This window comes from Amblyraja radiata, chromosome 27, assembly GCF_010909765.2.
Source record: "Amblyraja radiata isolate CabotCenter1 chromosome 27, sAmbRad1.1.pri, whole genome shotgun sequence".
Classification (NCBI taxonomy): domain Eukaryota; kingdom Metazoa; phylum Chordata; class Chondrichthyes; order Rajiformes; family Rajidae; genus Amblyraja; species Amblyraja radiata.
Genome location: NC_045982.1, coordinates 9,817,574 through 9,889,662, shown reverse-complemented (window position 1 = coordinate 9,889,662; position 72,089 = coordinate 9,817,574). Strand labels below are relative to the sequence as shown.

Here is a 72,089-nt window from a genome sequence, read left to right as displayed (position 1 = left end):
CATCCCCTACTCCCAATTCCTCCGCCTACGCCGCATCTGCTCCCAGGATGAGACATTTCATACCAGGGCATCGGAAATGTCCTCGTTCTTCAGGGAACGGGGATTCCCCTCCGCCACCATAGATGAGGCTCACACCAGGGTCTCATCCATACCCCGTAACACTGCTCTCTCTCCCCATCCCCGCACACGCAACAAGGGCAGAGTCCCTCTGGTCCTCACCTTTCACCCCACCAGCCGGCAAATACAACACATAATCCTCCGCCATTTCCGCCACCTCCAACGTGACCCCACCACTCGCCACATCTTCCCATCTCCCCCCATGTCTGCCTTCCGCAAAGACCGCTCCCTCCGCAACTCCCTCGTCAATTCTTCCCTTCCCTCCTGCACCACCCCCTCCCCGGGCACTTTCCGTTGCAACCGCAAGAAATGCAACACCTGTCCCTTCACCTCCCCCCTCGACTCCATTCAAGGTCCCAAGCAGTCGTTCCAGGTGCGACAAAGGTTCACCTGTATCTCCTCCAACCTCATCTACTGCATCCGCTGCTCTAGATGTCAGCTGATTTACATCGGTGAGACCAAGCGTAGGTTGGGCGATCGTTTCGCCGAACACCTCCGCTCAGACCGCAATAACCTACCTGACCTCCCGGTGGCTCAGCACTTCAACTCCCCCTCCCATTCCCAATCCGACCTCTCTGTCCTGGGTCTCCTCCATTGCCAGAGTGAGCAACAGCGGAAATTGGAGGAACAGCACCTCATATTCCGTCTGGGGTCCTTGCGTCCTTATGGCATTAACATTGAATTCTCCCAATTTGGCTAGCCCATGCTGTCTCCTCCCCTTCCTTAACCCTCTAGCTGTCTCCTCCCACCCTCCCATCCGCCCGCCCTCGGGCTCCTCCTCCTCCTCCCTTTTTCCTTCTTTCTTTCCCCACCCCCCATCAGTCTGAAGAAGGGTTTCGGCCCGAAACGTCGCCTATTTCCTTCGCTCCATAGATGCTGCTGCACCCGCTGAGTTTCCCCAGCAATTTTGTGTACCTGCTGAATATAACAGTTACTTTTATAGGTCATTTTGTCAATATCTTGCCAGCATCAAAACATGGTGCACAAGAACCTCCAAGATTCGTTAACCTCCTTTGAAATTACGCTATTTTGCTTATTTTAGATGACTCACCTCATTCTTCCCACTAATTAGTACCCATGGGGTACTGATTGGGGATAATCAGCCATGATCACATTGAAGGGCGGTGCTGGCTCAAAGGGCCAAATGTCCTACTCTTGCACCTATTGTCTATTGTCTAATATGCAACACTTGGCTAGAACATTGAATAGCATTGCACAGGATTAGGCCTTTCAGCCCACATAGTCTGTATTGCCCCGGATGCCTATTTCAAGTCAAGTCAAGTTTATTCGTCACATACACATACGAGATGTGCAGTGAAATGAAAAGTGGCAATGCTCGCGGACTTTGTGCAAAAAGACAAACAAACAAACAACCAAACAAACTCCAAACAGCAAACAACCTAATCAACTAACCTCATCCTTCCATTCACTGCATGTTCCTGTCCCTGTCCAATGCCTCTCTGACGTTTTGGGCCGAAACCTTTCTATCCCTGTGATTGTCCTATTTTAATAAACATCACAGACATTGTTAAATGCTTCATCTGAAGGAGAATGATAACTGATATTGCCTTACCATTGAGTTAGCACCACTTCCCCTGTTCAACCTAGATGATATATTCCAGTTCTGGTTTGGTTTAGTTTAGAGATACAACTCGGAAACAGCCCTTCAGCCCGCCGAGTCTACGAGGTCCCCGCACACCAACGCTATCTTACACACACTAGAGACAAGTTACATTTTCACCAAACCACATTATCCTACAAACCTGTACATCTTTGGAGTGTGAGTGGAAACCGGAGCTCCCAGAGAAAACCCATGCGGTCATGGAGAGAACGTACAAATTCGGTACAGATAGCAGCCATAGTCAGGATTGAACCTGGGTCCCTGGTGCTGTAAGGCAACAACACTACCGTTATGCCATTGTGTCACAGACTGGACCTTGAATTCCTGCTACTGAAAGTACAAACAACTAGACCAAGATGACATTGCAATAAATGTTGATAAAAGCATATGGAATTGATGTAAATTCTTTTCACCTTGGATCATTATCCAAATCAGCTTCATGTCCTGGTGAGTAATCCCCAGCAACACCAACTAAGAATGACTTGCTTGTATTCCAGCTGAACTTCAGAATCTATAAAATATTAAAACTCTTGCACCACATTCATTTCCTTTTAACTTTAACCATCTAATTTCCTGCTCCGATAGTTATAATAAAAGAATGGGCGTGTGAATGTGTTGCATTGTAATTATATTATTAAATTTACAAAGTGTCAGTGTATTTTGCAATTCCCTGGGTCACTTTTCCACATCCGCCAACCACCCATTTCTTATGACATTTCCCCATGCTACCGTAGAAGATGCAGCACCTGACCATTCACCTCATCCCCTACTCACCATCCAGGAACTCCAGCAGTCCTTTCAAGGAGCAGATGATTTAGCTCCAATATCTGAAATATGCACCGATGTAAGTCAGAACATATGCATGTTCGATTTTGAAGCTTGGAGTTGTTTTTAGACCTATTAAAACCACAGGGCCGGAGTAACTCTACATACCATATTGACATCGATCAGCAGAGGTCACTCAATAATACAAAGCAGAGGTGACAACCCTATTGGTGGCACAGTGGTGCAATTGGTAGAGCTGGTGCCTCATTGTGCCAGAGACCCGGGTTTGATCCTAATCTCGGATGCTCTCTACGTGGAGTTTGCACATTCTTCATGTCGCCACATTGATTCCTCACATGTCCTAAAGACGTGCAGGTTTGTTGGTTAACTGGCCTGTGTAAATTGTCCCTAATTTGTGGGGAGTGGATGCGAAACTGGGATAACATTGAATAGTGTGAATGGGTGATCAATGGTCAGCATGGACTTGGTGGACAGAATGGTCAGTTTCCATGTTGTATCCCCAAATGAAACTGAACACATCTAACAGATTATTTTGGTTGATTTATTTTCAGTGGTTAACCTCAACATATTTTAGTATCTTTTCCTTTCTATGGATATTAATCAGAATTTACTGAATATTATTGAATATTAAGTTAGTTTTTACTGTGAATAGATCAAGGTAGCTGAGGAATTGAAGCAACTGAGTTGCAATGTCCTGAACAATATATGAGCTGCCAGGTGGATGAATTGGGAGACTTGGGTGTCCGGCATGGACACCGTACAGTTTACCCAACAAAGCCAACTGAGTCTTTTTAAGGCCTCAAAGCCAGGAATATTTTCTTGGAGAGGACACAATGACATTGGTTTATTTATCCTTCCAGTGGAGTTAGAGGGTTTTGTAGACATATTTGGCTACCTGCATAAACAAGGACAAGTCTCAACCTGGTCACTCCCTCTTCTCCCCTCTCCCATCAAACACATACTTCCAGATTCAGGGACAGTTTCTTTCCAGCTGTGATCGGGCAACTGAACCATCCTATCAACAACTAGAGTGTGATTCTCAGCAACTATCTACCTTATTGGAGACCATCAGATTATCTTTAATTGGACTTTATCTTGCACGAAACATCATTTCCTTTATCATGTAACTTCTTCTTCTTCTTTCGTGTGGCGTGCACAGCCTAAAGTTGTTGGACAACTTGTTCTATTTGATCTTCCGTTTGTGCACGTTGAGTTGATTGCATTAGCCGAAGCAGGGCGGACCACGTGAAGGTTGCAATCTTCCACCCCATCATGTAACTGTGCACTGTGGACTACTGGATTGTAATAATGTATAGTCTTTCAGCTGACTGGTTAGCATGTGACAAAAAGATTTTCACTGCACCTACACGTGACAATGGACTAAACTAAAGTATCTCTCCAGTGTCTAAAGGACCAAGTCTCAAAAGCATTCAGGATGGCTAAATGCTGTTGCCTGATAGATCTGGACTTTGAGGTCTTGATCTTCATACAACATATTCCTCAGTTATCATAAGGACAGAATGGCACGTTTAAGAAATTCTATCATGGATATTTGCCTTCGTTGAGAGTTGGTTCCCGAGATATGAAAGCAATAGAAATCCATTACGTTTGCTTTGAACCTATGCCAGGTAATCCATTGCGCTGTCAGAGATAATTATATCAGGCAAGTATACCTTGCAGGGATCTGTAACACAACACCAAACAGGTAACAGTCAGAGCGTAAGCAGCTCTTGGCCTGTTGTATGTGGTTATTATCCACCAGATGCTCTCAAGGCTTCCAGAGCCCAGCTCAGTGTTGTGATGTGGTATTTGGTGTTAGTCTGAGTTAATGACTCAGGGCTGAGTCAGTGGATGAGTTGACTAGACATAGGATCTGTTTTCCTTGATCAACAGGTGAGTCTGTTAACCACACATTTCGCTAAAAGCCTCTTGGAAACACAACCCCAGTCTCTCCCCCGTCCCATACCCGAACAGATGCCGCCAGAATATCATTGAATATCACGAGAATGTGTAGAACCCGTTATTAAATATGGGCAGACACCTGTTTTTTCAGCGTCCTCTTGACCCCGTTACTCCAAATGATTGATACAAAGAATGAAAGGGATCTCTAGTTACAATTATTTAATTAAACTTTTATACTGTCCCTATGAGAAGGCCGGTTTATGTCTTTAGTTGTCATCTATAAATAGGATTTCGTTCCCAAAACGCGCCGGACATTGCAGAGCTGTGGCAAGCAGCGTCTCCCGTGGACTCGGTTAGACATCACCACCACCACCAGAGACCGTTTCGATACATTCTGCAACCCGAGAGCTGGATCTCAATCATTCCGAAAGGTGAGTGTTGTTCCAACCCAGAACCTGTTTAAAATTAAAGAATAGTAGAAATAAGGAACTGCAGATGCTGGTTTACAACAACAAAAAAGACACAAAGTGCTGGAGTAATTCAGGCAGCATCTCTGGGGAACATGGACAGGTGACGTTTCGCGTCGGGACCCTTCTTCACGTTTAATTAAAGGACCAGTGTCCAGACACTCGTCCTGTAAAATCCTTAAAGACAATATTCACCAGGGACTGGATCTACACTTCCTTGTAAGTTTATATTCAGCTTGATTGGAGTTGCGCATAGTTTTACTTTGAAAGTGTTATTGTTTCAGGCATCGTTTTTATAAGTAACCACAGAAGTTAACAGGCCAGGTGCTGGGAATTGTGGAGCCACACACGGTGAGGAGAGCTGGCGTGTCAATGCTGGATAATTATCTGCTTGTTATTATGCTGGCGCAGAAACAGAGGTCGCTCCGTCTGGGTTAAACGGAAAGTATCCAGAGTTCTTTCGGGGATTTCTGTGATACTTTTGGTCCTAGTTCCGACCAGGCCCAGTGAGTGGAGTTGGTCTGTGGTGGTTTAGTCCAGCAACATACAGCCGGCCACATGGTCCAGGTGAACCCCATGGGCGGTGCAGCGGTTCCATCTCTCTCTGTTAACCCATTGTCAGGATTATTTCTACTCCAGTCTCACTCGATATTTCCTTTGTTCTATCCATCTCCCCCCCCCCCCCCCCCCAACAACTTAAAACTAACGTGTTTCTTCTCTTTCCCAGTTCTGATAGCCAATCTTGGACAAGACTTTGCCTTCCAAGTGAGGAGGAGATTCACTGTGATGGATGTTTGTGTAAATTGTGTTGGTTGTGTGTCTTGGTTCTTTTCTTGTTGTATGACTGCAGAAACCAAATTTCGTTTGAACTTCATTTGAGGTTCAAATGACAATAAATGATATTGTATTGTATCTGAAACATCACATCTACTATTCTTTTCCAGCATTGCTACCTGATCTGTTGAGTGTTTACTATTTTTTTCTATTTTATGTTCAGATTTCCAGTAGCTTTCGATTTTTCATTTACAATTTAATGCAGTTTTCCAATGTCTCATGCGTTTGTCAGTTTGCAACAAAAATATCTGACACACAGAGCAATATGTGTGTGTGTATATATAAACATTCTTCCATGTTTGTTGTGTTCCCCTGTTATATGCACCTCTATTTATCTAACTTGTACGATAGCAAGCATTACCACTGCTCTTGGGGGGGTCAATAGAAAACTCCGACCAATTTTTTCTGCCCGTTGTTGTTTCTTGGCTTTACCCAAATTGATTGTGTGTCTTTGATCTAAGGAGTTGAGAATCATCTTCTGTGTAATGTTTACCCCTTCTTCAATATCAGGGATAACTTGCCTCTAGCTTTGCAGTCCAGATAAAGGGGCCCAACACAAAATGTCCACTGTTTATTTTCCTCCACCGATGCTGCTCAACCTGTTGAGTTCCACCAGCAGATTGTTTGTTGCACCACTATTGCCTGTCTCTTTTATGTATCAAACACATGGTCAGGGACACTATGGTTAGGATGCCTGATGAGGCTGGTAGGACTGAGAGACATTGAGGATGAGATGTCTGATCATATAATCATTCTGAAGAAGGGTCCCAAGCTTGAAACATCACCCATCCATGTTCTCCAGAGATGCTGCCTGACCCACTGGGTTACGCCAGCATTTTGTGTCTCTTTCTGTAAACTAACACCCGCAGTTCCTTGTTTTTTCTCAGCTGATGCGGTGACCTAGTTCTATGTTGCAACTTTAATGTAAGCAATGGGAAATTCTGCCCCATGTCAAGGGAGGCCAAGTCAATGGATATTGTGTATGGAGGAGATTGACAGATTCTTGATTAGCAAGGGTGTCGGGGGTTATGGGGAGAAGGCAGGAGAATGGGGTTGAGAGGGAAAGATAGATCTGCCTTGATTGAATGGCAGAGTAGACTTGATGGGCTGAAAGACCTAATTCTGCTCCTTGAACTTATGAATCATAGGACCACCAATAATTCTCATAAGCCTGCTTCCATCCACTGAATGAACCATGCTCCGTTTAGTAGATGGTGGGTCATTTAGTGAACTCGGAAGTATGTAGTAAAGATTAAAGAAATAATTTGTATGGTACATTTCACAACTTCAGGATATCCTAATGAGTACAGTCATAGATATTATGAAGGAAATGTAGACCATGAATCTTCGACATCCATTCATGAAAGCATTGGTTTATGGTCCATTTAGAAGGACAGCATGATTGATAATGGAGCATTGAAAGTGCCACTGATATTGCTTTAGTAACAGACATCAGCCAAAAGCCTACAAACTTCTGAATCATTATTATTCACAATGCTATTGGTGACTTTGGCTAGAAGTCATTGAACTGTGCACATCTGCACAGATGTGAGATGAGAGTACCAGTGTTCTGGAAAGGGAAGAAGCAATACCTGGAGAAACACTGAAATCAAAAGCATGACCTAAAGCCATTTGTTAACCATCGGATAATATTGTGTGTCTGTCAATATTGTGTGTCATATCAAATGAATTTGGTACAGATCCTACTGATATGCACCTGATATTGTAATCAGCAAGGCTCTCGCACCAGGTTTTAGAACGAATAAATACAATTATCAATCTGGCTTGTTTATGTGAGTATACGTCCTTCCTTCGCAAAAACAAGGTAACTCGATCAGGTATGATTTTGTAATGAACTGGCCTAAAACTTAAAATAGCTGTTGCCTTGCTGTTAGAACAGAGTAGGTGGGTACAGTGTTGTGAACTACAGAACCCGACTACTCTTTCAAAGAACCAGCACGAGGTTGTAAGATTCTATTGTTCTTGTTTTAAATTTGCAAAAGAGACAATGATTCGATGATAGTTTATTGTCACATGTACCTAGCTAGGTGCAGTGAAGTGCTTTGTTTTGCATGCAACCTGGTAAAATCATACAGCAGACCTTACCTAGGCAACGCACAAGTGTTGCCATGTTTCTGGCACCGACAAAGTAACAAAATTTCTCCAAATAGTCCTATCGTCTGCCTGGCGCAGTATGTGGCAGCGCCCCCCCCCCCCCTGGATCTCCTTTTGTTCTCGCCCCCCCCCCCCTCCTGCCGGGTCACCCCTTCAGTCTGAGTCATGGAGCAAGCAGTTTAGAGATGAAAAACGAGAAAGAGGAGTTAATGCTTTAAAGTACACATTAAATGGAGCAACTTAAGAGCCAGGCAGCCTCTCTGAATAGGTAATCTTTCCCCATCCTTAGACTTGGGGTCTGAAGAAGATTCCTGACCCATGTCCTCCAGAGATGCTGCCTGACTCGCTGAGTTACTCCAGCATTTTGTGTTCTACACTGTCATTGCAGAGACTGGAAGGTAAGAGATTGACCACATGTATTTCACTTGACCATTGCCTGTTCCACTGCAATGGACACAACTGTGGCCTCCAACTTGTTTTGTTCAGGCTTGGCTTGCCTCATAATTAAAAGGCTGTGTACCCTTCAGGCACTGCATATGTCCATCATTTCTTGGTTCTTTTATTTCTAATCTTGTTCTGCATTTAACTAGGTTGTCCTGGACACCTCCTCAATCACCTGTCACAACAACTTTGAATTATTCCAGACACAGAAACGGCCAAGGTGAGGAGACGATGAGCAGGCTGCAAAGAAGGGCAGACCATAGGCTTGGCCGAAGAGGTGAGTTTCAAGGCGGACTTCGCTAAGGATGATTGAATGGGTGGACATAGCATAAATATTCCAGGGTTTCGGGAGGAAAAATTCAGAGCTTGAGACTGGGGCAGCCGTACACAAGGCTGCTAATAATGGAGAGAGAAGGGGTGAGGAATGCAGAAGAGCCCAAAATATGTGGATTGGAAAGTGCGGTTCTGGAACTGGAGGTAGCAAGGAAATGAGAAAGTAAACCAAGGAAATATTTAAACATGTGGACATAGTAGAGATGACTGACCATAATGGGCGAGCTCATGACAGAACTGTAACAATAATGCCTTGTCTTTAACACTGTAGATAGTCCCAAGGTGTTTCTTAGGAGGATTGAGCCTCATGAAGAAAGTTTACTATGGGTGTCCAAAATTTTGGTCAAGGGAGAGGCTCATCGTGGAAGCTATATTATGGAAGAGAGAGGTGAAATGTCAGTGATGTTTAAGAATTTCAGAGCATTGGCTCTCGGCAACTGAAGATGCCATGGCAATATAGGCAGGATGGAAATTGGTGATTTGCTGGAAGGTAACACTGGCGGAGAATCAAGATTTCCCAAGCTTCTAAAACTGACAAAGAGCTCCATGATGGGGATGGGAAAATTGAACATTTGTGAAATAGCAGCGTTATTGGTTCAGGAACTAAGGGAGGTGAGCAGATGTTGGGTGGGTGATAGGAGCATGTGACAATGTGAGCCAGCATTCAGGTAACAAGGTAGATTGTTCTACGTTGAGGAGTTTGATGTTGCTATGCAATACTGTGCAGCGATTGCGTTTCATGAGTTCATTGTGACCTGTTTCCTGTGCGGATAGAATTGCTCAGGAGTTGCCCTTTGGCGTTTCATTCAGAATTTGTGTTCTCTAGATATAAGTGAGGATCACCATAATGCTACACCTGAGCCACTTCAGAGGCTCAGTCCTGGAAACGATGCTGCAGGGTGGAGAGTCATTGATGTTAAATAATTCTAGAGCTCTCTGTTAGACAAAGATGCATCATTGGTTTCTGACTGTCGCATTCGTTCATTTTTTTCCCCTCACCTACGAGTTCTACTTCTGTTTTAGTGTAAGTTTCAGAGATACAACATGGAAACTGGTTTTCGGCCCACCGAGGCCATGCTAACCATTGATCACCCATTCACACTAGTTCTATGTTATCCCACTTTCTCATCCACTCCTTGCCTCTTGCAGGCAACTTGTTTTAAGAGGCCAATTAACCGACAATCCCAAAAGGACACAAAGTGCTGGAGTAACTCAGCAGGTCAGGCAACACCTCTGGAGAACATGTATAGGTGACATTGTAGGTATAGACACTTCCTCAGTCTGAAGAAGGGCGTTGACCCAAAATGGCACCTGTCCAGTCTGAAGAAGAGTCTCAACCTAACAAGTCATCTTTCCATGCTCTTCAGAGATGCAGCCTGACCTGCTGACATGCTCCAGTACTTTGTGCCCTTTTGTGTATCAACCAGCAACTGCAGTTCTTTGTTTCTACAAACTACGAACTCGCACTTCTTTGGGATGTGGGAGGAAACCAGAGCACCAGGAGTAAAATCCATGTGGTCACGGGAGAACGTGCAAACTCCACACAAACAGCACCCAAGATCGGGTGAGCAGCAGGTCTACCAGCTGCGCCACAGGGCTGTCCGTTTGTTCTACCCATCACGCCACTCCTCAACAGGCTACTGAAGACCAAATTGTTTTCCCTCTTTCCCAGTTAACATTCTCTCAATTTTCTAAAGATGCTTCCAGACCTATGCTAGGAGGCGCTCAAGGTGCTCCCCACACTCCGGCCATTCAGATCTGCAGTTTACATTTTGGTTACATTAGCTGACCAACCTTGCTCACAAATAACATCCACCCCCCCTCCATAAATAAATGTTAATCAACTAATGAAAAAAAAAATGTTTAGAAACATTCAATTCTTTCTCATTTATATAATCTGGCTGTTTGTCTACATATTAACATCACTTTCTGCTTGCATTGCTTCAGACATTGTCAGTGTTACTTTGCTACCATTCCAGAACCACTGACTAGTCCACCCCCACCCTGTTCCCAGGCCTGCAACTGGGAAGAAATAGGTAGTTTTGGATTGAAGATATAGAGGGATTTCCCTAGAGAGGTTTAGTTTATTATTGTCACATGCTGCAAGGTACAGTGAAAAGCTTTGTTTTGCATGCTATTTGAACAGATCAGATATACCATGCATAGATACAATTGTTTCAATCTCTGGTACAAGGGATAAAACAAAGGGGAAGATACAGAGTGCACAGTTTTGTTCTCAGCTTTGTAGCGCATCAGTTCCGTAGACAAAGTCCAATGTCCCCAATGAGGTAGAGGTGAATAGAATGGTATCCTACCATCTGTTCATAAGCCTGATCACAAAGGGGATAAAGCCGTTCTTATGTCTACTGTTGTATGTATTCAAATGTCTGTATCTCTACCCAAACGAGCAGGGAGAAGGAACTATGAATGGAGTAGGACATATCTTTGATTATGTTGATTGCTTTTCTGAGGCAATGGGAGGTATAGAATGAGTCAATAATTACATTGTGTAGGAAGGAGCTGCAGATGCTGGTTTATACCGAAGATAGACACAAAATGCTAAAATGACTCAGCTGGTCAGGCATCGTCTCTGGAGAAAGAGAATAGGTGATGTTTCAGCTCAGAACCCTTCTTCAGAATGTTTACATTCTAGGGAGATAGTTCTGACTTCACTTTCCCAGAGTAAGTTCAGTTTTTTCAAGAAGATGTCATGTTTTTATGGTGGGGACTGTGGTCAATTTCCTGGGGAGGGGCTTATGTGTTTATCATCAGTAATTTTTTTTTAATGCTGGCAAACAGAAATAAAATTGAATATGCTGGAAATGTTCAGCAGGTCAAGCAGCATCTGTGGAGAGAGAAACGGTTAATGTTTCTGTTTCAAGGTCCTTTGTCAGAACTCTGAAGGAAAAAAAGTTAATTGTAAGGTGGGGGATTGGTAGGAAAAATAAGAATATTTGTGAGAAGGTGAGGATGAGGTGGGCCAGTTAGAGGGTGAATGGAAGGGCACAGACACAAAATGCTGGAGTAACTCAGAGGGTCAGGCGGCATCTTTGGAGAAAAGGAAGGGTTTTGTGAAGTTTTATGTGGTATTATTGTCAATACTCCTTGATGTGTGGCAATGAATAGTGTTTCTGAGGGGTTTGTGGTCATTGTTGTCACTGGAATTTGGAGTGTGGTTTTCAGTAAATGTTGCTGATGGCCAGTGTTTCACTATGTTTTTTTTCTGGCTGATGTTTTTAGGAGGGACATTTATGGTCTTTGTCACCACCGGGCTTGTGTTTACAATCTGTATTTCTATGTGGGGATTACAACGAATGATTTTTGGGTGGGATTTGTATTGATTTTTTTTCCTTGTGGGGAAAGTTGTGATTATGGGGTTTTTTTTGTGGCAAGATTTTGTGGTCAGTGTCTCTGGTCGGTATTGCTCGGATGGGGATTTGTTGCCCAGTATTACCGGGTGCAGGCATAATGTGCAGGAAGGAACTGCAGATGTTGGTTTACACCAAAGATAGACACAAAATGTTGGACTAACTCAGTGGTTCAGGCAGCATCTCTGGAGAAAAGGATCAGGTGACGCATTGAGTCGAGAGAAGCGAATCGACCGGAAACTGCACCTCTTCCTTTTCTACAGAGATGCTGCCTGATCTGCTGAGTTACTCCAGCATTTTGCGTCTATTACTGGTTGCAGGTTTGTGGTCTGTGTTCAGGGTAGGGAGTCACAGTCCTTGGTTTTGCTAGAAGGTTTGTGAATTCTGTGTCCAAAGAGTGGATTTGTGGTCAGTATTTCTGGAGTGAGTGGTCGTTATGGGTCAATGTTTCTGATGGGTAGTTAGTGGTATATGGTACTGGTTGCAGTCAATGGGTCTTGTTGAAACATATAAGATTGTTAAGGGCTTGGACACACTAGAGGCAGGAAACATGTTCCCGATGTTGGGGAGTCCAGAACCAGGGGCCACAGTTTAAGAATAAGGAGTAAACCATTTAGAACGGAGACGAGGAAACACTTTTTCTCGCAGAGAGTGGTGAGTCTGTGGAATTCTCTGCCTCAGAGGGCAGTGGAGGCAGGTTCTCTGGATGCTTTCTGGAGCTAGATAGGGCTCTTAAAAATAGCGGAGTCAGGGGATATGGGGAGAAGGCAGGAATGGGGTACTGATTGGGGATGATCAGCCATGATCACATTGAATGGCGGTGCTGGCTCGAAGGGCCGAATGGCCGACTCCTGCACCTATTGTCTATTGTCTATTGTGTGGGGTTGATTAGCAGGTATTTCTGACACGGGAGTTTGATCTGTATTTAAGACGGGGGTTGTGGTTAGTGCTTCATGTTGAGCTGCAGTGGTCTTTGGAATGGGAATTTATCGTCACTAGATGGTTGTGCTTGGTATTACTGGTGGGCAGACTGTAATCAAGGGTTCTGGAGACAGGTCTGTTGGTGGTATAGGTGGGGGCTGTTGGCGGTATAGGTGGGGGCGCAGAGTTGTTTCCTGGTCATTATTTGTCATGGGGTTTGTAGTCCATGACTCCAGTGAGGGTGAGGGGTTTCTGATAATGTCCTTGAGGCTGTGAATTGTGGTTAAGGCCCTGTCCCACGATGCGAGTTTACCCAAGAGCTCTCCCGAGTTTAAAATAAAATCAAACTCGTCACAAGTACGTACCATGTACGTAGCCGGTACGTCGGAGCTCGTGGATGTCCCGTAGCGGCTCGTAATGCTAACGGCAGGTACTCGGGGAAACTCGGAAACACGTGAAGTTTTTTCAACAGTGTGAAAAATTTCCAAGAGTAAAAAAATACTCGTGATGAAGTACCACGAGTTTGATTATTTTTTTTTTAACTAGGGAGAGCTCTTGGGTGAACTCGCATTGTGGGACAGGGGCTGTAGTGTTTCTGTTTCGTTATGTGTGCAGTATTTCTTGCATGGGATTGGAGTGGATGACTCCTGCGGAGAAACTTTGGCCTGTGTTTCTGCAGGGAATTGTATAGTTGTACCTCTTCCAACCTGTTGTGCTGCATTAAGGAGTCAAGAGAGTTTCATTGTCATATGTATGGATGTGAACTGGAACAATGAAATTCGAACTTGCTACAAAATCTACGGACACATTGGAAGCAAACAACACTAAGTATTACAGTCAATTATCTGCTGCTATTCTAGGTAAACTAGATCATGAAAGAGCAAAGTCCATAGTTGTTCAGTAGGATTGAGGCATTGAGGTGGAATTATGATTAGGGTTGCGCAGAATGGTTCAAAAATCTTATGATTGATGGGAAGAAGCTGTTCGTGAAGTTTGAGGTAACGGTTCTCAAGCCTTCTTCCTGATGGTAGTAGTGAGCCTCGCCAATGAGGTGGGGGACTTTGATATTATCTCTCTTCTTGAGGCAGTGCTTCCTGTAGATCCCTATAGTTTCCTGTAGAGAGTGGACAAGTCAATAATGTGATCGACCAGGCAACCCCCTCCACTTTCTGCAGCCTTCGTCATTCTTGAACATTCAAATATAAACCAGGCCACAATGCAACTGGTCACTATGCTCTCTACTGTGCACTTGCGGAGGTATTGGGTCATAACCCGTCAGCTTAAACCTCTGAGGAAGTAGAGGCATTGGAGAACTTTACTTGTGATTGTATCAACGTGCTGGGCCCAGGTCAGACGATCAGATTGGCGTATATCTATCAACCTCACTGTTGACTCTTTCCATTACTGTCTTGCCAATGAAGGCAGGTGCATGGTCCCTCTGCTTCCCTGACTGAAGTCAATCATCAGTGTATTAATCAGCTTCTGCAGCTCTTGTTTCTACATCAGCTCCTTGGTATTCTTAACATTGAGAGCATGTCGTGTCGCGGGGTTGGAACGACCCGGAGCTGGGCCGTACATCGCCCGGCACGGCTTTAATGGCCGCGGGACATTCGAACGCCTGCCATGGGCTCCAACTTTGTGACTTTTGGGCCTGGAGCGGGGCCGTACATCGCCCGGCGCAGCCTAAAATGGCCGAGGGACTTACCATCGCCCGCCTGGGGCTTCAACATCGGGCTTCAACATCGGGAGAAAAATGGAGAGCAGGGGAGAGAAAAGACTTTGCCTTCCATCACAGTGAGGAGGAGGTTCACTGTGATGGATGTTTGTGTGAACTAAATTGGGTGTGTGTCTAGTAGGAATCATTTTTTTGTTTGTATGGCTGTAGAAACAGTTTTGTTTGAGCCTCACTGAGGTTCAAATGACAATAAATATTGTATTATTATTATGATTGTTTTTTTGCCACCACTCAATCAGATTGTAGCCTCGTCTACACTCATGAAATCAAATATAGACTTGGCGATAGATTTGCAGAATACCTGCGCTCTGGTCACAATGGGCATCTTGAGCTTTTGGTTGCATGTCATTTGAACTCTCTTGCCCACTTCCCACTGATCTGTCTGTCCATCCCCTTCTCTGTTGCTACTGAGAGGCTGAACACAAATTCGAAGAAGAACTGCTTGTATTCTACTTGGATAGCCTTCAACTCGTATTGAAGAAAGACACAAAAAACTGGAGCAAAAAACTCAGCGGGTCAGGCAGCATCCCTGGAGAAAAGGAATAGGTGTTGTTTCAGGTCGAGACTTGAACTGTGTTGAATTTTACAATTTCAAGTCACCCACACTTCCCATGCTCTTCTCCCACACACATTCACCCTTCCCTTGGTTCATCCCTCCCATTCCTCCTCTCCATTAAGTTCCATTTGCCCAACTTCTTTTCTCCATCCGTTTCCACTGATCAACTACCAGCCTGGGGTCAAGGAAAGAGCGTTCACATCGCGGCCTTGTTTCCACCAATCTTTCCACCACCACGCACAAGAAGCACAAGACAGACACCATTGTGCAGATGTCGAGTCTAGCTGAACAACTTCTAATCTTGTGTGGACTCGACAAGAACACTACCAGCCTCAATTGCCCCCCTCTACATACTGCTATAGCCTGGCAATCTTTCCCATTCACTCTCAGTCCTGATGCAGGTCTCCATGTCGACTTGTAATGTCGACGTACCTTTTGCCTCTGTGAATGCTGATTGACGATCAGAGTTTTTCCAATGTTCTACTTTTGTGTTATAGGAGGGGGGTAGGGATAGAGGGGGGGGGGGGGTGATCCCAGGGATGTCTGGCAGAGTTTATGTTCAGTGTTTTTGATGGTTTGTCGTGGTCTTCGATGGGGATTGCAGTGCAGTGCTTCTGGTGGGAGTTGTCATGAATGATATTAGCAAGGATCTTTTTAGCCAGGGGTTTCCAATCTTTTTTAAGGGCCTTTCTTTGTGTTCTTGGTCTTTGATTGTTTTTGCAGCTATGGGTTAAAATTCCTGCCGGGGTTTGTAGTCGATGATTTTTGTGGTATTTTGGTTGCTCTCTCTCGCTGACAGGATTATGGTCATTTTCTTACGGCCACGGTTTGCGAATGGCTGGTTTGTTGTCTACATTTCTGGCAGGAATTGTGTGTCAATGGTTCTGGGGGTTGTGGTGTTCAAGGCTTGTTAATCGAATGCAGGCGTTACTTCAGACTTCCAACCCAAAAAGTCCCTTTCATGGATGGTGCCTGGCCTCCTGAGTTCCTCCATTACTTTTCATTTTGCTGGAGCTCAGGTTTTCTGGTAAGTTGATGTGAGAACGGAGGTTTCTAGTCTGTGTCAGGATCAGCATTTGTTTGTGTCACAGTGTGTCTGGTGGGCATGCAGTGGTCAGTGTGTGTGTGTGTGTGTGTGTGCGTGTGCGCAGTGTGTTGATCTGTGTTTCTATGGTTGTGGGATGCTGTGTCTGTGTACTGTTGTGTGTGTTCCTAGGGATAGGTTTCTGGACAGTTTAGCCTGGGGATTATTAGCATATTCCACTTGGGGATTTTGGTCAGTGTTGCCGGTGTAGGTTTGAAGTCTTTGTCTCTGCTGGGGCTGTTTTCACTCTCTCTCTCTCTCTCTCTCTCTGGGTTGGTGGGTAATGTTAACATTTGGTGAGGAGGGAGTGTTGTAATCAGTGTGTGTTTTCAAGAACTTGTCGTCATTGCTTCTGTTGGATGTAGAAATGAATAACTGCATATGTTGGTTTTCAGAAAAGGACACAAAGTGCTGGAGTAACTCAACAGGTCACTCAACATTTTGGGTCGAAACGTCACCAATCCATGTTCTCCAGAGGTGCTGCCTGACCCGCTGAATTATCTCAGTAATTTGTGACTGCTTCTGTTCGAGTTTTGTGGTCAGTCAACATTCCTGAGTGGTGTGGAGGAAGAAACTAGATGCAGGTTTAAACTGAAGATGATGTTTTGATCAATATTGCTGGCAAGGAACTGTGGCCAATATTTTGATTGGGGCTATTGCACAGAATAACATTCAGTTATTTCATTATTGTACTTTAGTTTTTGCATTACTTTGCATTGCACTGCAGCCTTGCACCATTCTGCTATTTTGCACGTGTATTTATTATTTATTATTGACTGTATGTATATTATTTACGCTGTAAAATTCACGCGAACAAGGAATTGGATTGCACACTGGTGTGTATATAACCATAAACTAGTCTGAATGTGGGTAGTGGCCATTGTGTGTGTGACCACATTTGTAGACCTAATTTAGACCTGGGGAAGTAGTCATTGTTTGAAGGGGTGTGGTGGTCATTGTGAATGACCAGTCTTGTGGTCATTGTTCAGGCCAATGGTAGTTTGTCAAAGTGTCTGAAAGGGAGTTGTGGTCTGTGTTTTTGAAGAGGAGGTGGCAGTCAGTGTTTCTAAGGGTGATGGGGCTGCAGTCGGTGGTCTTGGTGGGGGGTGTGGGGGGGGGGGGAGAATCAGGTTCCTGGCATGGAGTGGTGGACATTGTCTGTCTGCATTTGTGAACGTTGCTCAGGCAGGGGCTAGCGGTCAGCATTTTGGGTGGTGTGGCTAACGGTCTGCCTATATGACTGGGTCCATGCTGGCTATAGTTGGCTATGTGTCTGAAAGGGACTGGCGGTCAGTGATCTGGAGGCGGGAGTTGTGACCAGTGTTTGGGATGTGGAGCATTGTGTTCAGTGTGTCGGGGAGGGGACTGTGGTCACTGTGTTGGGAGGGGGCGTGCAGTCAGTATTTTGGTCGGGGGGGGGAGAAGTAGTGGTCAGTTTTTGTTGGGTGGGGGGGGCTGTTATGGGCAGTGATGTCGTAGGGGAGAGGATAGTTGTCAGTTTTCAGGAAGTAAGGTACTGTTGTGGTCAGTGGGGTGGGCTGTTATGGTCAGAGTTTATCAGGGAGGGGGGCTGTTATGGTCAGGGTTTATCAGAGGGAGGGGGACTGCTGTGGTCAGTTTTTCTCGAGGGAGGGAGACTGTTATGGACAGTGATACTGGAGTGAAGGGGACCGTTATTTGTTTTTTCTGTGGAGGGGGGGGGGGGAAGCTATGTCAGGTTTTTCTGAGGGAGGGGACGGTTGTCTGTCAGTCTTTTCCAAGGGAGGGGCCTGTTGTGGTCAGTTTTTCCCAGGGAGGGGGGATTTTGTGGTCAGCATTTTTTGGACAGGAGAGGGGGTGTTGTGGACAGTGACGTCGGAGGGAGGGGGACAGTTATTAGTTTTTTCTAAGGAAGGGGCACAGTTGTGGTCAGTTTTTTTTGAGGGGGGGCTGTTGTATTTTTTTCTGTGAGAGTGGGGCTGCTGTCAGCTTTTTTCTGGGGGGGGGGCGTTGTGGTCCGTGTTTTTGAGGGGGGGCTGTTGTCAGACTATTAGAGGAGGGGGGCTGTTGTGGTCATTTTTTTTCCGAGAGAGGGGTTGGGTGTTATGGTCAGTTTTTTCGAGCGGGAGGGGGGGGGTGGCTGTTGTGGTCAATTTTATCTGAGGGAGGGGGAAGGTTGCGGTCAGTGTTTCCCCGAGGGAGGGGGCTGTTGTGGTCAGTGTTTCCTGATGGAGGGGGCTGTTGTGGTCAGTGTTTCCTGATGGAGGGGGCTGTTGTGGTCAGTGTTTCCCGAGGGAGGGGGCTGTTGTGGTCAGTGTTTCCCGAGGGAGGGGGCTGTTGTGGTCAGTGTTTCCCGAGGGAGGGGGCTGTTGTGGTCAGTGTTTCCCGAGGGAGGGGGCTGTTGTCATTTTTACCCGAGGGAGGGGGCTGTTGTCATTTTTACCTGAGGGAGGGGGCTGTTGTGGTCAGTGTTTCCCGAGGGAGGGGGGTCTGTTGTGGTCAGTGTTTGCCTTTGCCTTTCCCGAGGGAGGGGGCTGTTGTGGTCATTTTTTCCCGAGGGAGGGGGCTGTTGTGGTCATTTTTACCCGAGGGAGGGGGCTGTTGTGGTCATTTTTACCCGAGGGAGGGGGCTGTTGTGGTCAGCTGCCTTCTGGCTACCAAGGGTCTGTTTGTTATTAAGAACGTGGTGAATACACAGCTTGTTTCTCTGCAGTCCCGCGGCCTGTATACAGTGGGTCTCAGTGTCCGCCCCCTGGCCGCACAATCCGAATTCCTGCCATTGTCCAGCCCTGGGACCCACAGGAAATGAACGAGCCGATAAGATTTGACCTGCAGAGATTGGTCTTTGGTCGGAACCTTTAAATATCCCGCAGCCCTCGGGGTGGTGGAGATGGGGCAACGTGAAAAATCGATGTGGAGGAAAGGACTCGGATCGATTAGGATCGTTGATTTCGATCGCTTTGTGTGTCGATTTGAAAACAAATCAATCTTTATAATGATAGATATTAAATCCCGTTTGCACCGCGTCCGGCTCCCCAGATAGCAGCGGGACCCTGTGATAATCCGACAACACTCTTAGTTTGACCGACCCCGGTCCTTCACGGATCAATGCCCAGTAGGAATTTTACAAGATATTTTTCTTGATTCCGTTTAAAAAAAAAATACATTAACAAATATGTTACTTTATTCGGCGTGTGAAAATCGATGGTAAAATATCTGGGCGCCAATGGACCTGTTTAACTTGTAATTTTAAACTCGCTTAACCTGCTTTGACTCCCGCCTTCTCAGTGACATTAACATTACAATATCCCTTAAGTCACGAGAGGTCAGGACACAATCTGTGGATATTTAAATCAACTTCGTTATTTAAAACGTGTTTTTTTTCTCTCCTAATTTTGGAAAAAGTTTCCTTAAACGATTTGTTATGAAATATATATATTTAAAATAAATAATTCGCATACATGAGACATGAATTTATTTTGTACGTCCAAATGACCCTGAGTGAATGAGGAGAGGGCGGGGTGGGGGGGACTTCTGTGATGGTTTAAGGCCGCGGGTCCACAGGCCGAAGCTGGACTGAGAGCTCAAATAAACCCCACTCTCCCTGAAACACCGTCCGCTTGCCTTCTCCCCGTATCCCGCCTTCTCCAATATCAACACTTCCCAGTTTAGAAATCGAATGATAAGCAATCTGAAGCATGAAACTATAACTAAATCCACCAATACTCCGCACCCTCAAACCTTTAAACATATTGATAATCCAGAAGGTTGTTTTTCGGTGGAAACATTTTAGATCGTTTGTTTAAAAAAAAACAAAAAAAACATCCCTCCCTATAACATTTGTTGATCCGTGAATGCATCTTTAAATAATGAAATAATTGTCGACCTGAAGTTTGATTTTTTTTTTTCCTTTTAAAAAAAAATTCCTGTCCCATTGTTAAATTGGATACACTGTTGCACACCCTCCGTCGCTCCATCATTCACACACACACTTTGCACCAAAGTGCGCACACTTCCCACACACATTCTCGAGCGAAAAGTGTCTCCCTCACACACGCACTCGGCTACACGTGCTCTAACACACCCGCTCTCTCTCACGCACTTTGTTACACAAACCCTCTCGTGTACATTCATGTACGCTCGTATGCATTCAATCACACATACTCACGTGTACATCTGCACGCACACTCGCATGCAGCCTCCTATAAAGACTCATGACTCCGTGAATTTCTCTCTCACACACACACCACACACACACACACACACACACACACACACACACACACACACACACACACACACACGATAGGTTTATTGTTGGGTTCCCCTTTTCTTTGCGGATTTTAATATTGAACAAGATTGAGGTAGATCAAAGTTTGTCGAGATGTTAGTTCGACGCTTGGGAGGTCCTGAAATATAAAAGGAATGTGCCGTGAAGGGGCTACAATTGCGAATGACCTAGGCCTGAGCGGACTGACCAATTGACCACCTTGCAGCCAACGAAACTGGAGAGAAAATTCTTCCTGGACTACCCCCCCCCTCCCCTCCCCTCCCCCCGACAGGCTGTTACTGTCTAACGCTAGATTCGGTTGGGGTTGGTATGTGGACTATCGGGGAAAATCTAGTAACAAGGCATTGTCAATAGCAGCTACACAGAGTCCTTCTTTACCACCCCACCCCCCCATCCATTCAAAGTTAGTTCAAGATCTTAATGTCATCAAAGCTCCGAGTTAACGCAGGGAAGGAGAGAATGATCAATGGGATGAGACACGGTACAGCCGCGATTCAGATATCGGTGAAAAGTTCCAGCCCACCTCGTGTGTTCGGGATGTGTGGTTTGGAAGAGTGTGTGCACGTTTGAGATTTTGAATGAACGTGTTTTATTTTAAATGTACGATTGGGAAACCAATGTGCAACTGCGTGGCTTTGTTTTGTGCCCGTTTAAGAATGCGATTGTCTTTGATCCTAGCTCTTTGGGTGACTTGTGTTCCAGAGTATGAGTGTGAGAGTTTGTTTTTACGGGAGCATTTTTGTGAGTGTGTGCATGAGTGTGAGAGTGAGTGTTTGAGTACAAGTGTATATGGGGTGTTATTGTGTGTGTGTGCGTGTCTGTAAGAGAGAGAGGCAATGTGTAACTGTGGGAGTGCATGTGATAGAATACGTGCGTGCCTGTAACTCGAGACACGCGAGTTAATTTTCCTTGAATGTTGTATCTAACCTGTGAGCTGGATGTGATGTAAAACAGTGCAAGTTTCGATTAAAGTTTCGATTAATAAATGCTCCGCAAATTTTCCGGTTGCCCTATTCTCCTTTTGGTAGTTTATATATTTAAAAAAAAAGTTGCGGATGACCTCTGCAGTAACCCAAGAAGTCGAGTCCAAACGAGTTACATTGTAACCTCCTTGAATCTCGGTAAACACTACGGGATGGGAGATTCTAATGTATCAATGATACATTTTATACATTCTGTTTGGGATGATGGATGGATTCAAGTGGGTGGTTTGTGATGGTTATCGATCCCGGGGAAGGTTTCAATTTGGAATCATGTGCAGATGGAAAGGGGCCAAAAAGACACAAGGTGGGCTGAGGGGGGAAGACTCGTTACCTGCAACTGACAGACTCCCCTGCGAAACTTTGCCAAAAGCGGGGGGTCGTCAGCAAATTGCCCATCTCTCAAAGCTAGACATCTTGCAACCCCTTTTCTAAAGGAACACACCGGAGTTGCCCCAGGATTAACACCGCTTGCCAAAATGGCCGAAGGTTTAATTTAGTGGGAATAGGAGAGGGGTGGTCATTGTATCGCCCCCTCCCCTCTGTTCCTTTGAATTGTTGCTTTTATGGTGTGTGTGTGTGAGTGCGTGCATGTGTGTGGTGTGTATATGTGGGGAGGGAGGGAGGGAGTTGGGAGCTGCCCATTGTTTATACGCCTCTATTCTTCAGATCCACGTTACCGCCCACCTTCATTCAAAGGGGGAACATGTTTTGTATTGCTCCCATCCCGCTCATCCTCTCTCCGTTCGCTTTAAGCAGCTCCCGGGAAGTTTCACGTTTTGTCTTTCTGAGGATTTACCACTGAAGACGGGAGATCTGTGCGAGAGGGAGGGAGGGAGGGAGCGGGTGGGGGGGTGGGGGGAAGAGCGAGGGAAAAGAGAGGATTAAGAAATCAGTCCAGTTGGAAGAAGCGGAGGTGGTGGCATCGAGACCGGAATGGGATCCGTTTCTAACCAGCAATTTGGAGGTTCTGTATCGATGATCAAAAGTCCTTTACAATTTCTTCAGTTTCACGGATGCTGATGGAGTGTGTGTAATTGCACGTGTGTGTGTGTGTGTTCCCGTGTGTGTGTGTGTTGCCGTGTGTGTGTGTGTGTGTGTGTGTGTGTTGCCGTGTGTGTGTGTGTGTGTGTGTTGTCGTGTGTGTGTATTGCCGTGTGTGTGTGTGTTGCCGTGTGTGTGTGTGTGTTGCCGTGTGTTAAGGTGTTCGAACGCTTCACGCGGTTTGTGGCTAGGGAAGGTTTTTTTTTTTTAAACCTAAAACACTGGGTTTTCATTCCCTCTCTGGCGTCTCTCCCCTTCTCCGCAGGAACCGGGAGAAGCTCTGACCAGGATCTCGGGGACTCCCCTAAGGCTGCCGTCTCGTTCGGGACCGGTCAATGCAAATGGTTCAACGTCCGGATGGGATTCGGTTTTCTCTCCATGACCGGCCGGGACGGAACACCGCTGGACTCTCCCATCGATGTCTTTGTCCACCAGGTAATCCAATAGCAGATCTGTGCATTAGCGCGTTGTGTCCATTGTGGTTCATGAACTCTCCGAGCTTTGCTCGTCCTCCCCTCACCCCCGGCCTGCACAGACTCTGTTTTACCCTACCTGACCTGACCCCACCACCTCCGCTCACCCCTGATATATATTGTTTGAAATCCTATACCTGTTCTCAGTGTACCTGTGTTTTCTGTATTTGATCTATTAACTACCTGGTCTCACTGGAACTGGTATATTTGCACTTGTATCTATGTTTGTGATGTCGGGAGATCCCAGCAACACAACCGTGCTAGTTTTAATTAAACAAAAAGTCGGAATGAGCGAGGGTTGTGCAATTGGGGAATGGCGTGGGCTTGCGGCAGGCTGGGGGTGTCGGGGCAACAGAGGAACCAACTATTGGAAATATACGGAGTTGGATTTTTGACTGAGTTATCTCGGCCCACGTTGGTGTATTGGGAAGATTGCAACTCTACCTAGAATCGAACGTTTGCGAGTGGGAATAATTCTGGGGTTCGCTTTAGGTCGATGTTTTTTGTGTGATGAGATTAGTTGATAGTTGCAGGCTGTGATAGCCTCCATTATTGATGTTCTTTTGTGCAAGTTTAGACCGTCGCTTGCTACGGAGGTTGCACTGTAAGCTCCAGTTTATTCTGCATGCTCTCTTGCCATCCTCTCTCTCTCTCTCTCTCTCTCTCTCGTTGCCCGGAGCCTGTTTCCCAGCTGTTTGACCCTTGTTCCGCTGGAAGTTCAGGAGGAGAGGCAAGGATGCTCGCTCCTTGTGGCATTTTTCCCGGGCACGGATCCAGTGGGAATTCTTCCCCGATACTTGGCTTCGCTTCTCCCCATTGAGTTAATAAAACTCGCCCAGTGACGTCACTCGACTTTATTTCATTCACAAAAAAAAAAAACTTCGTGCTGCTTTAAGTGAGATTCCAGAATCGACTAGAAACTAAAGCGAGCGATACTTGTTAAAGACTTTCACAGATTGCCGCCGTTAACATTGGGTTTAGAATGGGATTGAAAACGTGCTGGAAACGGTCTCCTTTTCATGTGCTAATGCAGTCGTGAATGTTTCATTGACACGGTCCCGGGCTAGTTCCTGCCAGCGGAGACAATACATTTGTAATTCGATCGATATCTAAAGACCCAGCTTCAGTAATATTTTAAAGTTTTGCTTTAGCTTATTGTCACGAGTCTTGGAATATGCTAATACCATTTTGATAGAATTGCAACTTTTGATCTAGTTGGATTTTGATAGCAACCATTGAATTCGGCGACCTTTTTGTTATGCGATATCGATGCGCGCACCCCCCCCCCCCCCCATTGGTTTCGGCTGGGGCTTTAAACGGAGATGTGCCGTTCAAGGGTTGAGCGATCATGACTCAAGTCACTGCAAGGTTTGTTGGTCGGCGATGCCAGGAAGCATATCCTCAGACAAAGGATCATGGACGTTTCAAACGCGCTACCAAGTAATTGCTGAGCCCAATAAACAGCTGCAGCTTTCCAAACTGAAGACTGATGGTCCTCGGAGATCTGAGCTTAATATGGCAAACCAATTGTGGCATTTAAGAGACTTTATTTAGGCACAAGGATATGGGTTATGGATTGGAGGGATATGGGTTATGTGCAGGTAGATAAGAGATGGTCTTGGCATCATGTTGGGCACAGACATTGTGGGCTGAAGGGCCTGTTCTTGTGCTGTGCTGTTCTATGGTCTAATATTCTGAGGAGGGATGAACAGCATTGAAGGTAATACAATAGAGATGTGTCACAACTGTGTCACCAGAATGGAGGTTGCACAGTTATTGGGAAGGCACAACAGGTGCCTTTTCTCCAGATGAGGGCGAGTTAAGCGATGAAGGAGTTGATGGAGAACTTTATGTTGGAGATTGGAACTAGATGCGATGAGATTTTCATGGAAGCAGTAATGTTTAAAATACTTAGTTTTAGTTGTGAAGGGAGAAACATAGAAAATAGGTTTACGAGTAGGCCATTCGGCTCTTCGAGCCAGCGCCGCCATTCAATATGATCATGGCTGATCATCCAAAATCAGTACCCTGTTCCTGCTTTCATCCAATATCCCTTGATTCTGTTAGCTCTAAGAGCTATATCTAACTATCTTTGAAACAAAGCATGTCGTGGTTTGGGAAGTCTTTTTAACATGGCCTTCATGACTTCAGTAGCCCCTAAAACATTGCATTGGCCACCACACTAGGGAGAAGTAGTCAGATCTGATAAATAATGCTCTGAGATCTTTAGTAACCAACCCAAGAGGGCTAATGGAAATAAAGTTAATTCAGTGTTTCATCCAAATGACGGCATCAAAATTCAAGTCTTGCAGTGTTGGTGATACGCACAAAATGCTGGAGTAACTCGGCGGGTCAGGCAGCATCTCTGGAGAAAAAAGGATGGGTGACATTGTGGGCCGGGTCTTGGTGATGCTAGGTTTAGATTTAGTTTTATTATTGTTATGTGTACTAAGGCACAGTGGATACAAAGCCTTTCATCATATCTCAGTACATGTGAAAATAACAAACCTGGCATCACCAACACTGAAAAATCTGCATTTCTAGGGCAAACTTAAGATATGCCAAAACACAACTAACATTTTTAGGTTTAGGTTTATTGTCATGTATGTTGAGGTACCGTGATTTTTTTTGGCTTGCTTATCCATTCAAATCTGATAATACTCTACATAAATGCAACACAAGACAAACTCAAGTACAAGTACAATCGGTGGGTCAGGCAGCATATCTGGAGAAAAGGAATGGGTGGTGTTTCGAGTCCGATCCCTTCTTCAGACAAGTACAATAGGTAGAGCAAAGGGGGAGGTGCAGGAGCTATATTGAGTTGAATTTTGCTTCTAATCTGTGTCAGTGCTGTTCCAGCTACGTAGATTTGTTCACATTTCAGAAGTGTGAATTGGCATTTTTCGAACTCAAAGATGAGGCTGCTATTAATTGTGTTATGGCCGAAATCTTGGAGGCAATGGGCACTATTCAATGTTGCTGAATTTGGATGGATTATCTTTGGTTTCCAACAAAGGACTACTCCAGGGATGACTATTGTAAAGATTCTCCTCGCTGCTTTGCTGAAGAGCCTGCCCTGTTTTTGTACAATCAGCTGCTGGCTGCGAATGCTGCATGTGCAACCTGAATTTAATCTGAATCCATAATTGTCCTTGAGAAGGTGATGATAATCCTTGGAGTAATGCTGTTGCAGTTGCTGTGGTGTTTCCTTAATACTGTAGGGTCGAAACCCAGGCATTAGCTCCAGCAAAGATGAAGGAATTGTGTTATGTCCAAGTGAGAACTTGCAGATGAGAACTTACGAGTACGTCTTAGATACATAGAAACATAGAAATTAGGTGCAGGAGTAGGCCATTCGGCCCTTCGAGCCTGCACCGCCATTCAATATGATCATGGCTGATCATCCAACTCAGTATCCCGTACCTGCCTTCTCTCCATACCCTCTGATCCCCTCAGCCACAAGGGCCAGATCTAACTCCCTCTTAAATATAGCCAATGAACTGGCCTCGACTACCCTCTGTGGCAGAGAGTTCCAGAGATTCACCACTCTCTGTGTGAAAAAAGTTTTTCTCATCTCGGTTTTAAAGGATTTCCCCCTTATCCTTAAGCTGTGACCCCTTGTCCTGGACTTCCCCAATATCAGGAACAATCTTCCTGCATATAGCCTGTCCAACCCCTTAAGAATTTTGTAAGTTTCTATAAGATCCCCTCTCAATCTCCTAAATTCTAGAGAGTATAAACCAAGTCTATCCAGTCTTTCTTCATAAGACAGTCCTGACATCCCAGGAATCAGTCTTGGAAGAGATCTTGCAGATGATGGAGCTTTCACGTGGTAACGCCCATGCCCTTCAACATGGTGGCTACATCTCTGGAGAGAAGGAATGGGTGATGTTTGGGTCGAGATCCTTTGGCTGAAAAAGGGTCTCGAACCGAAACGTCACCCATTCCTTCTCTCCAGAGATGCTGCCTGTCCCGCTGAGTCACTCCAGCTTTCTGTGTCAATCTTCGGTTTAAACCAACGACCGCAGTTCCTTCCTACACATCATGGTGGCTACGTTGGGTTGGGTAGTGAAACGGGTGACTTACCTTGAAACCGCAGATCTAGAGTCTGTTGGCATGTTCTCCATTTAAATGAATGGAACCTGGAATCATGACTCCATTTTGTAACAATGACAGTATTCAGGATAGAGCAGTCTCTCTAATCTGTACCTCGCCCACCAGTTTAAAATTCACTCCCTCCTTCGGTAGCACACAGTGGTTGCAGGGTATACTCTTTGGAGGACGTGCTGGCTTACGATACGATACGATAGAACTTTATTTATCCCAGGAGGGAAATTGGTTTGCCAACAGTCATCAAAAGACACCATGAAACATGAAATCAATGAAAACAGTTCTACATTGTAAATGGGTGCACTGGGGTTCGAACTGACTGTCTCCCAGTCTGAACCAGGACCACAGTGCACCCATTTTCAGTCCTGAACTGTTTTCTCAGGGGTGTATTGTCACTCTGACAGAGTTGCTAACCTATAGGTCCCCACCGTTACCCAAGAATGTCTATAACAGTTTTGTCAGGTGAAAAATCACAGGACGTGTTTTCATCATTTTTTGTGAATGCCTTTTATCCTTAATTCTAAGAACATTTGTGTTCTATTGGTGTGTGAATGGTGGGGTTGTGTGTTGATGTGGGATGGCAGAGAAAGGGTGGGTGATGTGAAAGCAGTGAAATCTGTTTTTAAGTGCGGGAGCTGGGAATTCATGCTACGAAATCTTCAGGAATATGTTAGGTTAGTTTAGTTAATTGTCACATGTACCGAGGTACAGTGAAAAGCTTTTGTTGCGTGCTGATCAACTGCCTATCTTGAGTTGGCAATTCTATGCACTAGGAAACAAAGGTATTACATTTGAGATCAGGGAAATATAGGTAATTGCAAACAGCTTTTGTACAAAAGTCATCTTGTTAACATCATGGTCTTGTTCACTGTTAAGCACACCATTTGGTGTCAGTTTCATTGCAATTGTTTCTCCCAGGAAGGCCCCAAATGGTTTATTTATTGCTCCAAATGCTCTGGCCTGTAACATCAAACAGCAACACTAACATGCCAGCTCCTATTTGTTTACCTTTGAAGATGTTTGCTGAAGTTGGATCCGCTCTGAGTGTTTTCTCTTGTCAATCTTCTCCTGCTGCGCTTGCCTCTCTCCTGAAGAAGTGCAGATTCTTGTGGCGCTATGTCTTAAGAATCAAAACCCTGTATTTATGTAGCGCCTTTCATGGCTTCAGGGTGTTCCAAAACAACTGTGCACTTTAGAATGCTACTTAAAGATGATCTCTGCTTGAGATGCAACATGGCAGTCAATTGCAGCACAGTAGGCCCCAGGTGAATATGTGCAGGTTATTTATTTAATGTTGTTTTGAAAAATAATAATCAAGGTTATGGGGGGAAAATGCTTTGCTCTTACTCAAATGCAAGCCACTGCATCTTGCACAAGTGGCTTTCAGAGCAAGTGGAGCTTCTATTTCACATCACACCCATGTGACAGTACCTCTGGCCTTGCAGTTCTTCTTATTTCAGCATTGACCGTCGAACATTGCAGCGTTGCATCAGAAATTACTCTTCCGCCGAGCAGTACTCCCTCAGTAGTTGTCCTTTAGTGCAGAAAGCACAGCAGCCATCCCTTATTATTATCAGAATGTTAGGCAGGTTTTTACCAGACGGGGGGAAAGTTGCTACTGAGCAATGTGAGTGGTTGTATATCTTAGTTCATGCATATCGAGAAGTAGCTTTACTAAATTTAATTTAAGGTTTGGAAATTAAGGAACCTTGATTACAAACATTAAAACAAATTCTGGAAATGCTCTACAGGTCAGGGTGGCACGTGTGGATGGACAAAGGACTAATGTTTTGGATCAAAGACTTTTCAAATGAATTTGCTTTTGCTGAGCATCATCAACAGATTAAGATGTCCAAAGAACATTATGTACGTTAGGAGCCGAGGTGGGCTGTGTGGTTTGAGCCTTGCTCTGCCGTTGAATAAATTCAAGGATGATCTGATTGCAACCAACGATGTATGTTCGTGCAAATCCCTGTGTATTAATTTAATGAAGGGTTATATGAAGTGATACCTGGACAGGTGGCCAAAAGCTTTATCAAACAGATAAATATGTTTTGAGGAACGAGGAGTGTGCTGTGGAGATTTAGTGAGAATATTGGTGTGATAGCCATGGCTTTAGAGAACAGATGTGGAGGATGATGTAGACTTCCTGGATCTCGGAGCATTGTTCCACTGGAGGAGATTCCAGCCGCTGGCACAGATGAGCCATGAAGGGATTTAAAACACGGCTGCAAATTAAAAAATGGAAGCCACATCAGACTGCTGGATATTGTACGGACATGTGTCCTTGCAGGCTGGGGTAAAGGTGGATTTGATGAAAATTGTGAAGGAGGAATAATCAAATTTAATGGGAGCAAGGGTGAAGGTTTATGCAGCTGGTCTAAGGCAGAGAAAAGATGTGTGATCTTGCGTGGGTGAAAGTATCGATGCTGGATGGAATATGGGATCTTTGTACATAGAGGGAGGTCTGGGATTTCAGAGACACAAACTACTTGGTCTACTCAGCCTTTTAGTGCCGAATGTGATAAAGTGAAATGCACCAGTTTCCTTATGCAGATGTACAGGCAAAGGTATGTGAACCAGGGGCAGGCAAATGGGACGAGCTTGGTTAGGCAATTTGGTTGGCATGGATAAGTTGGGCTGAAGGGCCTGTTTCCATGCAGTATGGAGCTATGACTGTATCTCCAGAGCAAAGCCCAAAGCAGCTTGGGTATAACATCAAAACGTTGGTTGAGGTTGAATACATTAAAAAATAAAATTAAAAAATAGCAAGGTGTGACTGAAGCAAAGAGATCTGATGGGCAGGGAGCGGCAAAAGGCCAAGTAGCTTCCTGCTGTAACTTTAGCTCAGGTTGTGGATATAACAGGAAATGAGCTAACAATTAGAAGCGGATTGGGAAGGAAGAATGAAAAAAAGATAACCGCAAGGAAGGCAAAAATATGAGAAAAGGAGAAAGAATAACAGGAGAGAAAGGAGGCTTAGAAACAAAAGCATGTGACACGGAATGTGGACAAAAGGAGGGGAGGATGGGGTCACGTTGCAGGGAGATAAGGAAAGGAAAGGATTGCAAATTCAGTTTGACGTTTAATTCCCCTCCCCCAATTCCTGCTCGGTTTGCACTGGGGGAGGGGCACTAATAGAGACCCTGGAGAAGGGATTTGTTATCAGTGAGGTCTCTGGAACTGAACTCTCCAAATGATCCTCAAAGCACGTTTCACCTGGGGTGTACTCTGCACTGTAAAGAGGAATAAGAAATGTGGATTTTAAAAATTAAAGGGGGATTCTTGCAGGCACACGCAGCTCCCTCACCGACCGACCTGCCAGGTTGCTATTGCTTTCATATCTTTGCCTCCTCCCTTTGGAGTATGGTGCGAGGTGTTGAAAGGATTCACAGGCTGATTAATAGCCTGACATGATACTGTGAACATGGCTGTAACTGGCTTTCTCCCAGCCGATGGTGGTGGAGGTTGATCTATAGGGCTGGAGGGGTTTGATGGCTTCCTTCAATCCAAAGCATAGTGTTCATTTGGTTTCAGACTAGAACTCTGAGCAGGGTTCCTTGGAGTAGGGTACTCCAATACGCTTTCAATATTGTGCTGACAGTCGCTCTAATGATCGGTGCTCCACACACGACCTCTCCATCTAACTTTATGAACCTGTCGTGCTGTTCGTTTCCCATCATCGTGGAACTGCGGCTCAGCGGTAGAGTTGCTGCCTTACAGTGCCAGAGACCCGAGTTCGATCCTGACTACGGTTGCAGGCTGTACGGGGTTTGTACGTTCTCCCCATGACCGCATAGGTTTTCTCCGGGTACTCCGGTTTCCTTCTGCGCTCTAAAGACGTGCAGGAATGTAGGTTAATTCGCTTCAGTAAAAAGTGTGAATTGTTTCTAGTGTGTCGTAAAGTGCTATTGTACGGGGTGATCGCTGGTCGGTGCGGACTCAGTAGGTCGGTAGGCCTGTTTCCGCGTTGTATCTCTAAAGTCTAAAGTAAAGTCCATTCCTATCAGTACACTTGCTAAAGCAGCGCGGCTACGATTCTAACTATTTTGGTGGATCTAGTGATCCAAATAGTCAGACGAAATAAGAAAGCAGGATCCCTTCCCTGAAAATCAGCTCTTGAGATGAGTGTTAATATTGTCACATGTACCCAGGTACAGTGAAAATCTTTGTTTGTGCACTATCCACGCAGATCAGATGTACCATACATAAATACAATCAAATCAAACACAAGTACAATAGATGGAGCAAACATTGAAACAAGTGGGGTTTTGACCAGCTTATAATTTCCTGGTTATGAATACTGGTATCTGGGGGTGGAATTGACAAAGATTTAGCAGGTATAGTTTTAATGCGTGAGAGGAAATGTTTAAAGGGGATGTGTCGGGCAAGATTTTATTTCACAAAGAGTGGCGGATGCCTGGAACATGCTGCCAGAGGTAGCAGTGGCTTTTAGATAGGTGCGAGGATGTACTGGGAATGGAGTTATATGGATCCTCTACAGGCAGAGGAGATTAGTGTAACAAGGCATCATGTTTGGCACAGGTATTATGGGCCAAAGGGCCTGTTCCAGTGTTATACTGTTCAATGCAGTCATTTAATGTTAATTTCAATTTGCTCATCTGCTGAAGTAATGAACTTGTGAGACTGGACTAATAGAACTGTGTCCTGGGTGGTAGTTCAGTTAACTAGCCATTCATTCCATTGAACCCCTTTCTGCCTGAAGGAGTTTGTTCTGAATTCTCCACTGGATTTATAAGAAACGAGTTGCTCCCTCAGTGACTACTTCAACTGCAATTAATGATTATAAAGTGGTGGCCGAAGGAACTCAACAGGTCAGGCAGCATCAGTGGAAGGAATAGACAATGTTTCGGGTCAGGACTCTTCTTCAGACTGAAGAAAGGTTCTGACTCAAAATGTCGGCAGTCTATTCCATTCACAGATGCTGCTAGAACCACTGAATTCTTCCACCACTCCATTTTTTTGCTCAAGATTTCAATCTCTCTACTCTCTGCGATTCCATGAATTTTCCAAACTCGGGTTCTGATAAGCCTTTCCCATGAATTTCTGCTCAAAACTAATTCCACACAACAAAATGCTGCACAGTGGCGCAGCGGTAGAGTTGCTGACCTACAGCGCCCGAGACCTGGGTTTGAACCCGACTGCGGACGCTGTCTGCCCAGAGTTTGTAGGTTCTCCCTGTGACCTCGTGGGCTTTCTCCAGGTGCTCCAGTTTCCTCCCACACTGCAAAGATGTCCAGGTTTGTCGGTTAATTGGCTTTGTTAAAAAATTGTAAATTGTCCCTAGTGTACAGGATGGTGTTGGTATACAAGATCGCTGGTCAGTGCGGACTTGATGGGCTGAAGGGCCTGTTTCCGTCCTCTATCTCTAGAAGTTTAGATAAGCCTATCTCTAAGTAAATGCAAAATCTGTAGTGATCCAGTTCTTTAAGGCATTAGTTTCCTTCGAATATACTTCAAAATGATAGTTTGGGTGAAGATTTGAAAATAATGTAACCTTTTTTAAAATATAATTACCCATTTTAAATTGTAAAATAAGTTCCAACTGCTGAAGTGCATTCCTTTATTTTAAAACATCTCTAATGGATTCATATCTCTGCACTTTTTGCCGGAAAAGGTGCAGAGAATATTTAGGAGGATATTGCCAGGTCTGAGGTTGAGCTGCAGGGAGAGTTTGGGCAGGTTAGGACTTTATTCCTAAGAAGGCAGGAGGTGCGATCTTACACAGGTGTACGAAATCATGAGGGGAATAGAAAAGGCGAATGGGCAGTGGCCCTATCCCAGGGTGGGGGAAATGAAGAACTGGAGGGCATAAGTTTAAGAAGAGAGGGGAAAGATTTAATGGGAATCTGAGGAACAACTTTTTCGCATGGAGAGTGGTGGGCATATGGAATGAGCTGCCAGAGGAAGTAATTGAGGCAAAAGTGCTGGAGTAACTCAGCAGGTCAGGCAGTATCACTGGAGAACATTGATTGGTGATGTGTTGGGTCGGGATATATGATCCGAAACGCCAAGCTCATGACACAAGTAAAATAACATTTAAAGGACAGGTAGATGGATAGGAAATGTTTCGAGGGATGTGAGCCTAAACCACGCAAATGGGACTGGTTTAAATGGGGCATCTTGGTCAGCATGGCGGAGTTGGGTTGAAGGGCCTGTTTCTGTGCTGTATGAGTCTATAAAATATGTAAATCTACGTTATATTGGGATAAATTAAAACAAAAATCACATTGAACGCTTTTACACTTCAACGTTAACGCCTAATGTTAACATTAAATGCTAACATTTAACCCTTAAACGTTATTCATGTTATTCCCTTTATCATGTATCTGTACAATGTGGATGTCTCGATTGTAATCCTGTATTGTCTTTCTGCTGACTGGTTAGCACGCAACAACAGCTTTTCACTGCACCTCGGTACACTTGACACTAAACTCAAACCCAACTCAATTCAAACTCAACTCAACTCTAACAAGCAGTTTTATTTGCTTTTCTGTGGAAGCTTCTGTTGAACTTTTGAATGGATTTAGTGGAACCTGGAGATGGTTAATTTATCCTGAGGGGTCTTGAACAAATTTTTTTTTGGTGGCATCGACATTCGGTGCGACCTTGCTTCTTTAATTATTGCCGTCAGAATTGGGCCCTTCACCGACGAACACTAACTAGCCTGTTTTTTAAAGAGCCGTCGGTCGGTATGGTTGCTACAGGAATGCATGCAGTGTCTGTTCCGAAACAGCACATGGTCGCACAATGTTACCTTGAGGCAGTGCTAATTTATTGTTATAAATGTAATTCCTCTGTGTGAAGCGGGGGTCAGGCTTCACAGTTCATGTCACGAGCAGTTGGAAACGGCGAAGCCTGCAGCTCAATAAAATTATTTCAGATTCGTAAGTATTTTGGAGCGAGAACTTCCAGGGTTGGTAACCAGAGGACACAGATTTGGATAATTGATGAGAAAGTCTTGGCTGGGGGAGGGGTGGAGAATGAGGGTTTAAAAAAAAACGCTATGAATTGTTGTGATATCAGTATTGCAATGTGGGAGAGATTGGTGAAAGCAGATTCAATAGTGCATTTCAAAAGGGAATTGAATATACACTTAAAAGGCTTAAATTTTTTTTTTTTTTAACAGGGCAATGGGGAAAAGGGCAAGCTCCCTCCCTAAACATCTATGTTGCCCTCCCTCTCCACACTTGCCCCCTCTCCTTACAACCTCTGCCTTCAAGGCCACAACTACTCAAAATCTTTTGAGTTTTATTGTCAAACTCAGTATGGTAACTTTACTATGAAATGCTTGCGTATGTTTGGTGGCTGTAAGTTGCTGTATTTTTCCGAACAGCATTTGTCCAGAGTGGTTGAACTCTGCAAATGCAACGTCTACATTTTGAGAATCTGCTGAGAATCGTATACAGCTCTGAACTGAGCACGGAACGAATAAAATAAAATAATCTTCCACTTCCCCTGCTTGCAGCCCGTTTTAGAACTGTTCCTGTTGTAAACTCATCCAGATACTTCCCTCTGTGATGCAATTAGTATCTGCAAATGCTTAAAGTGATAGCAGTCATCCTGCAGAAGAGGCCTTTTTTATTGCCCCACCCCCACTCTCCCCCTGTCAGCTCATGGCTCGCTTGTATCCCACAATTTCTCCGGATCTACCAAGTAATTAGGGGGCTAAAAGTTGGGAAGGGTGGAGGTGTTGGGGGTTGGGGTGGTGGTGTAGTGTAACGGCTGTGTTAAGGAGTTCTGTGGCATAGTGTACAGGAAGGCACCCTGAGCTGATCCATGTGGCAACGGACATGTGAATACGGAGGAGTAGTGTAGGATTGTGTGAGTGTGCAGGGATCACTGGTTGGTGTGGGCTCGGTAGGCCAAAGGGCCTGTGTCCACGCTGGATCTCATAACCAAATTAAACCAAACTTGCACTAAATCCCACCACAACCGTAAGATGTAACAGCACTTTCCAGCTGTAAGAAATGCTTTTGAATGGTTTTTGCTGCAATAGGGCTGTGGTCATTTTTCTGTTGTTGAGCACATCAAGGTTCTGCAAATAGCAACGTGATAATGATCAGATCATCCTTAAGTGATGTTGGTTTAAGGGATAAATATTAAGAGAACATTCCTGCTGTTCTTCCACATAGCGTCACCGATTATTTTATATTAAGTGGAGAAGGCAGATAGTGCCTTGATTTAATGTCCCAGCTGAAAGACGGGAGTCCCACCAATGGACTATGCCCTCATTTGCTGCGCAGTGAGTATATATTTAGGTTATGGGACTCTATTCTAGAGAGAGAGAGAGAGAGAGAGTCCTTTTGGTTGGGATATATTTTTTAAATGTGCTGGTTCATCACACTCTCAGTGAGTGCGGTGTCACTTTAAGAGAAGATTAAAGTAAATAACCAGAATAGCAAATTCACTGGCATCAATGCTGCCCCAAAGCAGCTCACAATAGCCTGAAGCTGAGTTGTAGCGTGAGGAGGAACAGGAGCGGAAAACTTCCTCAGTGATTTCTGCGACCTTTCCTTTGAAAGAATGTCGCGCAGCCCCACATCAAATTCCCGTCTTTAGCCTCTGACCCTGCTATACTGCAGGAAAGAGCTGTATCTTTGTGTATTCTTGGAAGAGTTCCTGTGTACGTGAGCGAGTGTGAATGTGTATATCAGTGTGAGTGCTTATCGGAGTGAATGTATATCAGATTCTGTTGTACGGCCACGCAAGTGTGAGTTAGTGCAAACCTGTGTGTGTTACTCTCTTGAATAGGCTTTGTGTGTGTGTTGGTATGAAAGTAAATATGATTTTGTGTGTGTTAATATAAAAGTATATTTGATTTTGTGTGAGAAAGAACTGCAGATGCTGGTTTGAAACCGAAGATAGACACGAAGCTGGAGTAACTCAGGGGGACAGGCAGCATCTCTGGAGAGAAGGAATGGGTGACGTTTCAGATCGAGACCCTTCAGACTGGTTAGGGATAAGGGAAACGAGAGATGGTGATGTGGAGAGATAGAGAACAATGAATGAAAGAGATGCAAAGAAGCTGATAAAAGAAACAGACCATTGTTAGCTGTTTGTAGGGTGAAAATAAGAAGCTGGTGCGATTTGGGTGGGGGAGGGATATAGAGAGGGGGAGTCCCGGAGCTACCTGAAGTGAGAGAAATCAATATATACCACATAATAAACATATACATAAGCTGCCCAAGCGAAATATGAGATGCTGTTCCTCCAATTTGCATTTAGCCTTACTCTGACAATGGAGGAGACAGAGGACAGAAAGGTCTGTGTAGGAATGGGAAGGAGAATGAAAGTGTCCAGCAACAGGAGATCAGGTTGGTTCAGGCGGGCTGAGCGAAGGTGTTCTGTGAAACGATCGCCCAGTCTGCGTTTGGTCTTGCCGATGTATGGGAGTTCACATCTTGAACAACGGATACAGTAGATGAGGTTGGAGGAGGTGCAGGTGAACCTCTGCCTAACCTGAAAGGACTGTCAGGGTCCATGGACAGAGTCGAGGGAGGAGGTTTCGGGACAGGTGCTGCATCTTCTGCGGTTGCAGGGGAAGGTACCTGGGGAGGGGGTGGGAAGGGGTGGAGATGAGAAAATGTGGCTAGTGGTGGGATCCTGTTGGAGGTTGTGGAAAGTGTTGACCTGAAAGCACATATGATTTTGTGTATGTTAGTATGAAAGTTAATGTGATTTTGTGTGTGTTGGTATATAAGTTATTATGTACGTGTTAATATAAAAGTATATTTGATTTTGTGTGCATTTGTATTTTCGTGTGTGTATACATGTACTAAATCTGTGGGTAGTTTTAGTAAATTTATTTCCGTGTTTATCAATGTGCAGATCAGTGATCAAATGTGTTAATGTGTGTATGTTAGTTTCTGTTTGAGCAAAGTAATTTTATTTCAAATTATTCCAATAAATTACAAATTTCGTACAACTTTAATATGCATGGGCAGAAGCCTCTTCCTGTCCTGAAACTCCATTACATTTTCTACCAGCTGGGTCCTCTAATTGGCACCTTGTGTAAGAAGCAGCATATGTAAGAGTAGATGAATTAAAAAAAAAAAAAAAAAAGGAATGTGTTCTATAATACTATGTTGTAAATGGAGTGGATTTTCGATGTTTATAAGAAGTGGGCATGGTGTGGAGTTATTTTTATAACAAATTCTACAGGAGGCAGGATTAGGGGTTACAGTTCTAATATTTTGTGAGGGTTTATCATGGTTGTCTGACACAACACATGTGATGAAACTGCATTAAAATGTACCTTCAAGCAGGCCGGGTAGGGCCAGAGTGGGTCTTGACCTGGTGTTCAATTTAAACCTGGTTCACCTAGGAACTTGCATTACAACATTCCACGTCCCGCCTCTCCCACTTCCTCAACACCACTTTATGCACTCATTTTGGGGAAGGCAAGACAAGACTATATGGATGGAACCGTACCATTGCAGCAATGCATGCATGAAGACCCTCTCTCCCAACAACCTTCCCCAACCCCTTGAATTTGTTCATTTGGCTGGTTCATATACCCCCAGCATTTGTCCCCCGGTTGGTGTTAAACTCTGGCTTGCGCTCCTATGTTAAGGCAGACGTATCTCCTTGGTTAGACACAAAAAGCTGGAGTAACTCAGTGGGACAGGCAGCATCTCTGGAGAAAAGGAATGGGTGCCATTTCAGGAAGAGACCCTTCTTCAGTCTCGACTCGAAACGTCACCCATTCCTTCGCCAGAGATGCTGTCGGTTCCGCTGAGTTACTCCAGCTTTTTGTGTTGATCTTTGGTTTAAACAAGCATCTGCGATTCCTTCCTAAAAGTATCTCCTTGGTTGCTCTTCAGTCTAGGAAAGATATTAATTTATTTTTAAGAGGGGTTGGGATATGTACACAGGTTTTATATCGAATGGTGTTACATGCGGAATGGATTTGGTGTTAAACTAATGTTGTAACAGAAGCTATAAAATAATGGATTTTAAAACTGGAGGATCCTTCAAAGAATGCATTCATGGCGGTGCATCTTGTAGAGCTGCTACCTTGAAGCCCCAGAGACATATTTGATCCTCGGGTGCTGTCTGTGTGGAGTTTGCACATTCTCCTTGTGACCACGTGGGTTTCCTCTGGTTACTCCGGTTTTCTCCCACATCACAAAGATGTGCAGGTCTGCAGGTTATTTAGCTTCTGGAAACTACTACCCCTGTTGTGTAAGGAGTGGATAAGAAAGTGCGATAGACACAAAAAGCTGGAGTAACTCAGTGGGACAGGCAGCATCTCTGGAGAGAAGGAATGGGTGACCCAGAAGGGTCTTGACCCGAAACGTCACCCATTCCTACTCTCCAGAGATACTGCTCGTCCCGCTGAGTTTAGTTTAGTTTAGAGATACAGAGCGGAAATGGCCCTTCGGCCCACCGAATCCATGCCGACCAGCGATCCCCGCTCATTAACGCTACCCTACACACGTTAGGGACTATATTTACACTTGTAACAAGCCAATTAACCTACAAACCTGTCTGTATGTCTTTGGAGTGTGGGAGGAAACCAAAGATCTTGGAGAAAACCCAGGCGGTCATGGGGAGAAGGTACAAACTCTGTACAGACAGCACCTGTAGTCAGGATCGAACCCGGGTCTCCAGCGCTGCAAGTGCTGTAAGGTAGCAACTCTACAGCTGCGCCACCGGGCCACGTTTTACTACAGCTTTTGTTTCTATCTTCAGTTTAAACCAGCATCTTCGGTTCCTTCTTACACAAGGAAGTGGGATAACATGGAACCAGTGTGAAATGATGATGATTGGTGGTTGGCGTGAACTCGATGGTTGTAAGGGTCTTTTGCATGCTGCATCTCTAAACTATTAGAAGCATAGCCTTTAACGGTTATATTCTGGGGTGTCGATCAGTTATATGAGCAGAATTAGGCCATTCAGCCCATCAAGTCTACCCTGCCATTCAATCGTGGCTGATCTATCCTTTCCACTCAACCCCATTCTCCTGCCTTAACCCTTTACCAATACAAATGAATCCCTGGGTTACAAATTATGAGCATGAAAGCACCTTGTTTCAGGCCCCTAGTCTTAATTGGCTATGACTGCAAACCTTAATCCACTGGTTAATATTGTTGATATACAGTTTCACAGCTCTGTGTAGTTAGGAGTGCAGCTGAGGGAATCGGAATCATAAATCTGCAAATGTGATTCATGGCCGTGTCAGATAAGAACCGCTGCACTGAGAATGACATGGGCTGCCTGCGATGAAGGTTTCTTCAGAGCACAACTGTGAAGACCGTTAATGCTGAAATTAATATTTAAGTGCAAATTGATATTCGTCCAGTTTAGTTGCGCGATTCCGGGGAAGGTTTGGCATGGAAACAGGATTTTAATTTTCGAAAGGATGTTGGCAAAGTTCGACATGGAAGGGATAAGGTTTAGAAAATGGATACTTAAACCAGGCAACCAAAGACTTGAGAAACGTCGCGGAAACAGACCCTTCGGCCCATCGAGTCTGCACTGACCAGCGATCACCCAGTACATTGGCACTATCCTAAACACTAGGGACAATTTTTTTTAATATAACAAAGTCACTTACCCTGTACGTCTTTGGACAGGGATGGGGGGGGGGGGGGGGAGTAAAGAAGACTCACACGGTCACAGGGAAAATGTACAAACTCCATTCAGACAGCAGGTGTAGGCAGGATCGAACCCTGGTCTCTGGTGCTGTAAGGCAGCAACTCTAACACTGCACCATTGTAGGTGTATGATGAAACGCCTAGAGAGAGTGAATGAAGTGGATGTGCCAGTAGTGGGAGAGTCTAGGACCAGGGGGCACAGACTGCGTGTAAAAGGACGTACCTTTACAATTGAGATTAGGAAGAATTTCTTTAGGCAGGAGAATCTGTGGAATTCATTGCCACAGATGGCAGTGGAGGCCAAGTCACTGGGTATTTTTAAGGCAGAGATTGTCTTGATTAGTAAAGGCATCGGGGTTATCAGGGTGATGGCGAGAGAATGGTGTTAAGAGGAAAAAATAGATCAGACTTGATGGGCCAAATGGCCTAAATCTGTTCTTGTCTTATGATCATACAATATTGTGATGTTTGTTAAAACATGGATTAAAATGGGCGTGAATGACAGTTCAATATAGAGGCAATCATGACATTCACAGTGTGGTCTGGGCCACCTGATGGTGATAAATTAAGAAGAACTAATATGTTGGCAAGTCTCTGAGAAATACAGAAATAGCAGGGCAGTAACAGTAGGGGATTGCAATTACACTATCATTAACTGGGATAGTAACAGAGTAAAGGGCACAGAAAGTGCAGAATTCTTAATGCTTTCAATAATCTTTTTGTTCAGTCAGTTTGCTACAAGCTGACAGGAGAGTGGAAATACTCAACGCTATTGAAAAATGACTTGGGTCAGTGGAAGAATGGTTATGACCATTCAGTTAGATTTAGCCTTGTTACGGAAAGAAGAGGGAGATGTGCCAAGAGCAAATGGGTAATGCCAATTTTGCTAGGCTGAATTATGACACGGTAAACATTACATTAAATTTTTTTTAAAAGTGTGTATAGAATGAGCTGCAGGAGGCAGAGGTAGTTAAGGCACATCTCCAAATCTGAGGAAGGACATTATTGCCATAGAGGGAGTGCAGAGAAGGTTCACCAGACTGATTCCTGGGATGTCACGACTGTCTTATAAAGAAAGACTGGATAGACTTGGTTTATACTCTCTAGAATTTAGGAGATTGAGAGGGGATCTTATAGAAACTTATAAAATTCTTATGGGGTTGGACAGGCTAGATGCAGGAAGATTGCTCCCGATGTTGGGGAAGTCCAGGACAAGGGGTCACAGCTTAAGGATAAGGGGGAAATCCTTTAAAACCGAGATGAGAAGAACTTTTTTCACACAGAGTGGTGAATCTCTGGAACTCTCTGCCACAGAGGGTAGTCGAGGCCAGTTCATTGGCTATATTTAAGAGGGAGTTAGATGTGGCCCTTGTGGCTAAGGGGATCAGAGGGTATGGAGAGAAGGCAGGTACGGGATACTGAGTTGGATGATCAGCCATGATCATATTGAATGGCGGTGCAGGTGCGAAGGGCCGAATGGCGTACTCCTGCACCTAATTTCTATGTTTCTATGTACTATTGCAACCTTTAAGAAACGTGGACAGATGCATGAATAGGACAGGTTTAGAAGGTTATATGGGCCAAATGCACGCAGGTGGGACATACTGGTCCGTGTGGGCTAGTTGGGACGAAGGGGCTGTTTCCACGCTTGATGACTCTATAAAGGTGTAATCGAAACAACTCATTGAAGGTGAAATTGTTAGAGCACTGGGTGATCCCCAAGGCGAGGTGGCGAGGGTTCTGACCAAATATGTTCCCAATAAAAGACATGGGGATTTAATGATCTATATCCTTCCATAGATCACCCTTCCATATCTCTTGTGTCTGGCAGATGTTAGGTGCATGAAATAAAGTTTAGCAGATTTTGATGGCAAGCATGTGGTTAAATAAATTGAGGGTCTGAGGGGAATAAGTTGCTTCCATTCCTGTTTCTTATGTTTTAAGGTGGCTGATGAGTAAACTTGGATGCGAAGTTCAATAGCTCTTGCCAACTTTGCTATTTTTTTTGCTCTCTCTGGCAAAGTGTCTATACTGTGCTATTGGTCATAAAAAGCCCAATGTTTTTTTTCCATATTTAACTGATCACTGCCCTCGGGATTTGCTTGCATATAAATACTAATGAAGAGCTCTATTACAATATCTTTGTAATGCCAGCAGTGTGTTTGTTGCCTTCTAAATGCCCAAATCAGTTTCATGTTTTGAGTGATTCCGTAGCCTTGTAATTGCACTTTTCAGTGTGAATAGACACATTCATACACTATGTGTTTGTTTGTGCTGTGTATATATTTTTGGCTTTTGCTCTATCTCCAATCTGGTTGTTGCAATGAATTTATTTAATGTATGGACATTGCCATATTTCTGAATTAGTTCATGTGATGGGAGCAGAATTGGGCCATTCGGCCCATCAACGTCATTCATTCATGGCTGATCTATCTCTTCCTCCTAACCCCATTCTCCTGCCTTCTCCCCATAACCCCTGACAAATGTATTCCTGTTGTTCCATTAATTGGCAAAGAGATTAATGGCCAGGTAATCTCTTTTCATGATGTGGATTGAGGGGGAATTTTTGACCAAGGAGACTTTGCTTCAATTTGTGGTTTGGGAGATTTTGCTTTCAGTGTGGGATCCTGGTTTAACTCCTCATTCAAGAGAAGCATCTCCAGACTTCCTCACAATAATAGTTTTTGTTAATCTCCACCCACCTTTATCAATGTCTTCAATCGTCTTGAATACCTTGGCTAGGTCACCCATAAGGATTTCCAGGAAATAGTTCCTCCTAAATGTAAGCACTTAAATTTCAGCCTTGTTCAGGTGAACAAAAAGGGATACAACCGCAGAAGTGGGAAATCTAAAATTTAAAATTGGAAAATGGTCTTTCATCAAAATGGGGGGAAAGTGAAACATCTAATATATTTGAAGTTATGGTGGAGGGTGGGGATAATAATGGAAATATCTTTGGTAGGGTGGAGAGCACAAGAGACTGAATGACAAAAGTAATGGTGTAGGTGCTAACACAGAGATAGTGTGATGAAGTTATGTTAATTGCAGCCAATCTGCCTGGAGGAGATGTAAATGGAACAACTTGAATGAGCACACAGAAGGACAAAGTGAGAAATGTGAGATAACAAAATTGTGTTGGTTGCTGGAAGTCTGAAATAAAAGAGAATGCTGGAAATATGCAGCAGATTAGGCAGCACGTTGTAGAGTGGGGAGAACAAAATTAAGATTACAGGTTGTGCAGGAAGGAACCGCAGATGCTGGTTTACACTGACGATAGACACAAAATGCTGGAGTAACTCAGCGGGATAGGCAGCATCTCTGGAGTAACTCAGCGGGACAGGCAGCATCTCTGGAGTAACTCAGCGGGACAGGCAGCATCTCTGGAGTAACTCAGCGGGACAGGCAGCATCTCTGGAGAGAAGGAATGGAATGGGTGACGTTTCGGGTCTGAAGACGATTCTCGACCCGCAACGTCACCCATTCCTTCTATCCTGTCTGTCCCGCTGAGTTACTCCAGCATTTTGTCTAAAGATTACAGGTTGATGATCTTAAATCAGAAACCCCCCTGTTCTGTTAGAGTTGGTTATCTGAAAGGAGGCACAAGGTAGGGACTGCAGATGCTGGAATCTGCAGCAAAACAAAAGGAGAGCAGTTGGAAGCACTCAGCGGGTCAGGCAACATCTGTGGATGTTTTTGGTCGAGACTCTTCATCGAGACTGAAAGAGTGGAGGGGAGGGAGCTGTGGTAGCAAGAGGCGGATTAACTGGTGGAGTTGGAGTGAGTGATAGGTACATACAGATGAGGAGAGGTTCTGTGGTACTTAATGGTCATGTGGGAGAGGGAATGCTGGAGATGGCATCAGAGACTGGGAGGTGGTAAGTGGGATACAATAGGTTGCAGATTCTGGACACTGAAATGAAAGGTGGGTGAAGAATGGAACTACATAGCCAGTTGTTCAAAAGGACATAGAGTGCTGGAGAAACTCAGCGGATCAGGCAGCAGCTCTGGAAAACATGGATCGGTGACATTTCGGGTCGAGACCCTTCATCCGATTGTGAGGGGGAGAGGAAAGTTGGAAAAGGGGAGAGGCAGGACCTGCATGGCAGGTAATATATGGACACAGGCAAGGGGTGGGGGTTTTGATAGTCAGAGCTGGTTTGAACAAAGGCCAAAGATAAGAAAGAAAGGAGGGTGAAGATAGACTGAAGAAGGGTCTCGACCTGAAATGTCACCCGGGGGCGGGGGGTTGGAAGCTAATGATGTTCCTTTGTTTAGGGGAACTGGTGATAATCCAGAAAATTACTGGCCAGTGGTAGTGCAGCAATTGGAGAGGATTCTTTAAGACAGGATTTACTTGCATTTGGAAGACAATAGGATAATTGGAGAGAGGCTGCATGGTTTTGTCCGTAGCAGGTCAAGTCTTGCTAACCTGGTTTAAGTCTTTTGAGGAAGTGCCGAAGGTGATTGAGGGTGGGTCTGGCAGTTTAGTCGGTGTGGATTTGAGCAAGATATTTTGTAAAGTTCCTCGTGATAAATTGATCCAGAAGATTTAAGATGTATGGGATTTGTGTTGATTTGGTAACTTAGATTCAGAACATGCTTGCACATAGAAGGGGTGGTTTGTGGTGGAAGAATATGATTTTGGTCAGAAGTCTGTGACCAGTATTGTTCTGCAGGGATCTGTGGGGGGGGGGGGGGTTGTGTGTGTGTGTGTGTGTGTGTGTGTGTGTGTGTGTAACTACAACTCTACCAATACACACACACACACACACACCTACATTGGTAGAGTTGTGGATTGTTGCTGTCAAAGGATACAATGGGATTTACTGTAGAACAGTTGCAGATACAGATAAAGGTGGATAAATGACAGAAGGAGTTTAATCCGAGTTAGTGTGAGGTGTTGTATTTTGGGAGGTCTGACGTTGGGGGGGAACGTATACAGTTAATGACAAGACCCTTAACGGCATTGATGTACAGAGTAATCTTGGGCTCCAAGTACACAAATCCCTGAAAGTGGCAACACAATTGCTAAGGCCAAGGTAACCTACCCGAGTCATAACATGGGGAAGCTTTTCACTGTACCTCGGTGCATGTGACAATAAACCAAACTGATGCAATACTCCAGTGGGTCCAGGGTAAGAAGTGCTGTCTTTCCAAACTGGAACGAAGGGAGGGAGGCAAGAAAAATAGGTAAATAGTGAGGTAGATTTTATTCAGCAAATAGCAAAGCGACTGGGTGAAACTATTCAGCGTGGAACTTTGTCAACAGACTGTGTAAGACAGCACATGTTGAGGCAGTACTACACTCCCTCATTACATTTCAGAGGGAGATCATTCAGCCTGAATCGTAGAAAGAAAGAACAGCAGATGCTGGTATAGAGTAAAAGACAAGAACTGCTGGAGTAACTCAGCGGGATAGGCAGCATCCCTGGATAACATGGATAGATAACGTTTCAGGTTGGGATCCTTCTCCAGAAACGTCACCTATCCATATTCTCCAGTGATGCTGCCTGACCTGCTGGGTTACTTCAGCATTTTGTCTCATTCAGCCTGTTATACCAGTGTTGATTCTTCGATAGGATTATTGGCGTAGTTCCATTTCTTCCCCATTTTCTTTAAAACATAATCTGTTTTTTTAAAATCTCCTTTAATTGTTTATCAGATTCAATTTTTCAAGTTACTGCCGAATATGTTTTCATCAACGATCTCTTATGTTGCCTTTGGTTCTTTTGCCATTTATTTAAATCTATCACTGGCCTCCTGCCAGTATAATCGCATTTCTTCTTATATTATTCTGTCAAAATCCTTCATGTGTATTTGGACCGTTAACTTTTTTATTTTCTATTGATTTTTCTCTTCCCAGACCTTTTTGAATCACAGGCCAGTAAACAGTCCAGGCAAAAAAAACAAAACAAAAAAAAAAACTCCACAATGAGTGGTGGAGCAACTTCCATCAGAGTTTAATTATCTCAGTCTTCTGTTCCCAGGCTGCTTTTGATGCAATCACTGATCGCCCACTTCTAATCTGACTTGATGGTGCAGGCACTTCAAGAATGTGGCAGCAATGACCAGCAAGGACTGACCATCACTTTGTTCTTATCTCGTGTGCCCAAACACAGAACAGACTGAGGGTGGCCCCTGCCAGACCACCCATCACCTTGGTCACTGGATACCCCTATTTATCCAAAAGGGACATCCTTCGCCTGGGAATTGAATTTGCAGGCTTTGAATGGGATGCGGAGGGGGGAGGGGGGAGGGGGTGGGGTGTTGGAGGAGGTGCAGTGCTCAGTGGGACTCCTCCCAGTGAAGGGAGGCCCCCCCATTGACGATAAGTAGTTAGGCTGATCAGTCTGTCTTCCATTCACTGGCGTTTTACTTGAATGAAAAGTTTTCAAATCCCCACCTGAAATTTAAAAACCAAAGGGAAGATTTTGAAATGATTCTGGTGGCATCGGTAATTACACGAGAGGTTGCCTAAAGCTCGTTAATTGAGTGGAGATTGTTGCTGCATTTGTGCACAAATTATTTTTATCCTCTACTTAATTTTCCCCCTTACTTCTCTAGTCCCTCCCAAGTGAGTTCGAGCTAAGGTGGTGGGGGGGGGGCAGTGGCGATGTCTCCACAGTTTTCCCGATTGGGAAGGAGACGGAGAGTTTTCAGTGCAGTGACACAGTGGCGTGGCGGTAGAAGTGCGTGCTGCCTTACGGCGCCAGAGACCCGGATTCGATCCCGGCTGCGGGTGATGTCTGTACGGAGTTTGCACATTCTCCCCGTGACCACGTGGGTTTTCTCCGGGTGATCCGGTTTCCTTCTACACTCCAATGACTTGAGGGTTTGTAGGTTAATTGGTTTTGGTCCGTTAACAAATCATCCCTAGTGTGCGTGGGCTAGTGTACGGGGTGATTGCTGGTCAACGCGGACTCGTGGGCTGAATGGCCTGTTTCTGCGCTGTATCTCTAACGCCTAAAAGTGCAGTAATTTCACTACAGATAGAAGAGTGTGTCTGTTGTGAGGCTGAAATAATTTATACAGGCAGGTTTCTGCTGTTGTTAGTCCATAGCAACAATACAAAAATACATGCCAGTGAAAATTATTTCCCGCTTTTTAGCACCACATCCAAAATGTGATTTATTTCACAGCAGCAAAACTAGTGGACAATTTTTGTTTATTGGCATTGCAGGAGCCAGTTTCATCCTATTGAAACAAATGCAAAGGGTTCCCTGGAACCGAGTGGGGAAATCTGAAAATCTCAAGCCGTTTTGTGAAGTGGGGAGGTCGAGAAAGAATGCAACTCTGTCTGTCTTTGCTTCACATGACCCTGGATTTTTGTGCCTAGGGTCAATTATTGGGGCAAATTTAAGGCGATTAATGAAGAAGTTTGAAAACGATGCAAAGATTCAGGAAAGGACACAAAGTGCAGGAGCACCTCGGCAGGTCAGGCAGCTTAGCTTCTCTGGAGAACGGGGATAGGTGACATTTCGAGTCGGGGCCTTTATTCAGACTGACTGTAGGAATGGGGGCAAGAAAGCTGGGAAAGTGTGGCAGGTAATAGGTGGGCCCAGGTGAGGGTGTTTTTTTGATAGTCAGGTGGTTGGAACACAGGCCAGAGATTAAAGCAGAAAAAGGTTTGAAGATTTGCAAGGTGTGAAGCCAGAGGAAGGGAAAAATAGGTGCAAGTCCAGGTGAGGCGTGGGGGAGAGGGGCTGTTAAATGTTGCCTAAAATGGGAGAAATCAATGCTATTCGGTTGGGTTGTAAGCTACCCAAGCAAAGTATGAGGTTCTGCTCCCCCATTTTGCGTGTGGCCTCAGTCTGGCAATGGAGAAATTCAGTAGTTGATTGTGAAAGTACATTAAAACTTAAAACTCCAGCATGATATTAAACAGATGGTCGATAGGTAAAAATTGTAAATGGAACTCAATCTGGTGAACCATCGTGTTGCATTTGGGGAGGGCAAGTACATTAGGAGAGCAGGGCCCTGCAGTATTGTTGAACAAAGAGACTCTTGGGTTGATGCGCATAGATTTCTGAAAGTGGCCCTGGCAGCTGGATTAAATGAATGTTTACTTTAATTGGCTGAGGCACAAAATATAGTCATGCTACAACAGTATATGACTAGGCAACAAATGTAACTACCAATTGCCAGGAGTATTTGTGAAGTATCTTTAATCTCCCCCTACTCCATTTTGTGGCCCCAGACCACTATCATCTCAATGGAAAAACAAGGCTTTGTGCCTGAATGGCTACCTACCGTCTGATGGCTTTTGCATCCACCATCATGAAGCGCTTTAAGAGGCCTATCATGGCCAACATCAACTCGAGCCTTGATCCGTTACAATCTACATACTGCGCAACTGGTCCACACCAGATCCATTCCTTGACCCTATGCTCATTCCTTCTCAGCTGGTTGCTACATTCCTTATCTGCTCATACCCAAGTGGTCAAATGCTGCTCTAATTCTATTTACAAGTTTGCGAATGCCACCACCATAGTACGACGGATCTCAGACAATGACGAGACACAGTACAGGTAGGAGATTGAGGGAGTTGAAGCATGGGGTCAAGGCAACGACCTTCCCTTAACGTCAGTAAAATAAAGGAGCCAATTATCGACTTGTTTACACACCCCAGACGATATCAATTGCACTGAAGCAAGAATGGACAGCCGCTTCAAGTTCTTAGATGTAAACATCTCCAATAATTTGTCCTGGTCTAATGCCATTGACACTATGGCCAAGAAATCACAGCAGCGCCTTTACCTTTTCAGAAGACTACGGAAATTTGGCATGTCTCCAAGGACTCTTACCAATTTCTACTCATGCACTGCAAAAGGTATCTTAGGATGCATCACAGCTTAGTACGACAACTACTCTGACCAAGACCGCAAGAAATTACAGAGGGTTGTGAACGCAGCCTAGTACATCACTCAACCGCGGGGATAGCAGCCAACAAAATCAAAATCACATTGGGCAGAAAATACAAATGCTTTTTAAAAAAAAAGTATCACCAGATTCAAGGATAGCTTTTCCACCGTTATCACTTTATTACATGGATCTAAGGATCAATTCATGATCTTCCAATCTACCTTGTATGTTTTTTATCTGCACTTTCTTTATTGGTGTAGCGCTATATTCTGCACTCTGTTAATTTGCTTCTTTGCACAACTGATGTATGCAAGTAGGGTACAACTTGCCTGATAGCATTGCAAAATAGCATTTTCCACTATCACTTGAGCGCGTGACGGTAATATACCAATAACATATTAGTTAGGGAACAGCTAAAGGACTGTGTACTGTTCTGGTCACCACTTACATGAAGCATGTGGTACCAACAGCGAGAGTATAAAGAGAATTTACGAGGACGTTACCAGAACTGGACAAGTTTAATTATGAGCAAAGATCAGCTAGGCTGGATTAGTTTACCTTAGAGCAGTGGAGGCGGAGGGAAGCTTTAATTGTTTGTGAAGTGATGAGAAACCTGGGTACGATGAATCGGAAATGGGTATTTCTCTGGGCACCGAGGTCAATGACTAAGGGGCACGGATTTAAAATGAGATGCGGAAAGATTATGGGGGGGTTGAGGATGCTTTTCATCCAAATCGGTGGGAGCTGAAACTAAAACCTTGCAAGAGCAGAGGAGGTTGAGACCGTCGGTGCATTTAAAAAGTGCCTGGATGAACATTCGATGCGTAGTATGGTGCATACTACGCATCTAGAGCTGGGAAGTGGATAATCCCAGCTAGTTTTTTTTCCCCCTGATGTTTAATTGACGATTGGATGTCCTCGTTCCTTGTTGTAAGTGTGTCTGAACCAATAAACTTCTGAAATGTCTGTACTCCTTCAATTCTGGCCTCGTGAATTTAATTGCGACACCATTTATGGCATTGCTTTCAGCTGCCAGGGTCCCAAGTACTGGAGAGCCCTCCCAATAAACCCCTCCACTTTAAAAAAAAAAAAAAAACCTCTCAATCTTTCTTTAGTTTTTAAAAACCTTTTTGCACAACATTCCTTTGTGGTGTAGAGTCAACCTTTCATTTGATAACATTCTTCTGAAGCACCTCGGGCCATTACTACTTTAAGTATATTATTTTGCTACTTTAAGATTATTATAACATACTTAAAGTTGTGGTGAAGTTTCAAATCTACCTCTGCACCAAATGGGCCATAACGTGTCAGACTCATATTAGAAAGCTGGTATATCTGGAGTTTGCTGCATTATAGGAGGGTGTTGCTGTGTATTATAAAATTGCAGTACAAAAATGAGTCTGAATATTATAACATTATGCGTATGTGGATCGTATTTTTATCTTGCACAAGGCTTGTCTTTTTAATTCCAGCATTAAAACAGGAGCTTTGGCCCATCATGTCTATGCTGACCATAAGGTACCTATCAATACAAACCAGCACCTGGTCCATGATCTGTGATTTCTCTACCAAATTAGTTAGAAACCTCTCCAACAGCAGGAACAAATTCCCAGCTAGGATATTGCAGCTGTTCTATTCAGATGCAACCTGAAAAGGTCTCACCACCTCAAAGTTTCCCAATGACCCAAAAATCTCATTCTCCTTCCATCCCTTCACTATGACTTGAATCACAAATGTGTGCAGATTCCAAATGCACTTGTCCTTGATGGTAGAGCTTTGGGGTTTGGTAGCTTCAGTGTATTTTGCTCGCACTGCGGTCCCAGTGTTCTGCGGGTGGAGAGAAAGACTGTTTAAAGAGTGGGACTTGACAACGTGGTGGAATGAACAACGCAAACTGTTTGTGATAGATGCAAGGAATCCAGATGCTGGTTTACAACAAAAAGAAAGACAAAGTGCTGGAGTAACTCGGGCCAGACAGTATCTCTAGAGAACATGAATAGGTGACGTTTCAGGTTGGGAGCCTTCTTCAGACTTATTATAATAAGCTGGGGAGAAAGCTGGAAGAGAGGTAGTGTAAGACACAACTTGGTGTAGTGGCGATCGGTCTGATGAAGGGTCCAGACATGAAACGTTGCCTATCCTTGCTCTTCAGAGATGCTGCCTGACCACTAGGTTGCTCCAGCACTGTGTCTTTTTGTTTTGTTCATATTGTTAATGATGTTTGTTATAAATCTGCCTTTACAAAGATATCTCTAAATAATATAAACTCTGGTCTATATTACTGGTCGTTTACACATGTTAACAAGTGTATCTTCAAGGTTTATTTTTTGCAACGCTGGTTTTCTGGATTATTTTGTATATTAACAATCTGGGATATTTATATCCATACATATTACAAGAAAATCTGTATATGGAGAGATGTCGGAAGGAACTGCAGATGCTGGTTTAAACCTAACATAGGCAGGAAATGGTGGAGGAACTCAGCATCTCTGGAGAGAAGGAATGGGTGACGTTTCGGGTTGGAAGAAAGGTCTCGAAACGTCACTCCAGAATTGCTGCCTGTCCAGCTGAGTTATCCAGCCCAGCATTTTGTGTCTATCTTCTGTATATGGAGATCCCTGTATAATTTAAAGTACACATATACTGATAATGGTCAAGTGCTTTATAAAGCTGCTGTTATTTTTCCAGTTTATATAACATTATGGTAGATGCATGGTCATTTAAGTGAAGGCATTCGAGTAGGTGGATGACTCCACTTGATGTGAAGTTCTACAGAGATAGCTACAAATATCATAAAGCTGCTCTGTAATGCAGGTGTTAGAGACAATAGCATAGTGGTTTAAGTTACTAGACTAACATCCACGGCTTTGGATTATTGCCTGAAGACACCCCAATTTGTATTCCACAAGGGAGCTCGGTAGTGTAAATTGAACTAAATTAAATGAACCTTGAATGGGAGGGTATTATCAGAAAAAATGACCTGGTGGTTCATCTGGTTCACTAATGCCCTTCAGGGAAACAAAATCTGGCCTGTGTGTAACTACAGACCCACCAGTGGTCGATGATTAACTGCCCATGAAATGGACTGATGAGCCACTCAGTATAAGGGGAAATGAGAGATGTTTGAAAAAATACTTGCTAGCCAGTGATGCACATATTCCTGCATGTGACGATATGGTCCAGTTTATTACAATTAACTGTACGTAAAAATTAAATGAGAGTAAGAATGTTCAAATTTAGATACAAAATCGAGGATCGTTCTGGATTTTAATACAAAATCTTCAATGCAGTGCAATATTTTGTGTTGCTACGATATATTGATGTGCCAGTGCATGAATGAGCTTGGATCAGAGTTTACAGACCACAAAGCTGTTCACGGACTGTCCTATAAATTATAAAGGTGATGCATATCACTCTTCCTGCAGACCCTAAATTTAGTTTCTATTCAATTCAATCTCCTTTACATTTTGAAGCGGTTTGATGTGGGTATGCCTATATGTAAATGGGATTAACATTTTAGACTTCAGAGGTACAGTGTGGAAACAGGCCCTTCGGCCCACCGAGTCCGCACTGACCAGCGATCACCCCATACACTAGCACTATCCTACACATTAGGGTCAGTTTACAATTTTACCTAAGCCAATTCACCTAGAGAAGAGTGTAGGGTCTCGACCTGAAATGTCACCCATTCCCTCTCTCCAGAGATGCTGCCTGTCTCGCTGAGATAATCCAGCATTGTGTGTGTGTGTGTGTGTGTGTATATCTTCGGTTTAAACCAGCATTTGCAGTTATTTCGTACAACTACAACCCTGTACCCTTTGTACAAACCTGTACCCTTTGAAGTGTGGGAGGAAACCCGAGCACCCGAAGAAAGCCCACGCAGGTCACGGGTAGAACGTGCAAACTCTGTGTAAGACAGCACTGGTAGTCGGGATCGAACCTGGGCCCCTGGCGCCATAAGGCAGCAACTCTACCCCGACGTCACTTTTTTTTGCTCAGTTTGAGCATATTTTAATATTTTTTGTTAGTGTTTGGCAAACGGTTGATTTGTTGTTTATTTTTAAAAAATCGATTTCAGTCTACAAGGTGCATCATTTCTCATTATCTATATGCAACAACATTTAAATAACAGCAGCAACTTGCAATAATGTGATATGGCCACAGTGATTCTACAACTTTTCTGGTGATGCCATACCAACTTATGTAGCTTACACACCATGATTTGGGAAGAATGCACATGCATCACCCCTCTCACTTGTTAGTTATGGTGTAAAAGGCTGGCCTTAATGGTTTTCTTAAAAAATAAAAAGATGGTGGATGTAGTTATTCCTGCTGATGAAACATGCTCAAGAACTAAAAGAAGCCTCCTTTGCATTCTGCTAGGAAATGGTTTTAAGGACTGCAGATAATCACTCAGTTTACGGAGGCTGTTAACTTCTTTGTGGAGGCAGTCCGCAACAATCTTTCACTGGCAGCACCAGTGGCACCAGAGTTGATGCCTACAGCACCAGACACCTGGGTTCGAGCCTGACTACAGGTGCTGTCTGTACGGAGTTTGTATGTTCTCGTGGCCGCGTGCGTTTCCCCGGGTGTTTCAGTTTCCTACCACACTCCAAAGCGTACCAGTTTGTAAGTTAATTGCCCCTATGTGGAGGATAGTGTTAGTGTATGGGGATTGCTGGTCAGTGTGGACATGGTGGGCCGAAGGGCTAATTTCTGCACTATAGCTCTAAACTAAACTAAACTAAGAAATAGGAAACGGGCATATGTTTAAAAAGTTTCACAATCAGCCTGATGAAGGGTACTGACTCGAAACATCACTGCCCCAGGTTCTCCAGAGATGCTGCCTAGCCTGCTGAGTTACTCCAGCACTTTTGTCTTTTTTTGAAAAGCTTTACAGCTTTGTACATTCAACAGAAGCTAAAGTTTCAAACGAGCCTGGCCTCTGTCAAAGACTGTCTTTGGGTCTAGGAGGTGAGGTTCAATAATACATTGCCCGAGGCCAAGCTGCTGCTGAAACCTGTGAAATATTTTGCATTCATAATATTTTCGATGCACAGGGGCGTCATGGTAGCACAGTGGTAGAGTTACTGCCTTACAACGCCATTAGGCCAATCTGTCTATTGTCATAGTCACAGGAAGCATTGAAACTTGCCCTGCAGCCGCACTTGTCCATGCCGACCAAGACGCCCCTTCTTCATTAGTCCCACCTGCCCATATCTTTTTAAATCATTCCTATTCATGTACCTATCTAAATGCCTTTTAAATGTAGAAGGTTGGTACTGTAGAATCGACAATTTATGCAGCACTACACTTTAGTTAGTAACTTGGGTGCAAGTACCTTCGATATGTTATACTGTAATACATTTAATTACATTTACAGAGTAATAAGGTTGTAATTCCTGCAATAGATTTTAAAAAACTGGTTCTGCTAGGCATTCTAAAACGGTATGCCATTTCGTTATCAAACCTCGTCCATTATTAACCTTGTCCTGATTGATCATCCTATACATTTCAAACTGTATGTTGATTGTCCTGAATATTTCCATACTGTGGATTCCTTTAAAGGATACAAAGTGCTGGAGTAAAACTCAGCAGGTCAGGCAGCATCTCTGGAGAACATCGATAGGTGCTGTTTCATTTGGTGAGCCCTTTTCAAACTGAAGAAGGGTCTCGATCTGATGTTCTCCAGAGATGCTGCCAGACTTGCCGAATTTTTTTAACTCTTGTGTCCTTTTGTGTATTAACCAGCATCTGTTGTTCCTCGATTCTACGTTGTGGATACCTTTTCGGACTAGTTCATTGATTCACTTTAATACCGTAGTGCTGAAATGTCAATGTTTAGTTCAGAGATACAGCGCGGAAACAGGCCCTTCGGCCCACCGTGTCCGCACCGACCAACGATTCCCGCACATTTACACAAGCCTACACACACCAGAGACAATTTACACATACACCTAAGCCAATTAACCTGCAAACCTGTACGCCTTTGGAGTGTGGGGGGAAACCGAAGATCTCAGGGAAAACCCACGCGATCACGGGGGAGAACGTGCAAACTCCGTACAGACAGCACCCGTAGTTGGGATCAAGCCTGGGTCTCCGGCGCTGCAAGCGCTGTACGGCACCAACTCTACTGCTGTGTCATCACAATGCTTCTGATCGTTTCAAATTTGGGATATGTGGATTCCACCTCATGAAGTTTTTCCTCAAACTACCTAAACATTAAATATTTACATCAATCTTGTTGCATGGTGTGAATAGGATTTGACATTTGCATTTATTATTTATATTATTAGTGGTTGAATTGGTACTGTATAATATTTTACTTAATTGTAGTGCCTTTCCTGTAATCCTCTTTGACTTTGTTCCTGCTTGGATTCAACGTGTTGATGCATTCTACCTTGAACTTTCCTTGGGAAAGCTGTTCGGAGAGGGATTGCACAGGTGTTGCTCTTTCATCTTGGCTGTCATATTTCTATGATAAATTTGTGGTGGAACGGAAATGTGATCCTATGTAGCCTGATCACATTGAATTTCAGAACTATCATGAAATGGGTTAACTATTTTTTCCAGTAGAAACGAAAGAACTGTAGATGCTGGTTTATACCAAGTATAGACACACGGTGCTGAAGTAACTCAGCGGGTCAGGCAGCATCTCTGGAGAAAAAGGATAGGTGATTTTTTTTTGGTCGGGACCCTTCTTCAGACTCTCTAACTTTTATTTAGTCTGAAGATGTGTCCCGACCCATCACGTCATATGCCCATTTCCCTCCACAAACGCTGCCTGACCCACCGAGTTCCTCTAGCATTTTTACATTTGGTCAACATTCCAGCATCTGTAGTCTCTTGTCTTTTTTTGCTACCATGTTTGCAAGGGTTGGAATTTTTTTTCCCAAATACTTTTGCAATCAGGCTGATTTACATTGGACAGAGTCTCTACTACTGGAGCAACATTTCCAATCATCTCACTGAGGGATCTTTTACTCTGCTCCGGAATTGCCCTAGACTCTGCCAAGTTGGTTGTGTATGGAGCTGCCAATTAGCTGTCATTGTGCTCTGGCCCATTGTTTCAGTGGTGTTTATCCACCCCTCTCTTGGTGCAGGTCCACCTCCCGTACTTTTAACACAATTGACACCCACTAAAAACCTCGCACATGAATTGCACGTTGATTGTCCTGGACGTCGGGGATATTGGTTCCCCTGAAAAAGTTGGTGGATTTTTTTGGTGTGTCATCTCTTGTGTGCAACGTTGATTTGCTTCCACACCAAATTTGAGGAGTGATGATGATGGTGCACGAGTTGTTTTAACGTGGAGGGTTTTGGGGGGTGCGGCTGGTGGCTTTTTTACATCAGCGACCACACGGAACGAGGTCTTGATCCATTACAATTGCAAAGGACGTTGACTGTTGATCTGCCCATATCCCATCATCAGTTAGCTTTTTAACTCGTCTTGCAGAATTATTTGTGTTCCTACCGGTTCCCACACAGAAATCCCAATAGTGTCACTCCTTATTTCCCTCTAACCTTGCAAGTTATCATGTGTAATGTGATCACCAACTCCCCTTTAATTATTTTCCCACTTGCCTGCATGGGGGGTGGTGGGTGGGGGGGGTTACATTGGCCAATTAAGCTAAACTAAGCTACCAGCTGATCTATTGAAAAACTGGTGCACGTTGAACAGCACAGCACAGGAATAGGCCCTTTGGCCTGCAATGTCTGCACCAAACGTGATGTTAAGATAAACATAATCTCATCCGCCTGCACGTGATCCATATCCCTCACCGGCACCTCAAAGTCTCAGCATTCCATCCTTGCTTTTATACTCTTGTGGATTTCTAATCTCACATTAATTCCCACGGGTCATCTCAGGGCAATGGACAGATTCTTTTTGTGCAGACGTCCATATGTCTTTTGCCTCCAAGTTAAAAACAATTGTCAAAAATGATTCTATTATGGCGACCGTGCCTGCATGGTGTTGTAATAAATGACATCAAAAGCGCTTAAGACAAAGAAGGAAATACTTTCTTAAAATGTACGGAAGTATCCAAATGAATTTCGTAATATTATGGGAGTTTGCTGATGTATACCAGTGTCATTAAATTGCACGTTAGTAACGCATGGACGACCTGTATCCTCGGATGGTGTTCTCTTATAGAAGAAGCTTGTTATTTGTCAATGTGGCTAAAATGGGGAAATGCGGCAGGAAAATGGAGGAGGACTGGCCACATTTATTTTTTTTTGCCTTCCACCATAGTGATGAATGCTGTGGTGGATGTTTGTGTTAAATTTTTATTGTGTTTTTGTGTGTTCTTTTTCATTGTACCGCTGCTGGCAAATTCATTTCACTTGCACGTTATGTGCAATGTGACGAATAAAACTGATTGTTGTTGTTGTATATATTAGGTTGAGGCTTCTGTACATTTTTAAGCTGATATGTGTCTTTTATCCTGCAGGGTTGAAAACCAATGGCTGTTATTTTGTCCATCATAAAGTTGACAATTCTGCTGTGTGTTATACTCCTGAACACGGCAAAGTTGTTTTAAATTAATCGTATTGTACACTATAGAGCTGTTTAGTGTGCAACACGATGATCCACCAACAGCCACAAAAGCTTTCCATTGCAGTTCGGTACACGTGACAATAAACTAAACTAACCCAAAACTAAAATTTACCAACCTGGGGCTGTTGATCCTCCAGGATATTATGGTTGATTTCTATCAGAATCCTTGTAGATCATAACATTGGTGTGTGTCAGTCCTCTTGTATACCACAACATTTGTTTATGTTGCCTTTCCTGTATACTGCATATTATAAAGTATAGGTGCAAGCACCCCCCCCCTCCCCCCCCCCCCCCCCCCCCCCCCACCCCCCCCCTCCCCCCCCACTCCGTCGATACGCTCTCTCGGGCTTGGTCTCTCACAAATTCTCACTCCCAACTCTCACCCAATGTTGGCAGCCCTGAAACTGTATTGCCCAAGACTGCAAGAAATTGCTGAGAGATGTTAATGCATCCCAGTCCACCATGCAAAGCAGCTCTCTCCCCACCCCCCATTGAATCCATTTACACCTTGCGCTGCCTCAGGAAAGCAACCAATATAACTAAGCAATGTTCAAACCCCAGCCATTCGCTCTTCTCTTATTTCCCATTGTGCAGGAGATATAAAGGCTTGAAAACACTTAACACGAGATTTAAGACTAGCTTTCTCCCTGCTGTGATTAGATTTGTGAAGGGCCTCTCATATGCTAGAGATGAATTGCCAATCTTCCAATCTACCTTGTGGCAGTCCATGCATTTAAAAAAAAAATCAGTGTTTTATTTACAACACTATGTTCTGCACTCTTGTTATTTTTTGTTTTGTGTTACCTGAGGTTTATGGTATAATTTGTATGAACAGCAAGCTAAATCAATTTCTCACTGTATGTCCATACACCTAACACTAGTAAACTAGCACCAATGCAATGAGATGTAATAATGCTATTCCTTGTTGTTCTCCCTGAACTTCATTAACTTTTATTAAACAAAGTCAACGTGCAGTAATAAATGGTGTTTATTATAGGTCACATACTTTATAACGTTTTTTTTTTTTGTCAATCCACTTAAACATTATAATTGATTCCTTTGTATATAATAATGGCAGTGCATGGCAGATTACAAAGATAGTACTTGGCGAAACATCTGTGTTGTAAACCCATTGTAAGTTGATTTACACTCTAAATTATATAGCTGGTTTATGTTGAACCTCGTATATATATCATAAATTTGGTGAAAGTCAATACTTCTGCACATCATAAAACATACCTATGTCAAATCTATCAAGTATCTTGTACGTTAGAAAGCTGGTTATTGATTATCCAGTGGATTTTAAAGCTGATTGATGTTGTGAATCACTAGAGTTGTAATTCTAATAAATAATGAATAAATAAAACCAACATGGTCATTTGGCCCATTGGATCTATGCTGGGTCCCATCAAGGCTATATCAAAGGTACACAAAAATGCTGGAGAAACTCAATGGGTGCAGCAGCATCTATGGAGCGAAGGAAACAGGCTATATCAATCCCATTTTGTATTGGGAAGCAGATGTAAGTTAATCTTACTCATTACGAATAGCTAGTATTTGTTAGTTTTCCTGTGGATTTTATCGGCAGTCTTCTAAGTTATAAATCCTGTGCTGTTGAATTTCTACTACATTGTCAAAAGAATTATTTTGATCCCATTGTACACAATAAAGTTGATGTGTGATAATCCTTCTGCAAATTGTAAAGTTAATGCGCCTTTTCCTATCCTTAACAAAGTTGTGGTGTCTTTATTCAAGAAGGACTCCAAGGATTAGCCTGGTAAATAGAGGTCTTGTAAGGGTGATGTTGATAGTAGCAAAGTTAATGTGATTGGAAGATGGACACAAAACGCTGGAGTAACTCAACGGGACAGGCAGCATCTCTGGAGAGAAGGAATGGGCGACGTTTCGGGTCGAGACCCCTCTTCAGACTGGTTAGAAATAAGGGAAACGAGGATATGGACGGTGATGTGGAGCGATAAAGAAGAATGAATGAAAGATATAAAAGTAATGATGATAAAGGGAAACAGGCCATTGTAAGCTGTTTGTAGGGTGTAAATGAGAAGCTAGTGCGACTTGGGTGGGGGTTGGATAGAGAGAGAGAGAGAGGGAATGCCAGGGGCTACCTGAAATGAGAGATATCAATATTCATACCACTGGGCTGTAAGCTGCCCCAGAGAAATATGAGATGATGTTTCTCCAGGAAGCCTGTGACCAGCAGTGGATCATGGGGATTGGTGTTGGTATATTTAGTGTTTGCTATTATGAACATTAACAACTTGGAGATAATGTGGAAAGTATGATTGGTAAGTTTTCAGATGACAAAAGTTGGTAATGTTGTTGAAGTTGATAGTGTGAGAAGGGTGGTCCTAGGAGATGCTGGAGAACATAATGAATTTGAAGAACGGGTAGATCAATGGAATTTGGACTGTACATCGATAAATGTGAGGTGATGCATGTGGAAGGGATAATATTGCAATGAAATATACAATTGGTGGTAAGGACCGAGGATGTTTTGAAGAACAGAGGGACACATGTGAAAATCCAGTTGCCGATTCACAGAATTGGCGGCCACGGTGAAGCAGCAGTAGAGTTGCTGCCTTACTGTGCTTGCAGCGCCAGAGACCCGGGTTCGATCCGAACTACGGGTGCTGTCTGTACGAAGTTTGTATGTTCTCCCCGTAACCTCATGGGTTTTCTCTGAGCTTCGGTTTCCTCCCACATTCCAAAGACGTACAGGTATGTAGGTTAATTGGCTTGGTGTGTGTGTGTGTTAAAAAAAATTGTCCCTAGTGTGTGTAACATAGAAACATAGAACATAGAAACATAGAAAATAGGTGTAGGAGTAGGCCATTCGGCCCTTCAAGCCTGCACCGCCATTCAATATGATCATGGCTGATCATCCAACTCAGTATCCTGTACCTGCCTTCTCTCCATACCCTCTGATCCCTTTAGCCACAAGGGCCACATCTAACTCCCTCTTAAATATAGCCAATGAACTGGCCTCAACTATCTTCTGTGGCAGAGAATTCCAGAGATTCACCACTCTCTGTGTGAAAAATGTTTTCCTCATCTCGGTCCTAAAAGATTTCCCCCTTATCCTTAAACTGTGACCTCTTGTTCTGGACTTCCCCAACATCGTGAACAATCTTCCTGCATCTAGCCTGTCCAACCCCTTAAGAATTTTGTAAGTTTCTATAAGATCCCCCCTCAATCTTCTAAATTCTAGCGAGTACAAACCGAGTCTATCCAGTCTTTCTTCATATGAAAGTCCTGACATCTCAGGAATCAGTCTGGTGAACCTTCTCTGTACTCCCTCTATGGCAAGAATGTCTTTCCTCAGATTAGGAGACCAAAACTGTACGCAATACTCCAGGTGTGGTCTCACCAAGACCCTGTACAACTGCAAGACCCTGTACAACTGTAGGATGGTGTTTGCTGGTCGGTGTGGACTCGGTGGGCAGAAGGGCCTGTTTCCGCGCTGTATCTCTAAACTAAAAAACTAAACTAGGGTACACAAAATTGCTGGGGAAACTCAGCGGGTGCAGCAGCATCTATGGAGCGAAGGAAATAGGCGACGTTTCGGGCCGAAATCCTTCTTCAGACTCACAGAGGGTGTGCAGTTAGAGAGGAGGTTGTGAAACTGTCTCCGGAGAGAGGAGGAGAACTTCTTCAAAGTAGGCATACCTTGAGGAGATATCGCAGTGGAGTAGACAAAGTGTTCAAAAGGGAACTGCAGATGCTGGAATATCGAAGGTACACAAAATTGCTGGGGAAACTCAGCGGGTGCAGCAGCATCTATGGAACGAAGGAAATAGGCGAAGTTTCGGGCCGAAACCCTTCTTCAGACTCAATTCTAACTAAACTAATTGGCCAGAAATACTTGGTCAACAAATCACCTGGGAACACGTGGGAGGGCTTGGTTGTGGGTGATGGGCAGAGGGGTGTGTGGGACGTGAGCTGCATGTATAGTACATTTGTCCACGGGGGATCAAGATGTGGAGATAATGCCAGTTGCCGGAGGTTCCCTGTGGCTCACCTTTTGTCTCCTGTTTGTTTATTCTTTCCTCAATGGTTTATGCAGATTGTTGTTCAGGGCAGCCGGGCATGGATTGCAGAAGTGGCTGTGTGTGATAAGCTTTACACACATAGGGGTTTTTTTTCCCCCCGCAGTATTGGTATTTTGGAGTAACCATGCCTCGCCTTTGAATTTATTTCTCATAATAGAGAGAGAAATAATTCCTGGGGCATTTCTTTTAGTGCAGTGGACAGACCGGTAGGGAGGCTGGGAATGCCTTGAGCACTATGTATGCGAAGGGATGTCCTGAGCTCTCAGCAGGCCCCTCACTTAGACCGGCTCCTGTGATTAGAGGATCTGACACACTGGCCTATTCTGGCTTATCATTATCAGGCTATTATTTACAGCACTAACTAACTCACCTCCTGCAGTATCTATCAGTGGCTCTGGAATGTCCCAGATTTGCCTGCACAGGGAGAGAGTGTGGGGGGTTGGGACGATAGCCAGTGGGGAAGCGTAACATTAAATTACTCGTTCTGTGCTATGAATCCCTGGGGTCGGATGGCAGTGAGGAAGGTTGCAAATTGGGACAAACCTCCAAAGCGGACCATCCCCGTTTTGGCAGGTCTGAGACAAATGGCAAACACTTCCGTATGGGTCAGGCTGACATGCACAGACTGGCGCTGGATACACAGGTGTTTCTGGTTCAGCAAGTTATCTGACCTTCTGTTTGTGGCCCAGCATCATTCCCAGTTTATTGTGGTGTATTAGCTTAGTTTGGAGATACAATGTGGAAACAGACCCCTCGTTCCACCGAGTCAATGCCAGCCAGCGATCCCCGCTATCCTACACACAACAGGGACAATGTACAATTTTACCAAGCCAATTTGCCGACTAACCTGTACGTTTTGGGGGAAAACAGGAGAAAACCCACGCAGGTGATGGGGAGAACTGACAAACTCCATACAGACAGCACCCATAGTCGGGATTGAACCCGGGTCTCTGGAGCTCCTCTTAAGTAAAATCATTGGGAGATTTGTCCTTTTCGGGTGGTACAGCGGTAGAGTTGCTGCTTTACAGCGCCAGAGACCCGGGTTCGATCCTGACTATGGGTGCTGTTTGTACAGAGTTTGTACATTCTCCCTGTGACAGCTGTGGTTTTGTCCAGTGCTCTGGTTTCCTCTCACACTCCAAAGACATGTAGGTTAATGGTCTTTGGTAAGTTGTAAAATTGTCCTTTTTGTGCAGCATAGAGTTTCCGTGCTGTATATCTAAACAAAAATGATGCGGGGTGATCACTGGTTGGCACAGACTCAGTAGGCCGAAGGGCCTGTTGCTACGCTGTATCTCTCAAAGCCGTAAGAAAATAGTTTGTTCTAAGTGGAAACCATCTCCTTACCACTGGGTGTTGTGTTGTTTATTCCAGAGCAAGCTGCACATGGAAGGCTTCCGCAGTCTGAAAGAAGGAGAGCCAGTGGAATTTACATTCAAGAAATCCTCCAAAGGTTTGGAATCGATACGGGTAACGGGTCCAGGTGGCAGCTCTTGCATCGGGAGTGAAAGGAGGCCTAAAGGGAAGAATGTGCAAAAGCGGAGACCAAAAGGAGACAGGTGAGGCGGATGAAGGTGTGGTGGGAGAGACACTCAGGGGCAAGTGATCCCAATCACACCCCAGTCCTTCAAATGCCAGGGCCCTGCTTTCAGAGGCCTCCCTAATAAAGAATGGGAAGAAATGGTGTGAGGAAGGATGGGCTGAAGCGAAATTGGCGATCACTCTTAGTTTGTGGCAGTAATCCAACGCTCTGCTTACCAAGGCTGCTCGACTCATCCAACTTTTATATTAGGTGGGGCAAATTCAAACTTCTAATCCAGCTGAAATGAGGATGTGGAGCCAGAAGCACAACATTGTAAAGATTGGGGTTTATTGCACTCAGGATCACAAGGCTGGAGAGTGAGTTAGATGCAGATACTCGGCAGAGCTTGACTTTTAGACACTGGAGAGCTGCCAGAAAGTGGGAGAAAGGACAGACATGGTGAGCTTCCCTGAAGTCGGGGCTAATGCGCCCCTAATTCTGTTCCTCTGTGCATCCCCAGTTGATGTGTTTTATCATTGGCAACTGTGCCAAGCTCCTAAATTCTTCTTCTTGCGTATGGCGTGCACAGCCTAAAGTTGTAGGACAACTTGTTCTATTTGATCTTATTTGATTGTGCACACCAGGTTGATTGCATCCGTCGAAACAGGGAGGGCCACGTAAAGGTTGCAATCTTCCACCCCAGCTCCTAAGTTGAGTTGAGTTTGGTTTAGATACACGACATGGAAACAGACCCTTCGGCCCACAGAGTCTACTATGACCACCAATCACCCATTCACAATAGTTCCATGTTATCCCATTTTCACAACCAGTCCCAACATACATGGGGCAATTTTCCAGAGGCCGATTGGTTTGCAAACCCATACATTGTTGTGATGTGTGGGAAGCCGGAGCACCCGGGGGAAACCCACGTGGTCACAAGGAAAAGTGCAAATTCTACACAGACAGCCCCCGAGGTTAGGATCAAATTGCCCTGAGGCAGCAGCTCTACCAGCTGCACCACTGTACCACCCCTGGGGGTTGTTTTCCCCTCCCTAAAGTGTCCCTGCCTTTCCACCTCCTTTAAATAAAAACTCATTTATCCGGCATCTTCAAATATTCCTCAATAATAGGCTCTATTATTTTATTTGGTGGTTTGTTAAAGAACCTGCAAGCTGACTTGGAGCGGGTGTCATTTTGCTAAAAGGGTTTTGCTGACAATGAGATGGAAAAGCACAGAATAGTCCAGAGAAAGAGGACTAAAAATAACGGGAGAGAAATGGAAAATGACACAGAGAACGGGAGAGGGAGAAGTTGAGAGTCAAGTCAGTATGTAATAATTTGAGAGGATCAGAAAAATAGGGTAGTGTGGTGAGGATAGTCAACTCCCTGAGGATGTGTAGTTTTGTTTGGGGAGTGCCCTCGTGACCTTAATCCCCTCTTATCAGTGTGATTGATTTTCATTTAATATTTCCATGGTGATTGAGACTGATGACATTGATTAATTGAGCCTCGGTCTCCTTTGTGTTTATTTACCAATTGAATCTCATGAATTATTTATTTTGCATCACTTATTTAGTTGCCTTTAAAGGTCAGGAGGTGATGATTAAAGTAAGACGCCCATTCTGGAATGTCAGTTCACCGATACTTTGGCTCCTACTCTGCACCTCATTCTAATCTCCCCCCCCCCACCCCCCACCTCCAGTGAAAGTGTAATGGAAGCGATCCCAACATTGAGCGGACGGAGCGGGCCCTCTTGGTTTCCTGTCACCTTCCAGCAAAAATGCTGACTCTTGTTGTTCCAGCTCTGATACAACAGCAGCCATCATTAGAGGCTCTACTCTTTGACCTCCCATCTCCAGTTGCCCTCCCCAGTCTCCGGACGTTCATAGCTCGACATTTCAGTCATTGCTGAAGTGTGAAGAGAATGACTTGGGACCTTCTACCAATTCAAGGCATCCAAAAGTATTTGATGTCAAAGGTAGACAAAAGTGCTGGGGAAACTCAGCGGGTGCGGCAGCATCTATGGAGCGAAGGAAATAGGCAACGTTTCAGGCCGAAACCCTTCTTCAGACCCTCGCCACTGCCCTCCAGCAGCCCGCAGCCGTCGCCCTACCTGCAGCCTGGACCCAGCACCCAAAAAACTATATGATGTCAATGCAGTTCTTCTGAAGTGTAGCCATTGTGGGAAATTGTGGCCTGTGATAATGATCACATAACCTGGTTGAGGGATAATTTTTGCTGGAACGCTTGCTCGCTCTTTTTTGAAATAGGTTGGTAAGACTGGTTTTTAAAACAACCATTTAAGTCAGAAAGGCCCTTGATTTAATATCTCCTCTGAAAGATTAATCCCTAACAGTAGACCAACACAAAAGGCTGGCTGGAGTAACTCAGCGGGTCAGGCAGCATCCCTGGAGAAAAGGAATGGGTGACGTTTTGGGTTGAGACCCTTCTTCAGTCAATCTCTTAATAGTGCCGCACCTCCTCAGTTCTACAATGGAGATCTCTTTTAACATTGATTTTCAGTATCTGGCCATTGCCAGCAAAGAGAGCATTCTTGCCCTGATTTGCCCTTGAGAAGGTGGTGAGGATTTACAATCCTTGTACCTCTACAATTATGTAGGTGAAGGTGTTCATCCCACTGTGCTGTTGAGCAGTAGAATCAGTATCCGTAGCTCATTAATTGGTCAACGATTTTCAGACAATACTCGGTACTCTGCGTGGTAAACAGCATTGCATGCTGGCAGTACAGTCCCTGCTGCTATCACAAGTCTGGCTAGACCAGAAGTTGAATAGAAACAATTGTGGTGATTTTCTACTCGAAAAATGTATATATTTCTCTCTCTCTTTGGAATGGCCCAAGAGATTAATGTCAAATGATTGGGAGGTTTTGGGTTGGGTTGGCATCATTCTTGCATGAAATTAGGAAGTACTCACTTAACATCCAAGTGCCAGGCTAGATGTTGTGCTCAAGTTTGAAGAGCAATTTGACGGAGATGCTTATGTGACTCAGCGCATCAGGCAGCATCTCGGGAGGACATAGATAGGTGATGTTTTGGGTGGGCTCCTTCTATCCATGCCTTCCTCCAGAGGCATTGCCTGACCTGCTGATGTACTCCAGCGCTTCGAGATCGGAAAAAAATCAGTGTCAAGAGTTCAGCAAGGCTTAGGAAATGAAGAACTAAGTGAATTTAAAAAAAAACAGTGTTGTGGAGTAGTAGGTGAGTCTAACTGGAATTATTTGTGGATGTGACTGCAGAATAGATAAGGGGGAAAGAGCGGAGGAGGTGTATTTGCTTTCTCAGTAGACATTTGATAAGGTCCAAGATCAACAAGGTTAGCCACAGGTTAGAGTTGCTGGCACAGATTGAGAATTGACTCTTGACAGAAAGGGGGACGTGGGATTAAACAAATCATTCTTGGGTTGGCATGCTGCAATTAGTGGACTAAAGCAGCTGGTAGTCTTTGGCCAGTTCTTCTTAGTGTGTCAATAATTTGTTCATATTTCAAAACTTGCTGACGATACCAAACACGATGGGATTGTAAGTTGGAGGAAGATGTAGTGAGGTTCCAATGGGACATGAGCAAGCTGAGGGAATGGGCAAGAACACGGCACATTGGGGCAGGGTGGTCCTTGCAGTGCCAGAGACCCGGGTTTGAACATGACTGACGTTGCTGTCTGTATGGAGTGCAGTGTGTGTGTTCACCTCACCAGAGGCCTGACCTTTGTACTCCCGAGCAGACACCTCAATGTGCTCTGAGCCTGTCGTGATATCGAGCTCTTCTTCCATTGCATCTTCCTCCAGACCTACATCTTTGGCTGGGAGTTCTCATCCATCGTTGACGACCCCTTCTCTGGTCTTCAATATTCCTCTTGCTCCTGGGCCCCGTGTTGCCCTTCTTCCTTCTGTACTCTTTTTATTTCCAACCGCTGCCGTGATGTCAACCATGTTGACTTCTCCACTCTCCTTACCCGCTCCAATCTAGTCCCCTATCAATGCACAGCCCTACCGCTCATTCAATATCAATCCCAATATTGTAATCAAACCCGTTGTAGGAAGGTGCCATTGTAGTCTGGCAGGCTGACCTCTGCCGTGCTGTCAGGCATCAGCTCTCTGCTATCTCACTAGGCCATCGTTTCCCAACAAAATCAGCCTGATAAAGGATCCAGACCCATAATATCAGCTGCCCATTCCCTCCATAGCTGCTGCCTGACCCACTGACTTCCTCCACCACTTAGCGTTTTGCTCAAGATTCCAGCATCTGCAATTTTGTGCGATTTGAATAGACTGGTACAGTATTCTCTATAATTTAGAAAACATATTAAAATATGCTGCATTCTTCAAGGGTTTAACAAGGATGATGCAGGAAAGGCATTTATGACTAAGGTGCAGTTTCAGAATCCAGGGAAAAGATACAAAGATCAGCCAATGAATCATAGACAGTGACTGATCTTGCGTAGAAACAAGGAACTGCAGATGCTGGTTCATACCAGAGATAGACACAACGTATTGGACTAACTCTCTGGGTCAGGCAGCATCTCTGGAGAGAATGGATAGATGACATTTCAAGTCGTGACTCTTCTTCAGTCATTCGGTCTGAAGAAGGGCCCCTACCCGACACGTCACTCTCCTTTTTCTCCAGAGATGCTGACCTGCACTTTTTGTTACTCCAGCACTTTGTGACTATGATCCTATGATCATTCAGCTCTTTGCCAATTCGCACTTCCTATTCCAAGTTTGGTAATGTCACGTTACACTACGCCACAGCAATCAAAAATGTGATTTATTGTTCAGATTCAGAACCTTGTCACCACAGAACTGTTGGGAGTTTTTGTTACACTCCCTCGCTTGAGTCTGAATGTTGGGGGTTCAAGCTGTTCCAGAATCGTGAATCAAAAGGTAAGTCCAGAAGCCAGGTCTTGATCAGAACCTCCACACGTTGATATTTGTGATTGTATGCACATCTTTAATTACATCCCTGGCACTATAGGTTACAATGTGTAGAGTACGATTTGCTCATGTTCCATATGTGTTGGTGGATGACATGTTTAGTGTGGGCACAGTGTATGAACAAAGCATTTGTTGGTGAGTTTGATAATGTAGAACTTCTCATTTTAGAGATGCAGTGTGGAAACGGGTCCTTCTGACCATTGACCAATTCAATTAAATTCAATTCAATTCAATTCAATTCAATTCAACTTTAATGCCATTGCACAAATACTAAGTATGGGTACAACGAAATGCAGTTTTGCGTCAGTCCGTAGTAGTAGTGCATATAGAAATTAAAAAAAAGAAGATACAGAATAATCAAAAATACAGAATAATTAAACAATGGGGACGGAGGGACCGGAGAAATCTATCGGCAGGACTCCGAGTTCAGCAATGTGATGGTATAATTGTAGAAGCTGTTCCTCATCCTACTGGTACGAGACCTGAGGCTCCTGTACCGCCTCCCTGATGGGAGGAGGGCAAACAGTCCATGGTTGGGGTGGGAGGGATCTTTAATGATCTTCCCAGCCCGTCTCAGACACCGTTTTCGGTGGAGGGCATCCATGGCAGGGAGCGGGGCACCGATGATGTGCTGCGCGGTTTTCACCACCCGTTTTAGTGCCCTCCTGTCCCAGATACTGTCCCAGATACTAGTTCTATGTTATCCTACTTTTGCATCCTACACATTATGAGCAATTTACAGAAGACAATTAACTTACAAACCTGCACATCTTTGGAATGTAGGAGGTGGTGGGGTGGGGTGGTGGACTGGAGAAACCCCACACAGTCACAGGGAGAGGGTACAAAGTCTGCACAGACTGCACTTATAGTCAGGATCGAAGCTGGTTCTCTGGTGCTGCGAGGTTGTGCCATTGTGATGCTCTATGAATGCTAGCCAAGTGAATAAAATAGCACGGAACCCATTGTGCGAGTACTATCTCCAATGGATTGTGCCCATATGACTTGATAAATGAAACTGTGGGTGAGCACAATGTGTTATTTCTGTCGCTGCTGTCAGTGCCAGCAGAGATTGGAGAGTGGGGGCGGCATTGTGTGCAAGTCATTTTACAATTAAGTACAACACTCTTGTTATGGGCAGTGATAGCCACATACATTGGCAGTAAAAGTAAATAAGTGCATGAGATCTCGGGTTTTGGGCAAATGTTAACGGGCTGTTTGAAGGCCCTGCTTTTTACGGCCTGACAATGCCCCTGCTGTTTAATGGCGTGACATTGCCCCCTACTGTTGCTGTGCAATAAAGCTGGTGGAAACCCTTGCTGAATGAATGAGCCCAAGCTTGCTATTTAATTACTTTTATATCTTCCTACTACCCCCATCAGCGACCCCTATACATCAGTAAAATATATAAATAAAAATGTTAGATGAATTATAAGAATATTGTGGAAACTCATTAGAACCAGGGATTTCATAAATCACCCTGCCATCTTTGCTGAGGGAATGGACAGAGAGGGCAGTCAGTATTGGTGGAATAATATGCCAAAGAAGGGACAGTATTGAAGGAGTACCATCATTTGGGTGAGAACTCTTGTACCTTCTTGGATTGAGGTACAAGATGCCAAGGTGTGTTTCCTCATTTCTATTATGTACGGTTAAAAGTAAAAATAAAATCTCCCGTAAAGCAACAAGACATCTTTGAACACAAGATTTAAAAAAAATACTTAAGAATATTCACACCGTAGAGAGATGGTTTGGGAACAGATCCATCCAAGACAGCAAGAAATTGCAGAGTTGTGGACACAACCCAGATTATCACACAAAACGCTATCTACACTTCACGCTGCCAAGGCAAGGCCACCAGCATAATCACGGGCCAGTCTCACCCAGGTCACACTCTCTCCCCTCTCTCGTCAGGCAAGGGGTACAGAAGTTTGAAAATGCATACCTCCAGATTCAGGGACAGGTTCTTCTCGGCTGTTATCAGGCAACTGGACCATCCTCTCACCAACTACCTCATTGGTGACCTTTGAATTATATTTAATCAAACTTTACTGGACTTTATCTTACACTAAAAGTTATGCCCTTTTATCCTATATCTGTACGTTGTGGATGGCTTGATTGTAATCATGTATAGTTTTTTCACTGACTGGGCAGCAGCTTTTTATTGTACCTTGGTACATGTGACAATATATGCACATAGATACTTACATTGGACAATTTTAAGAGCCAACTTGAAGTTGTGGGCCTGGTGCAAATGCAGAATCAAGCCTTGAAGGTGGAGACGTGGCCAGTTTTATAGCTGGACCTCCAGCCTGATGTTTTGAAGTTGCACTAAAGGTGGTGTAAACATGTGGCAAAGGTAATGTGGAATTCTGTGATCGCTTGGATGCAGATTGTATTGAGGGAACGTACTATAAAAAGAATGGAGATTCTAGGCTGAAACATATTAATCCTTGTGTTTTCTTTTAAAATTTGCTTTAGATGCTACAACTGTGGCGGTTTGGATCACCATGCGAAGGAATGTAAGCTAGCCCCTCAGCCCAAGAAGTGCCATTATTGCCAAAGTATTGGCCACATGGTGGCCAATTGCACAGTCAAAGCTGCCCAGCAACAGCAATCTGCCACTTCTCAGGGAAGGCAGGAGAGCAAACCGACGACCGGCCCATCGGCCTCGACACCCTCGCCGACCATGCCGCACGAGGCGGGAGGGGAATACGGCACCGACCTGCTCCTGGAGGAGACGGGCGAGCACTTGGAGAAGCTCCTTCCTGAGAGTGCGGAGGGTGCCCTGCAAGAGGCTGCCGAGGAGCCAGGCAGGCCCGGCTCGTGTTTGCAGAAGAGAAAAAAGACCTGACACACCGTCAGTGCTGGGAACCATTTCAGGATCTAAAACTACCTCAGGCTCGCCCTCTCTGCTGAGTGTTAAACCTAGCAGTTCTCCAAAACAATCTAAAGACTTTGATATGAATCCAACTTCTACTCATTCTGATCATGAATAGAATTTGGATAGATATTCTTCCAACAGAAAACTTTGTAGACATTAAATTTCTTTTTCTCCCAAACCCTCCCCCCCACCAACCTCACTATTATGCCACCCTTCACCACACACATCTCTGGAGGTTCATTTCAATTCATTTAACGTTGGCAATTTATTTTCTTCATGTCCTTTTTTCCAAGGAGTAAAGAGCAAGAGGTTCATTCTTTTTTTCCCATCCAATTTCTCACTTTAACCCCCCCCCCCCTGGTATTGTTAGCAATGGTTGGACTAGCTGACCATTTTTTTGACCCTTCTGTGGCTAACATGCATGGTATTCTAACTATCAACTACCCAACAATGGTTCCTTCACTCCTGGTCGGTCCATAAACGTCAGTCCATGGACTTTAGTTCTCCAAACACAATGTCACAATGAAGAAAAGCTGACACCCACGTCATGACTTTCAATACACAACAACATGCCTCGCATAATTGGGCGTCCTCGTGTCCGGGGTGGTTATTTTCCATTTAACGGGAAGCTTCCTCTTCTCCTTAGATGGACAAATATTGCCGTGCTCCATGTGACGACCAGACCTAATCCTATTTATCGGTCAATTTATCGGTTGGTTTAACAACATTACCAAAGTCCTAGAACCACATGATAGAATTGAAACATGAGTATTTCTTGACCCGACCATAATGGATTAATATAAATTCCCCACGTTTCAATGTTTCTTGTGCCCATGGATCTGCAACAGCCTGGCAGACCCACGTAACCAATGTTAGGCCAGTGTTACAGAGAGGTAGTAAACATCCCACGGCTGGGAAGGGACAATGTGCTTCAGGATGCGGTACATTTGGACTAGTTGTTACAACTCCCAACACAATTATCAGGAAATATTTGTCCAACTACACGCTGAAGACATCTGCCTGTAGATTCTCCTTGAATTGGCTGAACCAGGAACCGTCCCTCCTCTTCCCCCCTTTCCCCCCCCCCCCCCCCAACCTCCCCTTCTTCCTTCTTATCCACCCCTACCTCGCCTCTCACCCCACCAACTTCGCTTTTCCCCATCCACCCAACGACCCTCTTCTCCCCCTCCCGCCTTCTCTTCCCCCATCCCCTCTTCCCCCCACCCCCACCCCATTCTCACTCCCCCTTTCCATTCCAGCCCTTCTCTCTGTGTTTCCCCCAAAACAAGGTGTTTCCTCAGCCTCTGAGATGCGAACTGCACAGCAGAGGTCCTGATGAACAGCCTGATGCAGATCATGGATACCCAGACCTACTGTTCACTGGTGGGCTGTTCCTAAACCTTGTGAGAAGAGCCATCATTGACAGTCAGAAGATTGTCTGATTGGCAACAGGAAGGTATTTTTTCCT

General features: G+C 44.4%; 1 protein-coding gene across 1 annotated transcript; it reads left to right on the top strand.

Moving 5' to 3' along the window:
• The first annotated feature begins 22,190 nt into the window (after positions 1 to 22,190).
• lin28a (lin-28 homolog A) lies at positions 22,191 to 71,138 on the top strand. Its single transcript, XM_033045061.1, has 4 exons — positions 22,191 to 22,497; positions 22,840 to 23,009; positions 62,644 to 62,828; positions 70,219 to 71,138. Exons 1-4 carry the CDS (start codon positions 22,467 to 22,469, stop codon positions 70,589 to 70,591), a joined length of 759 nt encoding a protein of 252 aa, XP_032900952.1. The 5' UTR covers positions 22,191 to 22,466; the 3' UTR covers positions 70,592 to 71,138.
• The last annotated feature ends 951 nt before the right edge of the window (positions 71,139 to 72,089 follow it).

Bases quoted from the DNA above. Each gene is read 5' to 3' on its own strand.
- lin28a (XM_033045061.1), top strand. From the start codon at position 22,467: ATGGGATCCGTTTCTAACCAGCAATTTGGAG. The intron at 22,498-22,839 runs GTTCTGTATCGA...CCTTCTCCGCAG, and splicing joins TTCTAACCAGCAATTTGGAG to GAACCGGGAGAAGCTCTGAC. The intron at 62,829-70,218 runs GTGAGGCGGATG...AATTTGCTTTAG, and splicing joins CGGAGACCAAAAGGAGACAG to ATGCTACAACTGTGGCGGTT.